Source organism: Scyliorhinus canicula, chromosome 31 (genome assembly GCF_902713615.1).
Source record: "Scyliorhinus canicula chromosome 31, sScyCan1.1, whole genome shotgun sequence".
Taxonomy (NCBI): Eukaryota; Metazoa; Chordata; class Chondrichthyes; order Carcharhiniformes; family Scyliorhinidae; genus Scyliorhinus; species Scyliorhinus canicula.
In genome coordinates, this window is record NC_052176.1 from 1,273,267 (window position 1) to 1,342,785 (window position 69,519).

General features: G+C 52.0%; 3 protein-coding genes and 3 non-coding genes across 8 annotated transcripts; 4 read left to right on the forward strand and 2 right to left on the reverse strand.

Moving 5' to 3' along the window:
- Positions 1-895: 895 nt before the first annotated feature.
- LOC119958975 (sorting nexin-6-like) lies at positions 896-18,509 on the forward strand. Of its 3 annotated transcripts, XR_005459114.1 has the most exons (6): positions 896-1,253; positions 1,503-1,597; positions 5,053-5,149; positions 16,720-16,879; positions 17,103-17,188; positions 17,766-18,509. XR_005459114.1 is itself a non-coding variant. In XM_038787505.1 (5 exons), exons 2-5 carry the CDS (start codon positions 1,541-1,543, stop codon positions 17,817-17,819), a joined length of 357 nt encoding a protein of 118 aa, XP_038643433.1. In that variant the 5' UTR covers positions 896-1,253; positions 1,503-1,540; the 3' UTR covers positions 17,820-18,509. The 3 variants fall into 3 exon arrangements, 2 of the variants coding, with proteins under 2 accessions (XP_038643433.1, XP_038643431.1); XM_038787505.1 differs by lacking the exon at positions 5,053-5,149; XM_038787503.1 differs by lacking the exon at positions 5,053-5,149 and having other exon boundaries at positions 896-1,597.
- Positions 18,510-19,110: 601 nt separating this feature from the next.
- LOC119958973 (cofilin-2-like) lies at positions 19,111-28,645 on the reverse strand. Its single transcript, XM_038787501.1, has 4 exons — positions 28,382-28,645; positions 23,402-23,712; positions 22,134-22,210; positions 19,111-19,922 (listed from the first exon to the last, which is right to left on the reverse strand). Exons 1-4 carry the CDS (start codon positions 28,382-28,384, stop codon positions 19,810-19,812), a joined length of 504 nt encoding a protein of 167 aa, XP_038643429.1. The 5' UTR covers positions 28,385-28,645; the 3' UTR covers positions 19,111-19,809.
- A 23,937-nt stretch (positions 28,646-52,582) lies between these two features.
- Positions 52,583-52,705, forward strand: LOC119959038. The gene has a single exon (XR_005459143.1). It is a non-coding gene; the product is annotated as a small nucleolar RNA SNORD22 (small nucleolar RNA).
- A 1,119-nt stretch (positions 52,706-53,824) lies between these two features.
- On the forward strand, positions 53,825-53,894 carry LOC119959037. The gene has a single exon (XR_005459142.1). It is a non-coding gene; the product is annotated as a small nucleolar RNA SNORD31 (small nucleolar RNA).
- A 457-nt stretch (positions 53,895-54,351) lies between these two features.
- On the forward strand, positions 54,352-54,423 carry LOC119959032. The gene has a single exon (XR_005459137.1). It is a non-coding gene; the product is annotated as a small nucleolar RNA SNORD31 (small nucleolar RNA).
- Positions 54,424-57,041: 2,618 nt separating this feature from the next.
- Positions 57,042-68,608, reverse strand: b4gat1 (beta-1,4-glucuronyltransferase 1). The gene is made up of 2 exons (XM_038787507.1): positions 67,467-68,608; positions 57,042-57,478 (listed from the first exon to the last, which is right to left on the reverse strand). The coding sequence occupies exons 1-2, from the start codon at positions 68,562-68,564 to the stop codon at positions 57,287-57,289; spliced, it is 1,290 nt and encodes a 429-aa protein (XP_038643435.1). The 5' UTR covers positions 68,565-68,608; the 3' UTR covers positions 57,042-57,286.
- Positions 68,609-69,519: the final 911 nt, after the last annotated feature.

The following is a 69,519-nucleotide window of genomic DNA, read 5'->3' on the forward strand; positions in this document are numbered from 1 at the left end:
TTTCTGTTATGCTTCTTGTTGTTTTTGTTGTTCTTGTTGCGCTGTATGTTGTCTTTGTTGTTGCTGTTGTTATTCTTGTTTCTGCTGTGCTTCTTGTGGTCTTTGTTGTTCTTGTTGCGCTCAATGAGTGTTCCGTGTAGATGATTTGAGTCATTGTCACAGTTATTGGTGTCGGTGTCCTTTGTGGTATCTGTTACATTGAGCATTTCTTCTTGAGAATTGTGAGAATGATCTGATGTTGCATTGATGTTGGTGACATCAGTCATTTGTGGTGGATTTGATTCCTCTTCTTTGTTTCCTTGGTACGCCTCTTCTCGAGTCAATTCTGGTTCACTTGAAGCATTATTGATTTCTTGGTGCTCATCTTTTGGAGTAATTTCAGGTTCATTTGAATCATCGTTGATTTCTTGGTGCTCCTCTTCTGGAGTCAAAATCTTCAGGATTTCAATTGATGTGGTCTCTCTGGACTCATGAGTAGCCCTCCTCTGATTGTTGAGTGCTTCTGTACAGACGAGCTAAGATCTGTCAGTCTCGCTGTGATCCTGCATATCCTGTATGTCGATTGTGATCACATTGTCACTATTCTCACATACAGCGGGTAGACATTCCGTGTCTTCTTGTTGGTTAAATGAGCTGGGTAGACTTTCATAGTCTTCTTCTAGTGGCTCAAATAAGCTGGCAGACTTTCATAGTCTGCTGCTGGTTGCGCAGATAAGGTGGATAGACCTTCATAGTCTTGTTCATGCATAGCATTCGCTATGGAGTGTTTACTTCCATTTTTGAGTCTGTCATCGAGCTGTCTGTGGAGCCTTGCTTCGCTCTCTCTGTGGAGTCTTTCATCGCTCTCTGTGGAGTCTTTCATCGCTCTCTCTGTGGAGTCTTTCATCGTTCTCTCTCTGGAGTCTTTCATCGCTCTCACTGTGGCGTCTTTCATCGTTCTCTCTGTGGAGTCTTTCATTGCTCTCTCTGTGGAGTCTTTCATCGCTTTCTCTGTGGAGTCTTTCATTGCTCTCTCTTTGGAGTCAATCTGTGGTCTCTCAACTGAGTCGTTCTGTGCTCTCTGTGTGGCGTCGTCTTCTTCTTGGGTATTGCTGTCATCCAATGTATCAATGATCTGCCATAGCATCATGGTATTGGATTCACCTATCATGAGAAGTGATGGTCTTTGGGTGGTGCAAACTGCTTGTGCCAGGGTGCTGTGGAGGTTATTTTCAACAGCTGATGGAAGCCCAGGCTTTATTCTGTCTTTTGAGGTAAGAAAATTGGATTTTACAGCTTTAAAAATGGGTTTTGCAGCTTTAAAATTCTTATTTGTAATTTAAGGGCATTTCCCTTTTAAGTGGGTGTGGTCTGGGTCTTCTGACATCATGACTCTCATGGAGTAAAGTGTAGGAATCAATTGCGTAATCCGATTTTCCTTTACTGTGCGCTCTTTCCACACCTGCGCATGCGCGGCTTCTCGCGCAAGTGTATTTTGCCCTTTTTTTTTTCTTTTTGAGAAGTGTGCATTTGGGTACTGGCCGGAGCGCTCTCGCTCGAGATGGCTGTCAATCAAAAAGTGCTGTTGCATCGAGTGAGATCCTGCCTCTGCCTCGTGGTGAGTGCGCGCGTCATTTTTACCGATTTTGTTTTCTTGATACTGATTCCGTGTTTGTAAAGACTCACAGTATTGATTTTGTTTTTGTTCACAGGCAAGGCATTTTTGTATAGCAGTTTCTAGTGTTAAGTACCTAGCTTGTGAAAGTTCTTCCTTCAAATTTCTGTCAGATAGTCCATAAATTAATTGAACCATTATCATAGTGTCTCTCAAATCAGCATAATCACAGCCTTGTGATTTGAGATTTGTAATAAAATCAGTGATGGGCCCTCCGTTTCTCTGGCATTTATGACGAGAGTTAAATCTTTCCTGCATCATCAAATTTGTTGAGTATTACTTCTAATTTGGTGTTGTCTTCACCTTCTAAGTAATTAAAGCAATTATAGATTTCTCTCGCTTCATGCCCTCCAATTGAGACTATCCAATCTCCATATCTCCAATCTATCCATATCTATCCATATCTCCAGTCAGAGACCGAAATCATTAGCTGCGATAAATATTTGGAATATCTTCAAATCTGTTCCAGTTATAACTTAAATTACCGGTTGTTTCCAGCTGCCCAAGAGGTCCAACGAGTCCCATAGTTAGTCGTCAAGGATCCATGTGCTGCGAAGTCTTCCACAGTCGAATTCCAGTCTGAATTTTCTTCTCTTTTTGTCCATCCTAATCTAACTAGTTCGTTAAAGCCAACACTCCTGGTACCATGTTTTGTTACCTGTGTGGTAGGTAACATGTGCTACTCAAACTTTGGTTAGTGATGAAGTATTCTGAATCACGATGAAGAAAACAAACCCATCCAGTAGTAACAAAAGGTTTATTGAGTAACTACGACAATAATTGCATGAGTTATTTACTTTAACTTTGACACTCGTGATAAGGTTAACAAGATCTAACTACGATAACTATACGTAACTCCATTAGCCATCTGAACTAGTCTGCTATTGCCCTGGTCACAGTGCACCAAGAGAGAGACCCTGAGAGTATTCTGACTCGTCGTTATTCGAGATCCGGCCCACTATGGTTGTATCGTCAGCAAAATTGTAGATGGAGTTCGTGGGGGAGAATGTGGAAATCGTTCCCACAGGGAGTGGCGAAAATGTGGGACTTGTTCCCATGGGGAGTGGGGAGAATGTGGGACTCGCCCCACGGGGAGTGTGGAGAATGTGGGACTCACTCCCACGGGGAGTGGGGAGAATGTGGGACTCACTCCCACAGGGAGTGGGAAGAACGTGGGACTCACTTCCACGGGGAGTGGGGATAATGTGTGACTCGGACGCACAGGGAGAATGTGGAACTTGATCCCATAGAATCATAGAATTTACAGTGCAGAAGGAGGCCATTCGGCCCATCGAGTTTGCCCCAGCTCTTGGAAAGAGCACCCTACCCAAGGTTAACACCTCCACCCTATCCCCATAACCCAGTAACCCCACCCAACACTAAGGGCAATTTTTGGACACTAAGGGCAATTTATCACGGCCAATCCACCTAACCTGCACATCTTTGGCCTGTGGGAGGAAACCGGAGCACCCGGAGGAAACCTACGCGCACACGGGGAGGATGTGCAGACTCCGCACAGACAGTGACCCAAGCTGGAATCGAACCTAGGACTTCAAGGGAGCACTCGAGGTGAATAGCGTCGCTACATTCAAGAGGAAAGCTGGATAAACACGTGAGGGAGAGTGAAATAGATGCAAAGTCTATAGGTCCCTGCTATAAACCTGTTCCCTAGCTACTGACTGCAATCCTCTCCCTGGCAACTATCTGTGCTGAGCCTGACTATTCACAGATAAAAGCAAAATACATTTGTGGAGGATTATTGTGGATTAAATAGTTGGAGTGGGGTGGAGGAGGTTGGAGATGGGTCAAGATGTCATCAAAGCAAGACAAGAGTGTTAATAGTGGCATTAAGGACTAAAGAAGGTGCTGATGGTGATAAGGTAGCAATCCACCTAACCCCTTGCAATCGCAGAAGGTGCACAACCTGCCCCTTTACCTCTTACAGCCTTCTGGGCTTAATATTGATTTCAACAACTGTCAACTTTCCGCTCCTTCTTCACCTTCGTTCTGTTTTTTCATCTCCTCGTTTGTCCCAGTGCAAAAACCAGCCCCCCCCCCCCCCCCCCCCCCCCCCCCCCCCCCGGACAGGGTCATCCGTCACTTGTTCTTCAGTTTCGTTTTAACTCAGCCCTGATCTTTGTACTCCTCAATGCGCTCTGAATCTTAACTTTATGCCACTCCCTGACCTTCTGTCCTCTCTCTCTCTCTCTCTCCAATGCTCCGAAAACCTTTGACCGTGATCACCTGCCCCTGCTATCTCCTAAGTTGGGTCACAATCAAACGTTGCTGTTTGTTTTTGAAAACTATTATCGTTCAAATTTTAACAATTAAACATATAACACAGATAACATTTACAAATTAAAACCAACCCCAAACAAAACCCCAGCCCCCGCCCCTCCCCATACCCTGGGCCGCACGGTGGCACAGTGTTTAGCACTGTTGCTTCACAGCGCCAGGTCTCAGGTTCGATTCCCGGCCTGGCTCACTGTCTGTGCGGAGTCTGCACGTTCTCCCGTGTCTGCGTGGGTTTCCTCCGGGTGCTCCGGTTTCCTTCCACAGATCCAGAAAGACGTGCTTGTTCAGTGAATTGGACATTCTGAATACTCCCTCTGTGTACCCGAGCAGGCGCCGGAATGTGACGACGAGGGGCGACAGTAACTTCATTTGCAGTGTTAATGTAAGCCTACTTATGACAATAAAATTATTATTATTATTAGCCCAACCCGCCACCTTCCCTCCGAGAAGTTGGCAGCAACCCGCTCCCCAAAATGCAACAACACAAACAAACCCCGCCTCTTGTGGAACTTGCTCCCACCCCTTAGAGAAAATTTCACTGTCTCCAAATACAAGATTTCCTTTAGATCCCCCAGCCCACACAGGGTGGAGAAGCTGACCCCCCACCCCAACAGAACCCGCCTGCGAGCAATCAGCGAGACATAGGCTAAAACATCTGCTCCCGCTCCCGCCTGCATCTCCAACACCCCGAATATGGCCCCAAGGGGACTGGGCTCTAAGTGCACATGCAGAATCACCGATATGTTGCTGAAGAGCGACCCCCAAAACTTGGGTGGTATGGTAGCACAGTGGTTAGCACTGTTGTCGCACATCGCCAGGGTCCCGGGTTCGATTCCCGGCTTGGGTCATTGTCTATGCGGAGTCTGCACGTTCTCCCCGTGTCTGCGTGGGTTTCCTCCGGGTGCTCCGGTTCCCTCCCACAAGTCCTGAAAGACGTGCTTGTTGGGTGAATTGGACATTCTGAATTCTCCCACTGTGTACCCGAACAGGCGCCGGAATGTGGCGACCAGGGGCTTTTCACAGTAACTTCATTGCAGTGTTAATGTAAACCTACTTGTGACACTATAAAGATTATTATCACTAACTTCTCCAACTTCGGGCAGGACCAGAACATGTATACGTGATTGGCGGACCCCTCCCACACCGCTCACAAATATCCTCCACCCCTTCAAAGAGACGGCTCATCCTCGACTTCGTCAGGTGCATTCTGTGTACTACCTTTAGCTGCATCAACCCCAGCTCTCGCACAATGTTGAATCATCTTATTATGTTAAAGACATTATGCCGTAGAAGTAAGCTATTTGGCCCATCTGCTGCATGCTGGAGCTATACAGGTGTTATATAAACAGCAGTTGTTGTTGATTGTGATGAAGCCACAGGGAAGGAGCCTTGTAAAGGTTGGCAAAAACTGACTGGGCTGCCCTGCCTGTTTCAGGAGGCCCGATGACTCGACAGTTCCCCAGGTTGAACTCTCTGCTGCTCACAGGAAATTAACAAAGACTCTAAGTGGGCAGCACGGTGGCCTAGTGGTTAGCACAACCGCCTCACGGCGCTGAGGTCCCAGGTTCGATCCCGGCTCTGGGTCACTGTCCGTGTGGAGTTTACACATTCTCCCCGTGTCTGCGTGGGTCTCACCCCCACAACCCAAAGATGTGCACAGTAGGTGGATTGGCCATGCTAAATTGCCCCTTAATTGGAAAAAATAATTGGGTACTCTAAATTTATTAAAAAAAACAAAGACTCTAAGGTTCAGTTCCGCTGAATCCACCACGCTACCTTAATTGGCAAACTGATATCTTGTCACATCTGGGGGCCGGTACAATGACTCGTGGATCCCTCAGTATCGACCCTGCTGCGTCACACAGCCTTGGTCAGTTTTATTAGAAATAGTATATGCCCCAGTCAGTGTATTTGACGAGCACCCCAGGCAGGTACAGAATCCCACTGCTGGCTCGTTTTGAAACTGTTAAACGAGTCTGGGGAAGTGTTGAGGTGCAAGAAGTGACTTTGAGGGGAAAAAAACGTTTGTACTCACCTCTCTCTCTCTGCCGGTCCTTCGTCTGAATTAGCCAAGAGCATAAGACATAGGAGCAGAATCAGGCCACTCGGCCCATCGAGTCTGCTCCGCCATTCAATCATGGCCGATATTTTCTCATCCCCATTCTCCTGCCTCCTCCCCATAACCCACGATCCTCTTATTGATCAAGAACGGCATCCAGGTGGCACTGCTAGAGTGCCAGTCTGGGAGTGCCAAGCCAGCAGTGCTAATATGCCCAGGTTGTGTCAGCATGCCACCCTGCCCAGAGGGCCACCGCTCCCCTGGGAGGTGCCCACAAGTGTGTAGACCAGCACTGAATGGTGCTTGCCCATGATCTCCATGGCCCAACAAATTTGCTTCCGGCAAGGTCAGTTCCACACGCAGCAAGGTATTTTTGTTGGGTCAGGGGTAAATATTGGGAAAGGGCACAAAACGGCCAAGCTTCGTTTTCCCAACAGTGGCTGTGCGACCTCTTACTCTGAATCAGGTACAGTCTACAACACAGAATTAGGCCATTCAGCCCTCCTATTCCAAGCTGGTGTTTATGCTGTACCTGTCCCCTCCTCCGAGCCGACCTCATCTCATTGTGTCAGTGCTGGCTCTTTGAATATCCATCTGGCTTCCCCCAGTCTCTCCCCATTAGTTGAGGGGAGGTGACTGTATAGTGGTATTGTCACTGGACTCTGAATCGATTCTCGGCCTTTAGACTGAGGTCAAGTGTATCCACTGGACCAGTGATCCAGGGTAAAGATCTGGGGACCGGGCTTCCAACCCTATCCCGGCAGGCGGTGCAATTCCAATTCAATACATTTCTGAAATTATGTGCCCACCGATTTTTTTAAAACATAAATTTAGAGTACCCAATTAATTTTTTCCAATTGAGGGGCAATTTAGCGTGGCCAATCCACCTACCCTGCACATCTTTGGGTTGTGGGGGTGAAACCCACGCAGACACGGGGAGAATGTGCAAACTCCACACGGACAGTGACCCAGAGCCGGGATCGAACCTGGGACCTCGGCGCCGTGAGGCAGCAATGCTAACGACTGTGCCACCGTGCTGCCTTGTGTCCAACGATGACCAGGAAACCATTGTCGTAAAAACCCACCTGGTTCACTAATGCCCTTTAGGGGAGGAAATCTGCCAACCTTACCTGATCTGGCCTACATTGAGTCCAGGCCCACAGCAGGTTGACTTTTAAATGTCACTCTGTTATATCAAACCACTGAGAACCCAGCTTCGATTTAGGCGCCAGAAACTTGCAAAGTGCTCCTTTTGAACATCTGGGGGCTTGTGCCCAAATTGGGAGAGCTGCCTCAGAGACTAGTCACGCAGCAGCCTGACATAGTCATAATCACACAATCATAGCTGACAGATAATGTCCCAGACACCACGATCACCATTCCTGGGCATGTCCTGTCTCACCGGCAGGACAGACACAGCAGAGGTGGCGGCTCAGTCGGGAGGGAGTTGGACTGGGAGGCCTCAACATCAGCATATGGACCCTGTGAAGTCTCACCTGGTCAAACATGGCCAGGAAAATCATCTATTGATTCCAAGGAATGACACCACCCCCCCCCCCCCCCCCCCCCCCTCAGTACTGATGAATCATTGCTCCTCCATGTTGAGCACCACTTGAAGGAAGCACTGAGGGTGGCCTCAGATGCATCTGCCCATGACAGTATTGGTAGGAGTGACCGCTGCGCACAGTCCCTGTGGAGACAAAGTCCCGTCTTCACATTCAGGATACCCTCCATCGTGTTGTGTGGCACTACCATCGTGCTAAATGGGATAGACTCAGAACAGGTCTAGAAACTCAAGACTGGGCATCCATGAGGCGCTGTGGGCCATCAACAGCAGCAGAATTGTACTCAACCACAATCTGCAGCCTCATGGTCCAGCATATACCACACTCTACCATTACAACCAAGCCAGGGGATCAACCCTGGTTCAATGAAGAGCGCAGGAGAGCATTCCAGGGGCAACATCAGGCATACCGAAAAATGAGGTGAAGCGAAAACACGGGACGACTTGTGCGCCAAACAGCAAGTGATGGACTGAACGAAGCGATTCCATGACCAACGAATCAGATCTCAGCTCTGCAGTCCTGCCACATCCAGCCATGAATGGTGCTGGACAATTAAACAACTCACTGGAGGAGGAGGCTCCACAAATATCCCCATCCTCAATGTTGGAGGAGCCCAGCACATCTGTGCAAAGGACAATCTTCAGCCAAGTGGATGATCCATCTCAGTCTCCTCCAGAGGTCCCCAGCATCACAGAGTTCAGTCTTCAGCCAATACGACTCGCCCCACGCGATATCAAGAAACAGCTGTAGGCACTGGACACTGCAAAGGCTATTGGGGCCCTGACAATATACCGGCAATCGTACTGAAGACTTGTGCTCCAGAACGTACCGCACCCCTAGCCAAGCTGTTCCAGTACAGCTACAACCCTGGCATCTACCCGGCAATGTGGAAAGTTGCCCGGGTGTGTTCCGTACACAAGAGACAGAACAAATCCAACCTGGCCAATTACCGCCCGATCAGTTTACTCGCTATCGTCAGGAATAGTTATCAATAGTCCTATCAAACGGCCATTTGCAATAAACTGCTCACTGACGCTCAATTTGGGTTCTGCCAGTGTCACTCAGTTCCCATTGCAGTTTTGGTTCAAACACGGAGAAATCCGGGATGTGATTTGATCGAGGTCTCTCAGAATCACGACGGGGTCTGGACAGAGCAGACAAGGAGAAAATGCTCCCATTAGTGGAAGGTTCAAAAACGGAGAGGTGCAAGGTTTCCGGTAATCGGCAGGAGACACAACAGCGAGAAACCTTTTCACGGAGCGAGGGTGGGGATTTGGAATGCGCTGCCTGAGTGTGTGTGGCGGAGATAGGGTCAATCAAGGCTGTTAGGGACGGAGTTCTGGTCTGTATGCTTCTGCTGCCTGTATCGAGGCCCTTTTGAAAATCCAATGACCATTGCACCATCTCACATCCCCGTTTGTTGTTTTCTCGAAAGAAATTCATCGAAAGGTTGGCAACGCGGTGAGCTTCATTTTCGGAATTGGAGCGGTTGGCTCATTCTGCTCTCGTTTTCCCTTTTTACGGCTCCTCCCGGTGCCTGGATTCTCCAGTCCCAATAAAGTCAATGATCAGCTCACTGGAGGCTGCTCTGGCATCATTAACATTGCGGTGCTCCCCGAGGGCTGACTTTCTCCAACAGTGCAGCTACAGGCCCCAGGAGTGTCAGCATGGGCCTGTTGCAGAAGTCGCATGGGGATTAGCACTTTGAGGGCAGGTTTGTGTGTGTGTGTGTGTGTGTGTGTGTGTGTGTGGGGGGGGTGTGTGTGTGTGTGTGTGTGTGTGTGTGGGGGGGGGGGGATTTACCAAAACGGGTTAGAGGGCAGGGACGACAAGGAGCGACAAACAGGAACTAGTTAACAATGAGAAGTGCGCTGAGATGGGAAACGGATAAGCACTCATCACAAACGAACCATTTTCAAAGTGTACACTCACCAATGTGACTGCTTGTACAGATGAGTGCTGCACACAATGCTGATAGTTTGTTATTTCCTTGCAGCACAGAGCACAATCAGATCTAAAACTGCTCCATGTAGACACCAGAGATTGCTTAATTGCATGTTTGTTTTTCTCACTAAAATTCCATGTCCTCATTCCCACTCACTGTAGGCGTATCAGGATCAGAGTGTTTACCCATGGTACAGTGTTATACATCCCTCCAGCTGTTAGATAGGCTGTGTGGGTAAATTAACTTCTCTCTCAGTGCAGGGCTCCCTCAGTACTGAACTACTGACAGTGCAGCACTTCCTCAGTACTGATACAACGCTGTACTCTCAGCGAGTCAGTACTGAGGGAGTGCTGCATTGTCAGAGGGTCAGTACTGAGGGAGTGCCGCACTGTCAGAGGGTCAGTACTGAGGGAGTGCTGCATTGTCAGAGGGTCAGTACTGAGGGAGTGCCGCACTGTCAGAGGGTCAGTACTGAGAGAGTGCTGCTCTGTCAGAGGGTCAGTACTGAGGGAGTGCTGCACTGTCAGAGGGTCAGTACTGAGGGAGTGCTGCACTGTCAGAGGGTCAGTACTGAGGGAGTGCCGCACTGTCAGAGGGTCAGTACTGAGGGAGTGCTGCACTGTCAGAGGGTCAGTACTGAGGGGGTGCCGCACTGTCAGAGGGTCAGTACTGAGGGAGTGCCGCACTGTCAGAGGGTCAGTACTGAGAGAACGACCCAGGGATGTGTTTTCTAGTCACTGAGTCCTGACTGTCACCAGTCTGGACTGTTGTTCAGTTTAATGTTGAGCTTTTCCAGCACCGAGCTCGGTGACCTTGTCCCCCATTCTTTGGCTGATATGTAAGTAATTTAAATCAACTTAATTTGATTGTGCAATCTTGTCATTCATGATAATAAAAGCATGTTCAGTAAATTCTATTGGCTCCTTGTTGGCTGCTTTATGTATGTAGCAAGTCAGACACTACCAAAGTACAGTTCATTGTGAATCACGTGTAGCTAGCCTGCCTCACACTCCGACCTCTGTATGCTCTGTCACTCCCTTCTCACCTTCTGAATTAAACGGAACCTTATAAAACTCCTTCCGGAAGTCCAGATATACTACATCTACAGGATCCCCATTATCCACTTGACTTGTCACATCTTCGAAGAACTCATGCAGATTAGTCAGACATGATTTACCCCTCATAAACCACATGCTGACTCTGATGGATAGCATTTTGACTTTCCAAAAGTCCTGCTATTACATCCTTGATAATTGATTCTAATAATTTTCCAGCAACAGATGTTAAACTAACTGGTTTGTAACTTTCCACATTCTGCCTCTCTCCCTTTTTGAATAAGGGGGTTACATTAGCATTTTTCCAATCCACTGGAACCTTTCTTGTGTCCAGGGAATTTTGGAACATTGTAACCAATGGATCCACTATCTCCGCAGCCACTTCCTTTAACACCCTAGGATGTAGGCAATCAGGCCCTGGGGACTTGCCTGCCCTCAATCTCAATAGTTTATTGAGTACTGTTTCCCTATTGATGCTGATTGTTCTAAGTTCCACCTTTTCTATTACCTCTGAATTACCCGCTCCCTTAGGAATGGTACTAGTGTCCTCCACCATGAAACCTGAGGCAAAGTATGGCTTTAGCATCTCCGCCATTTCTGTGTTAAGACCATAAAACACGGAGCAGAATTAGGCCACTCAGCCCATTGAGTCTGCTCCGCTACTCAATCATGGTTGAATTTTTTCTCATCCCCATTCTCCTGCCTTCTCCCCATAACCCCTGATTAATCAAGTACCTATCTATCTCTGTCATAAAGAGTGATTTGGCCTCCACAGCATTCTGCAGCAAAGAGTTCCAGATTCACCACCCTCTGGTTGAAGAAATTTCTCCTTATCTCTGTTTTAAAGGGTCATCCCTTTAGTCTGAGATGGTGTCCTCTGGTTCTCATTTTTCCAAGTGGAAATATCCTCTCCACGTCCGCTCTATCCAGGCCTCGCAGTATCCTGAAAGTTTCAGTAAGATCCCCCCTCATCCTTCTGAACTCCAACGAGTACAGACCCAAAGTCCTCAACCGTTCCTCACATGACAAGCTCTTCATTCCAGGGCTAATTCTTGTGAACCTCCTCTGGACCATTTCCAAGGCCAGCAAATCTTTCCTTAGAGACGGGTCCCAAAACTGCTCACAATACTCCAGATGGGGTCTGACCAGAGCCTTGTATAGCCTCAGAAGTACTTCCCTGGTCTTGTATTCTAACCCTCTCGACATGAATGCTAACATTGCATTTGTCTTCCAAACTACCTACTGAACCTTAAGAGAATCGTGAACAAGGACTCCCAAGTCCCTTTGTGCTTCTGATTTCCTAAGCATTTCCCCATTTAGAAAATAGTCTGTGCCTCCATTTCTCCTTCCAAAATGCGTAACTTCACACTTTTCCACATTGTATTTCATCTGCCACTTCTTTGCCCGCTCTCCTAGCCTGTCCAAGTCCTTCTGCAGCCCGCCTGCTTCCTCAATACTACCTGTCCCTCTCCAGAACTTTGTATCATAAGAACATAAGAACTAGGAGCAGGAGTAGGCCATCTGGCCCCTCGAGCCTGCTCCGCCATTCAATTAGATCATGGCTGATCTTTTGTGGACTCAGCTCCACTTTCCGGCCTGAACACCATAACCCTTCATCCCTTTATTCTTCAAAAAACTATCTATCTTTATCTTTAAAACATTCAATGAAGGAGCCTCAACTGCTTCACTGGGCAAGGAATTCCATAGATTCACAACCCTTTGGGTGAAGAAGTTCCTCCTAAACTCAGTCCTAAATCTACTTCCCCTTATTTTGAGGCTATGTCCCCTAGTTCTGCTGTCACCCGCCAGTGGAAACAACCTGCCCGCATCTATCCTATCTATTCCCTTCATAATTTTAAATGTTTCTATAAGATCCCCCCTCATCCTTCTGAATTCCAACGAGTACAGTCCCAGTCTACTCAACCTCTCCTCATAATCCAACCCCTTCAGGTCTGGGATTAACCTAGTGAATCTCCTCTGCACACATCATCTGCAAACTTTTTTTTCTTTTTACAAATTTAGAGTACCCAATTCATTTTTTCCAATTAAGGGGCAATTTAGCATGGCCAATCCACCTACTCTGCACACCTTTGGGTTGTGGGGGTGAAACCCACGCAAACACGGGGAGAATGTGCAAACTCCACACGGACAGTGACCCAGAGCCGGAATCGAACCTGGGACCTCGGTGCCGTGAGGCAGCAGTGCTAATCACTGTGCTACCGTGCTGCCCTTTCTCACCTGCAAACTTAGCAACAGTGTTTTCAGTCCCTTCTTCCAGATCATTTATGTATATTGTGAAAAGTTGTGGTCCCAGTACCAACCCCTGAGGTACACCACTAGTCACCGGCTGCCATCCTGAAAAAGACCCCTTTATCCCCACTCTCTGCCTTCTTCCAGTCAGCCAATCCTCTATCCATGCCAGGATCTTACCCTTAACACCATGGGCTCTTAACTTATTTAACAGTCTCCTATGCGGCACCTTGTCAAAGGCCTTCTGGAAATCTAAATAAATCATGTCCACTGGTTCTCCCTTGTCTAACTTGCTTGTTACTTCCTCAAAGAACGCTAACAGATTTGTCAGACAAGACCTCCCCTTGACTCAGTCCTATTTTTCCATGCACTTCCAAGTACTCCGCAATCTCATCTTTAATAATGGACTCTAAAATCTTATCAATGACCAAAGTTAACCGGCCTATAATTTCCCGTCGTCTGCCTCCCTCCTTTCTTAAACATTAGCCACTTTCCAGTCCTCTGGGACCCTTCCTGCCTCCAGCGAATCCTGAAAGATCATCACCAATGCCTCCACAATCTCCTCAGCTATCTCTTTTAGAACCCTGGGGTGTAGTCCATCCGGTCCATGTGATTTATCCACCTTCAGACCTTTCAGTTTCCCCAGAACCTTCTCCTTAGTGATGGTCACTGCACTCACCTCTGCCCCCTGATTCTCCTAGAGCTCTGGCATCCAACTGGTATCTTCCACCGTGAAGACTGATGTAAAGTAACTATTCAGTTCCTCTGCCATTTCGTCGTTTCCTATTATTACTTCTCCAGCCACATTTTCCAGTGGTCCAATGTCTAACAGTTGGTAGCACTGTGGCTTCACAGCTCCAGGGTCCCAGGTTCGATTCCCGGCTTGGGTTACTGTCTGTGCAGAGTCTACACATTCTCCCCGTGTCTGCTTGGGTTTCCTCCGGGTGCTCCGGTTTCCTCCCACAAGTCCCAAAAGACGTGCTGTTAGGTGAATTGGACATTCTGAATTCTCCCTCTGTGTACCCGAACAGGCGCCGGAGTGTGGCGACTAAGGGCTTTTCATAGTAACTTCATTGCAGTGTTAATGTAAACCTACTTGTGACAATAAAGATTATTATTATTATATATTTTTGCCTCTCTCTTACCTTTTATATATTGGAAAAAACTCTTCCTATCTTCCTTTATATGCCCCAGTGAGAATCAGCACCTTCAGGAGAGGAGGGGGCCCTGTGCCCCAGTGAGAGTCAGCACCTTCAGGAGAGGAGGCGGACCCTGTACCCCAGTGAGAGTCAGCACCTTCAGGAGAGGAGGGGGACCTGTACCCCAGTGAGAGTCAGCACCTTCAGGAGAGGAGGGGGCCCTGTACCCCAGTGAGAGTCAGCACCTTCAGGAGAGGAGGGGGACCCTGTACCCCAGTGAGAGTCAGCACCTTCAGGAGAGGAGGGGGACCCTGTACCCCAGTGAGAGTCAGCACCTTCAGGAGAGGAGGGGGCCCTGTACCCCAGTGAGAGTCAGCACCTTCAGGAGAGGAGGGGGCTCTGTACCCCAGTGAGAGTCAGCACCTTCAGGAGAGGAGGGGGTCCCTGTACCCCAGTGAGAGTCAGCACCTTCAGGAGAGGAGGGGGAGTCTGTACCCCAGTGAGAGTCAGCACCTTCAGGAGAGGAGGGGGACCCTGTACCCCAGTGAGAGTCAGCACCTTCAGGAGAGGAGGGGGGCCCTGTACCCCAGTGAGAGTCAGCACCTTCAGGAGAGGAGGGGGACCCTGTACCCCAGTGAGAGTCAGCACCTTCAGGAGAGGAGGGGGCTCTGTACCCCAGTGAGAGTCAGCCTGTGGGTGTTTGGAAATATACAGTGGGTGACAAAAGGAGGATACTTACCTTCGCAGCTTGCGAGTCTCTCATGTAATATCTCAAGTCGGACAGTTTCAAGTCTTCGTCAGAGGCTACCCGACCTTCCAGTTTCTGGGGAGAGTAACAGAGGGCAGGAAGGCTAAAAGGTCGGACAGCTGATGAGTAGTGGCAGTTGTTTAAGGAGATACTCAATTCCTCACAACTAAAAGTGAGGAAGAAAGATGGGGAGAGGGGTAAAAAAAACATGCATGGCTAAACAAGGCGGTTAAGGACATTATAAAGACAAAACTAAGGTACATCGTATTGCAAAGGTCAGTGGCAGGCTGGAAGATTGGGAAATGTTCGAACATAAACAAAGGGAAACTAAAAATGTAATTAAGAGAGCTAAGGTAAATTAAGAAAGAACTGTAGCACAAAATATCAAAAGCTCCTAGAAGTACACAAAAGGGTGGTGGTATGTGGCGCAGTGGTTAGCATTGGGACTGCGGCGCTGAGGACCCGGGTTCGAATCCCGGCCCTGGGTCACTGTCCATGTGGAGTTTGCACATTCTCCTCCATTCTGAAGGTGCTGACACTCACTGGGGTACAGACTCCCCCCATCTCTCCTGAAGGTGTCTCTCACTGGGGTACAGGGTCCCCCTCCTCTCCTGAAGGTGCTGACTCTCACTGGGGTACAGGGTCCCCTTCTCTCCTGAAGGCGCTGACTCTCACTGGGGTACAGGGTCCGCCTCCTCTCCTGTAGGTGCTGACTCTCACTTGGGTACAGGGTCCCCCTCCTCTCCTGAAGGTGCTGACCCTCACTGGGGTACAGGGTCCCCCTCCTCTCCTGTAGGTGCTGACTCTCACTTGGGTACAGGGTCCCCCTCCTCTCCTGAAGGTGCTGACCCTCACTGGGGTACAGGGTCCCCCTCCTCTCCTGTAGGTGCTGACTCTCACTGGGGTACAGGGTCCCCCTCCTCTCCTGAAGGTGCTGACTCTCAGGCCCTGGGTCACTGACTGTGTGGAGTTTGCACATTTTCCCCGTGTCTGTGTGGGTCTCACCCCCACAACCCAAAGATGTGCGGGGCAGGTGGATTGGCCACACTAAATTGCCCCTTACTTGGAAAAAGATAATTGGATACTCTAAATTTAAATATCCAGGCTCAGGGCTGACAAGTGGCAAGTTACATTCGCGGCACACAAGCCCCAGGCAATGACCATCTCCTACAACAGAGGATCTAACCATCGCCCCTTGACATTCAATGGCATTACCATCGCTGAATCCCCCACAATCAACATCCTGGGGGTTACCATTGATCAGAAACTGAACTGGACCCAGCCACATTAATACTGTGGCTACCAGGGCAGGTCAGAGGCTGGGAATCCTGCGGAGAGTAACTCACCTCCTGACCCCCCCAAAGCCTGTCCACCATCTACAAGGCACAAGTCAGGAGTGTACGGGAATGCTCTCCACTTGCTGGATGAGTGCAGCTCCAACAACACTCAAGAAGCTCAACACCATCCAGGACAAAGCAGCCCCGCTTGATTGTTCCCCTTCCACAAACATTCAAACCCTCCGTCACCGATGCGCAGTGGCAGCCGTGTGACCATCTACACGATTAACTGCAGTAACTCACCAAGGTTACTTTGGCAGCACCTTCCGAACCCACGACCACCGAGAAGGACAAGAGCAGCAGATACCTGGGAACCCCACCACCTGGAGGTTCCCCTCCCAGTCACTCACTTGGAAATACATCAGCCGTTCCTTCACTGTCACTGGGGGGAAAATCCCGGATCTCTCTCCCTAACAGCACAGTGGGTGTACCTACACATCAGGGACTGCAACGGGTTCAAGGTGGCTCACCCACCGCCTTCTGAAGGGCAGTTAGGGATGGGCAATAAATGGTTGTCTAACCAGCCCAACTTTCACGCTATGCTGCCTTCCCCGCCCCCCCTTAAAAAGGTCGTTACTGATGAGTGTGAGACAAAAAACTTTGACGTGCCCTTTTTTAAAAATTTGCAGCGACGCTGGAGATGACAAGCTGGTGTGATTATTTTTTGCTCAGGACCTGCTGTATCGGAGAGCTCGCTCTCTGTCTGATTACGAAAACGCCAACAAGGCTCTGGATCGAGCCCGCATGAAGAACAAGGACGTGAAGCACGCGGAGGCCAATCAGCTGCTGTCCTGTCAGAAATTCGAGAAGCTTTCTGAATCTGCCAAGCAAGGTAATCGGGAGGGTCCCTTACCTGCCGGAGCCTGAAGTTCAGGATCCGCACGGTTTCATTCTCATGTTTTTTTTTAAATTTGTGTGTCTCGTACTTGATTTTGCCGTCACTCGGGAGTGGGTCGAGAATAAAGGTGCAGTTTTGTTCCGATGGGTTTTCTCTGGGAGCTGGCAAACATATTTACCCCGGGCAACTCTTGCTATTTTTTCTTTCTGTCACGTAGAGCTGACAGACTTTAAAGTTCGGAGGGTCTCGGCCTTTCGCAAGAACATGGTTGAGATGACGGAGCTGGAGTTGAAACATGCCAAGGTAGGTGCACCCTGGATGTTGAGGAAGACCCCTCTTGGCTGCGTCAGTATCTGGTTAAGAGCTGCGGGGAGGAAATGTCACCTTCGCACAGGGTGATGGTTGGAACATGTTGCTGGACGGGCTGGGGGGTGGAGTTGGATTCTGAAGCTGCTTTCCAAGACCACAAACACGTCTCTACTTGAGAAAAATGTGCAAGATTCGGTATGTGGTGGGGCAGAAAACTAGGGAAGTAAATTACTCTGTTCTTTCCGAGGGCCAGCACCGTCTGGCTGAATGGCCTGTGTGTTTTTGAGATTCTAATATGTGTGTGTGTGCGTTTTGGGTGCTGAATTCTGTTTTGCATGTTCCTCCCCAATCTGTGGGAAGCTAATCACTGCCCCCCCACCACTCCCAATTTCCATCGCTCCACCATTGGCATAATAATTGCTTGTCACAAGAAGGCTTCAGTGAAGTTACTGTGAAAAGACCCCAGTTGCCACATTCCGGCGCCTGTTCAGGGAGGCCGTTATGTTCTGACTGATTTGAGAGTGGGGATGTTTCACTCGGCTGAAATAATTATGTGTCTCTGCGTTTCCAGGCTAACCTGTTGCTACTGAGGAACTGCTTGAGCTCATTACGAGAGGAACAGTAGCCTCACCACACACCCAGCCAGAGAGAAGCAGCTACCGCCGGTCCTGGCCTCCCCCCCCCCCCCCCCCCCAGAAAACATTTTATATCATGTTCAAATAACGTTGTGGCCAGGGATTGCAATGTGGTCCAGTCATTGGGACTGTCCATTCTCTTCTCTCTCCCCCCCCCCCCCAAACAAGAGTTTGAGGTTGGGGGGGGGGCTCCCTACAGCTGCTGTATTTGGGGGTGGGGCTGTTTGATCATTTAGGGGGTGTTGAATAGCAGAGTTTATGTGGGGATACCCCCATACCCCAGTTACATGATGCAGGCTACAGCACTTCACATCGATCTTTGGTTATTCTTTCCACACTGGACCCGATCACAGGATAGGGAACCTCGATACACATGATGCCCCAGTTTCATTTATTTATTTGGCCTACACGGGGAAACGATGGCTGATGTGCCAGTAACAATCCCCAGCATGTCTGCCACACCCATTGACAGGCATGTGGTGCATGGTAACTAGGTTTATTTCTTCAACTCCTTGACTGTTATTTTTTTTAAACGACTGGAAGGTGCACTTTTTAGGTCAGGACAGTGTAGAGGGAGCTTTATTCTGTATCTAACCGCGTGCTGTACCTGTCCTGGGAGTGTTTGATGGGGACAGTGTAGAGGGAGCTTTATTCTGTATCTAACCCCATGCTGTACCTGTCCTGGGAGTGTTTGATGGGGACAGTGTAGGGGGAGCTTTACTCTGTATCTAACCCTGTGCTGTACCTGTCCTGGGAGTGTTTGATGGGGACAGTGTAGAGGGAGCTTTACTCTGTATCTAACCCCGTGCTGTACCTGTCCTGGGAGTGTTTGATGGGGACAGTGTAGGGGGAGCTTTACTCTGTATCTAACCCCGTGCTGTACCTGTCCTGGGAGTGTTTGATGGGGACAGTGTAGAGGGAGCTTTACTCTGTATCTAACCCCGTGCTGTACCTGTCCTGGGAGTGTTTGATGGGGACAGTGTAGAGGGAGCTTTACTCTGTATCTAACCCCGTGCTGTACCTGTCCTGGGAGTGTTTGATGGGGATAGTGTAGGGGGAGCTTTACTCTGTATCTAACCCCGTGCTGTACCTGTCCTGGGAGTGTTTGATGGGGACAGTGTAGAGGGAGCTTTACTCTGTATCTAACCCCGTGCTGTACCTGTCCTGGGAGTGTTTGATGGGGATAGTGTAGGGGGAGCATTACCCGGTCTCTAACATTGTGTGGAGCTACCCAGGGTAGTACTGTGAAAGTAAAGTGTTCACGATTGAAATAGACCAAGACAAAGATATCCATAAATTTATTTTGATGGTTAATAACACTGCTTCCACATTAGAAACGGTCAGGTCCAATAACCCATCCACATGATTAACCATTTCCAAGATACACTGATGATTCTTGATACTCCAAATTGGCAGGTCCCTAACCTCCACCCCCCCAACAATGAAAATTTGGTCACATGATACACGCTGCGAGATAGAGGTCAGCCCCCCCTAATCCAGGCAGATGGAACCTTGGTTTAAAACGTCAGAAATGTTTGCAAAAAGTGAATGACATGGAATGAGGAGCAGTACGGCTAATCAAATCCCATACCACTTGGATTTAGTCAAGGGAAAGTGTTTGGAATTTAAGGGAGATGGAGCTGACTGGGAAGGTCTATTGAATTCAGGGTTGTGCGATCAATTATCTGAATGCACCATGTCCATTCCTGCGGCAGGGGGGCAAGGAGGGAGGGAAGGAGGAGCTGTCATACATACTGACAATCTGCCGTCGAGTCTCTCACTGCAGACCCTCCTTAGCCCCTTGTTCCAGAACATGGGTCCTGTTGATTACTGGTCCTGATCACAAATAGGTTCAAGTAAAATATGGGTGGTGTGGGGGGCAGAGAGGAGGCAAGTCAAAAGACACATACAAAACTGAAGGTACCCAAGGAAAAAAAACCCACAGCACAGACTTAAACATGGAAGCTCAATGTACTGGCACTAGACTAGCTTCTGAGATTCGAATGCAATGACTTGAGTTCCAAGCTTTGACATCAGCTCGCTCTGGTCCAGTAACTCTTCGATCGCGTTCACCTGCCACTCGTGTTTGATCCCTGCAACGCAAACAGAACACGCATCAGTTTGGGGGCAAAGCATCTCTTGACAGTCGCATTGTTTTATCCTCTCCGCCTCCTCCCCAGAAAGGCGGTGGGTTTTGGGGGGGGTGGGGGCTGCCCCCACGCTGAGCAGATACCGGAACGTGCAGCAGTCCGCGGATTGTCACACCATGCGTGAGGAGAGAGGAGGCATCGAGCGAGCGTCAGAAGTTCCCCACTTCTGGGCAGCACGGTGGCACAGTGGTTAGCACTGCTGCCTCACAGCGCCGAGGTCCCAGGTTCGATCCCGGCTCTGGGTCACTGTCCGTGTGAAGTTTGCACATTCTCCTCGTATTTGCATGGGTCTCACCCCCACAACCCAAAGATGTGCAGGGTAGGTGGATTGGCCACGCTAAATTGCCCCTTAATTGGAAAAAATGATTTGGGTATAAACTAAATCTAGGCAAGAGTGAGATGTTTGTGGTGCACCCTGGGGACCAGGAGGAAGGAATTGGTAGGCTCCTGCTTAGGAGGGCAGGGGAGAGTTTTAGGTACCTGGGGGTGCAGGTGGCCAGGGACTGGGGGACTCTTCATAAGCATAATTTCACCAGGCTTGTGGATCAGATGGAGGAGGAGTTCAAGAGGTGGGATATGCTGCCATTGTCGGTGGCGGGGAGGGTGCAGTCCGTCAAAATGACGGTGCTTCCGAGGTTCTTGTTCCTCTTTCAGTGCCTGCCCATCTTCATCCCCAGGGCCTTCTTTAGGACGGTGAATAGCAGTATTTTGAGCTTTGTGTGGGCATATGGGACTCCAAGAGTGAAGAGGGTTTTCCTGGAGCGAGGGAGGGATAGAGGCGGGCTGGCGCTGCCCAACCTTTTGGGGTACTATTGGGCGGCCAATAAGTCAATGGTGCGTAAATGGGTGATGGGGGGGGGGGCGTGGAAAAGAATGGAGATGGCGTCTTGCAGAGGTACGAGCCTGGGTGCCTTGGTAACGGCGTCGTTGCCGCTTTCTCCTAAGAAGTATACCACGAGCCCGGTGGTGGCGGCGACCCTAAGAATCTGGGGACAGTGGAGACCGCATAGGGGGGGAAACAGGGGGCTCGATGGAGGCTCCATTAGGTGGAAATCATCGGTTCATCCCGGGGAACACTGATGGGGGATTTAGGGGGTGGCATAGGGTGGGCATCAGTACACCGAGGGACCTGTTTATTGGCGGGAGGTTTGCGGGCCTGGGGGAACTGGAAGATAAATTTGGGCTCCCCCAAGGGAACATGTTCAGATACTTGCAGGTAAAGGCGTTTGCTAGGCGACAGGTAGAGGGATTCCCTCTGCTGCCCTCGCGGGGGACGATGGACAGAGTGCTTTCGGGAGTGTGGGTCGGAGAGGGGAAGGTGTCTGACATCTATAAGGTAATGCAGGAGGTGGAGGAGTCGTCAGTGGAGGAGCTGAAGGCTAAATGGGAGGGGGAACTTGGGGAGCAGATAGAGGACGGGACTTGGGCGGATGCCTTGGAGAGAGTCAACTCTTCCTCCATGTGCGAGGCTTAATCTCATCCAATTCAAGGTGCTGCACCAGGCCCACATGTCCGGGACTAGGATGAGTAGGTTCTTTGGGGGTGAGGACAGGTGCACCAGATGTTCGGGGAGTCCTGCGAACCACGCCCATATGTTCTGGGCATGCCCGGCACTGGAAGAATTCTGGAAGGGGGTGGCGGGGATGGTGTCGAGGGTGGTTGGATCCAGGGTCAAACCAGGGTGGGGACTTGCGATTTTTGGAGTTGCGGTGGAGCCGGGAGTACAGGAGGCGAAAGAGCCCGGCGGAGGATCTTGATGCAGTGGAAAGATGCGAGGCCCCCAAGTGTGGAGACCTGGATCAGTGACATGGCGGGATTTATAAAATTGGAGAGGGTCAAATTTGCCCTGAGGGGATCAATACAAGGGTTCTATAAACGGTGGCAGCCTTTTCTGGACCTCCTGGCTCAAAGATAGGTATCTTGGTCAATAGCAGCAGCAACCCAGGGGGTGGTGGGGGGGTGTTCCTTATTATTGTTTCTATTTTTTCTATAGTTATGTAACTTAACATTGTGTTAATTTTAAGTTGCTGTTAATATATTTTGTTGTTCATTGAGGATGGGCGAATGTTTATGATTGCTATCATTATTGTTATTTTTGGTATTTTATTACGGTTCGTTAAAAAGAGGAAAAGTAACCGCGCGCTCGTGCCGTACCGTTTAATTTCTTCTTCAGTGCACCTTTGGAACTGGCATAGATCATCTTCTGCATAATGGGTGCTTTATCAGGACTCCTGGTGAGGCGGGAGGGCGGGAAAGAGAAAATCTGTTAAGACACCTTTGAAAAGAGCCCGTCTATCCTGCTTCCCCCTTTGAACGTACCGGCACTATACCCCGAGCAAGGGGTGAGCGCAACCCTGCTATCTCCCAAATTCCCCATTGGATGGCCAGTCACTGTCTAATATTGATGGCCCGGGCAACATGGCGGCACAGTGGTTAGCATCGCTTCCTACGGCGCTGAGGACCTGGGTTCGAATCCCAGCCCTGGGTCACTGTCTGTGTGGAGTTTGCACGTACTCTAAATTTATTTTGAAAAACAAAAGCTTGGCCCTTGCTTTATAAACCCCCCACCCACCCACCAGAAGCACATGCTTGCTTACCCTCCACTCAATTACTGTTGCCGAATAACTCAGTCTGCCCAACCATCCAGACAAACTGGAAGCGGGTAGCTTTTCAGCGCCATCAGTCCGCTCAATCGGAACGGGAGTGAGTGGAGAGACAAAGGGACTCACTCCTGACCCAGTCCTGCAGTGGAACCCAGCTGCCAGTCCCGTCCCATCCCTGCCTGCCTGCTGGAGGTGGGGAAGGGAGGGACAACGAGCAAGGGGACAAGGAGACACGGTAGCATGGTGGTTAGCATAAATGCTTCACAGCTCCAGGGTCCCAGGTTCGATTCCTGGCTGGGTCACTGTCTGTGCGGAGTCTGCACGTCCTCCCCGTGTGTGCGTGGGTTTCCTCCGGGTGCTCCGGTTTCCTCCCACAGTCCAAAGATGTGCGGGTTAGGTGGATTGGCCACGCTAAATTGCCCGTAGTGTCCTAAAATGTAAGGTTATGGGGGGGGGGTTGTTGGGTTACGGGTATAGGGTGGATACGGGGGTTTGAGTAGGGTGATCATTGCTCGGCACAACATCGAGGGCTGAAGGGCCTGTTCTGTGCTGTACTGTTCTATGTTCTAAAACGCCCTCACCTAGTGGCACCCGACATCAGTAGCCCACAAGGAAAGATGAAGTCAATGCTCCCAGGGCTAAATCCAGAGGGACATCGCGAAAAGCAGCCAGGCCAACACGTTGCCGCTGCAGGTAAATGTCAATGACCCCCCCCCCCCCAACGCCTTTCCCCAAGAGCACCATCCCGTGCCGCAGTGACTAGGCGCAGTCGGTGGTGCCCTGATGTGCCATTGAGTGAAGGTGACCAAGTTAGCTCACCAATGAATGAAGACCAGCTCTTCCTTTTTGGACTCCTTTGTCTCGTAGAATGCATCATAGAGTACGTAGCAGCAATCCGTCAGCGGAAGCATGTCAACAAAGGCCCGCAGTGGGTCAGCAACTGATTTGTCCTGAACCTGTCCAACCAGAATCATCTTGTCTGTATCCAGAATTATCTTCTCCTTGTTGCTGTCTAACTTCATGAAGATCACCTTCTTCCTCAGCTTCATCTCCTCTTGGCTGCACGACTTTCGCACTTTCATTTCGTTGAAACAGTTCACCACCTCATCAGCTACTGTGACCCCAGATGACTAAGATTCAAAACACAAAGGAAAAAAGACACAGCGGCAGACATTAAGTGGAGTGGCTTTGCTTTTTCATTTCTGCAGACAGTTCAGCTCGAGAGAGAGAGGGAGAGAGAGAGAGAGAGAGAGAGAGAGATAGGCAACACAGTTGGTTCACCGCTCCAGGTTCGATTCCTGGCTCGGGTGACTGGATGGAGTCCACGCGTTCCCCCCCCCCCCCCCCCGGCTTGTCTGCGCGGGTTCCCTCCGGGCGCTCCGGTTTCCTGCCACTCCAAAGACGCGCGGGTTAGGTGGATTGGTCGTGCTAAATTGCCCTGTAGTTAGGCAGGGATGGGGTGGAGGTGTGGGCTTAGGCAGGGTGCTCTTTCAGGGACCAGCATAGATACGACGTGCCGAATGGCCTCCTCTTGCACAGTAAATTCTATGATTCCTAATGCATCCACACGTACTGAAGTGGTTTGTCAAGACTGCCACTCAAAAAAGAGTTGGACATAAAAATTCAAGACTGGCATCGACCCTTTCAAGTAGATTCTCCCCCCCCCGTGGTACAGGCCCAACCTTCTCAATATTCTCTCATCCCAGGCATCAGCCAGCAAACCTTCTCTCCATTCCCTAAAGTGCAATCGCAACAATTCCCTTGATTCCTCTTAAAGACCAACATAACACCATGAGACATAGGTGCAGAATTAGGCCACTCGGCCCATCGAGTCTGCTCTGCTATTCAATCAAGACTGATATTTTCTCATCCCCCTTCTCCTGCCTTCTTCCCATAACCCGATCCCCTTATTAATGAAGAACCTATCTATCTCCATCTTAAAGACACTCAGTGATTTGGCCTCCACAGCCTTCTAATAATAATAGCTTGTCACAAGTAAGCTTCAATGAGGTTACTTGTGAAAAGCCCCTATCGCCACAGTCTGACATCTGTTCCAGGCGGCCGGTATGGGAATTGAACCCACGCTGCTGGCCTTGTTCTGCATTACAAGTGCTAAAGTGCCTTAGCCCACTGCGCTAAACCAGCCCCTTCTGCGGCGAAAAGTCCCTTTGAATACTTTTAAGGTAGAAGTGGATAGATTCTAGATTACACAGGGGACGAAAGGTTAGCAGGGGGGGGGGGGGCAGGATGTGGGGTTGAGGTTACATCAGATCAGTTATAATTGTATTGAATGGGGGAAAGCAGGCTTGAGGGGTGTACATGTACCCCCCCTCCCCCATTTGTCTGACCCCAGTAGCAATCCAAATACACCACATCTACTGGCTCCCCTTTATCTACCCTCTCACATCGTCCTCTGAAAGAATTCCACTGAATGTGTTAAACATTTTCCCCGTTCACAAAAACAGTCCAACTCCACCTGAATGCGTTAGGGCTGTCCAAGTGCCCTTCAAACGCCACTGCCTTCTTGAGAAACAAGGTTCTAGCGCAGGGTTAGGGGGTGGCGCGAGAACAGCACCTTCTGCAACATCCTGTGCAGCTGCTGTGCTGAATGTTCACCCGTTATAGCAGCCACTACCCAGGTCTCGCCCCAGGCTGTGCAGCAAGCCTCAGCAGCTTTATTCAAACATTACCACACATCCTGACCACACCATACATGCTCACATTCCCAGTGCAGCTCAGGAATGCAGTGTTTTCCTGGAAGTTATCCAGCAACACAGGATCTTGAGGCGGCAAGTGGGAACAGGATTGAAAAGGCAAGAATATTGCCGATGCTGGAAGTCGGAAGTAGAAACACTGGGAAAACCATCAGCCTCTGTGGGGAGCCACCCACATACGTGGCTGAAGTGTGGACTCAATGTTAAATCTCACTCTGCAGACGCTGCCAGGCTGGCTGAAGCCTTTTATCCAGCATTGTGTTTTTCTATCAGTATTGAAGACTTGTCTGGTTTGGCTCAAGCCCCTGTGATATTGCACAGGGATGGGCAGCAGTGAGGGAGGGGGAGATAGGGAAAGGGTGGAGAGGAGAGACACAATTGGCATGGAACTGCAAGAAACAATGGGGTTCTGAGCAGTGTAGGCACACCAAACCTGGCGGTGACTGCCCGAGGTGGGTAGGAATCAGAGCCCAGAAGAGTCTCCTCCGAGGTGCCAGGGTCAGATTGAAGGGATGGTCTGGATTTGACAGACCCAGAGTCTCGCTGTGTTTTTTCCTTTCACGTGGAAACTGCCCCGTTGTTCACGAGAGTCAAATTGTTCCTTCCTGGCGCTCGTCGTGTCCCCCCTGATTGGAGCAGAATCGATCCCGAGGCCAGTGAAATGGTGCACTGTCTGGATGATGGTGCACTGCTTTCAGAATGACCTTATTAGGGCAAGTATCTGACACTTGGTCACTGGAGCTTCGATTTCGCCGGGTTTTAACGGCAGCGATGTGGTCATCGCTTGTGCGGAGGGAGACGAGTGTATTGATCAGCACCGAGACCAATCTCAAAACGGTGCCGACTTCAAATCAGAATCTTTCAACAGAATCAGAATCTGCTGCAACATTGAAGCATTCCAACAGTAACTTCTGCTTTCAGCAGAGTCCAATTGAGCCACTTGACAGCAGCAGAACTGGAAAGGAAATGACGGTTTCACAAGAATACCCCCTTTCCGTAAATTCTGGGAGAGCTGTCAATTTATCAAAGATAGCTAGCACATTCTTGCCCAATCAGACCCCCCCCCCCCCCCCCCCCCCCCCCCGCGTTAAACAAGCATCTCCGGAGGGAGTTCGAAAGGCGAGGTTAGTTGCAAAGGACAAGCTTTGCCCTGACAAAACAAATCTCCAGCCATGAACTCCCTGCTTACTCAGGCAGAAACAGTGACCCTCCTGCCCAGTTACCCACTCTCTCTGGTTCTCTCTCTCGTATCCATGCAGTCCTTCAAATCCTGACCCCACCCACAACAGGACAAGCTCCCATTACGGCAGCTTGAGTTCTAAACCTGCTTAAAAAATCAGACTCTGTCAGTAATGAACAGCAACACAGACGGCGGATCCACAAGTTCAGAGTGAAGCCCCGTTATAACCTGGGGGGGGGGGGGGGGCAGAGACCCAGAGCCAGGCAGACACACCGACACCAGCCTCCATTTTGAGCAGGCAGTTCTCCATCACAGCACACCCCGTCCGTCATCAAAACGGGAAACCACACGACCCACAAAACTATCCTCTCCCCACACCCCCCCCCCCCCCTTCCCCCACTGCAGGCAGATGCTGAGGTGCACGGATCCCACTCCCTCCCACAAAAGGGTAGCAAACAGCAGAAGCTGCAGCAAGCCATTTTGAAAAAGTACTTTGCAGCGGAAAACATGCACAGCCTCTCACAGGAACAGCAGGAAATTAAATTCATCTTTCAAAGACTCAGGGAGAGGGGAAACGGCAAAGACAATGAACATTCCACACACAGCCCCTCCAAAAAATCTATATTTTAAAAACTGGTCTATCCACCAGAGAATCAGGGTTTCCCGAAAGGGGGGGGGGGGGGGGGGGGGGAGAGAAAGGGTGCAATCTTTTGGGTTGGGGGGGGGGGGGGGGGGGGGGGAGAGTTAGAGCGTGCAATTTTCCCGGGGGGGGGGGGGGGGGAGAAAGAGGGTGCATTTTTTCCAAGGGGGGGGGGGGGGAGAGGCTGCAATCTTTTGGGCGGGGGGGGGAGAGGCTGCAATCTTTTGGGTGGGGGGGAAGGGGCTGCAATCTTTTGGGTGGGGGGGGAAGGGGCTGCAATCTTTTGGGTGGGGGGGAAGGGGCTGCAATCTTTTGGGTGGGGGGGAAGGGGCTGCAATCTTTTGGGTGGGGGGGAGGGGGCTGCAATCTTTTGGGTGGGGGGAAGGGGCTGCAATCTTTTGGGTGGGGGGGGAAGGGGCTGCAATCTTTTGGGTGGGGGGGGAAGGGGCTGCAATCTTTTGGGTGGGGGGGGAAGGGGCTGCAATCTTTTGGGTGGGGGGGAAGGGGCTGCAATCTTTTGGGTGGGGGGGAAGGGGCTGCAATCTTTTGGGTGGGGGGAAGGGGCTGCAATCTTTTGGGTGGGGGGGAAGGGGCTGCAATCTTTTGGGTGGGGGGAAGGGGCTGCAATCTTTTGGGTGGGGGGGGGAAGGGGCTGCAATCTTTTGGGTGGGGGGGAATTTTTTTTGTGTTGGGGGGGGGGGGGGCAATCCTTTAGGTGGGAAGACGGTGGGGTTCAGCCGCAACCTTTAAAAACGTTGTTTATTTTACCGCCTGGGGCGAAGATAACGGGACCGGATCTGGGATTCGGCAACAGGGAAGCAGCAAGCCGATTGCACACCAGGGTGGGGCAGCTCAGGCTGCGAAAGGGAAAAAGTGACAATAAATAAAAATAAGGCACAGCCGACCGAGCCGCTTGCGGGGGTGGGGGGGGAAGAGGAGAACCGATAGATTTAATGAGCCCAGACAAAGGGACGGGAGGCTGAATGGAACGCGGCCCGGATGCCCGCCCGCGTCACCCCAGCCCGCGTCACCCCCGGCCCGCACCCGTCACCCCCACCACCCCCTTCCCCGGTTGAAGCGCGAGGCTCCACCCACCCCACCCCCGACGCCCTTCCATTGGACAAGGGAGCGGGGTTTCCCCCATCTCCCTCCAGGGGCGGCCGCACTATAAAAGCCGCTGTCCCCTCCCCCACTCCGTTAGTGGGAGGAGGAGGGACCCGAGGTAATAAATAACGGCGGGCGCCGGCCAAACGAAAAGACCTCACCATCCTGTAGCCCGATTGGTTTTTTTTCTCCCTCCTTCTGTTAAAATTTTCCGGCTCTCCCGCCGAGGTAAATTTTTGTTTCTCCGCCTCCGCTTGACGACGATAATTGTTTTTTTATAAATAAAGGACTCTGCGACTGCTCCCCGCCCTCTCGCTCTCTCCCGTCCTCCTGGATGCAGCGGCTGGAAGGGAAGAGGAGCGCAACAACAGGACCGTTAGGAAAGGAGGAAAAGCGGCGAAGGAGCCAGACGCCACGTGCCGCCGCCCTATATAAAAGCGCGCGGCGCCTGCGCGCGCAGCTGTTTGCCTCAGGGGGGGGCGGGGCCGAGTGCGCGGACACGCCCACCGCTCACTCCGCAACCGTTATCCGCCTCCAACTCCTGGCAGACCCCACCGAAAAATGGCAGGGTGCCCGGATGTGCAGTCGCGTCCCTCCCCTCGCCCTCTGTGTGCGTGTGTCTACGTCACCCTCCCCTCGCAGCTCACTCCACAACGGCATTCTGGGAAGCCGAGTCCCGGTCGCCAGCCCCGGCCATTGCGGCGGGCAGAGCGGGGCGGGGCTGGAGGACTACAGATCCCAGGCTGCCCCGCGGCCTAACGGGCGGAGGGCGCGGAGGAGGAGAGGGACGGTTTTAATCTTCTATTTTTCTATATTTCGAGGCGGCAGACCGGGCCCGGCTGGCAGGGGGGCCGCCGGGAGGGGGGAAACCGTCGAGTGCGGCGGAAAAGGCGCCGGTGGAGATTTTTTACCTCAGGGTTGGGGTGGGAGGCGGCCAATGGCGGGCCTGGGAGAGCAGCTCCTGGCCTTATATGGCCAAGAGCTCGCAAGTGGGATGGCGTGAGCCCAAAAGCAGCCTGTCACTTCCTTATTAGGCAATCAGCAGCTGCCATGTTTCATTATAAAAGAGCACTAGTGTTCTGCAGCATCACCAGGTCTGTCAGCCTGGGCTGTCCCACCACAGGAGCCAGCCAGCCAGCCCTGCAAACTCTCAAATCAAATTATTCTTCTTATTCCAGCCCGCATGCACCTGCTAAGCAACAATCTCCATCATTCCCATCCATCGTCCCCCCCCCCCCCCCCCAATCCGATCCAAATCCAGCCTGGCTCGGACCCCGGTACAATTCCCTATCTCTGTGCCGGATGCATTTTCGACGTGCCGGAAGGGGAGAATGTGGGACTCGCTCCCCACGAGGAGCGGGGAGATAATGTGGGACTCGATTCCCACGGGGAGTGGGGGAGAATGTGGGACTCGCTCCCACGGGGAGTGGGGAGGAATGTGGGACTCGCTCCCACGGGGAGTGGGGAGAATGTGGGACTCGATCCCCACGAGGAGCGGGGAGAATGTGGGACTCACTCCCACGGGGAGTGGGGAGAATGTGGGACTCGCTCCCCACGGGGAGTGGGGAGAATGTGGGACTCGATCCCCACGGGGAGTGGGGGAGAATGTGGGACTCGCTCCCCATGGGGAGTGGGGAGAATGTGGGACTCGCTCCCACGGGGAGTGGGGAGAATGTCGGACTCCCTCCCACGGCGAGTCGGGAGAATGTGGGACTCACTCCCACGGGGAGGGGGTAATGTGAGACTCGGACCCACAGGGAGAATGTGGAACTTGATCCCATAGGGAGCACTCGAGCTGAATAGGGTGAAATTACATTCAAGGGGAAAGCTGGATAAACACGTGAGGGAGAGTGAAATAGATGCAAAGTCTATAGGTCCCTGCTATAAACCTGTTCCCTAGCTACTGACTGCAATCCTCTCCCTGGCAACTATCTGTGCTGAGCCTGACTATTCACAAATAAAAGCAAAATACATTTGTGGAGGATTATAGTGGATTAAATAGTTGGAGTGGGGTGGAGGAGGTGGGAGATGGGTAAAGATGTCATGGAGGCAAGACAAGAGTGTTAATAGTGACATTAAGGACTGAAGAAGGTGCTGATGGTGGTAAGGTAGCAATCCACCTAACCCCTTGCAATCGCAGAAGGTGCACAACCTGCCCCTTTACCTCTTACAGCCTTCTGGGCTTAATATTGATTTCAACAACTGTCAACTTTCCGCTCCTTGGGCAGCACGGTGGCACAGTGGTTAGCACTGCTGCCTACGGCGCTGAGGACCTGGGTCCGAATCCCGGCCCTGGGTCACTGTCCGTGTGGAGTTTGCACATTCTCCCCGTGTCTGCGTGGGTTTCGCCCCCACAACCCAAAGATGTGCAGGATAGGTAAATTGGCCACTCTAAATTGCCCCTTAATTGGAAAAAAATAAACTGGTACTCTAAATTATTTTTATAACTTTCCGCTCCTTCACCCTCTTTCTGTTTTTTCATCTCCTCGTTTGTCCCAGTGCAAAAAACAGCCCCCCCTCCCCCACAGGGCCATCCGTCACTTGTTCTTCAGTTTCGTTTTAACTCAGCCCTGATCTTTGTACTCCTCAATGCGCTCTGATATCTTAACTTTATGCCACTCCCTGACCTTCTGTCCTCTCTCTCTCTCTCTCTCTCTCGCTCTCTTTCTCTTTCCAATGCTTCGAAATTCTTTGGCCGTGATCACTTGCCCCTGCTATCTCCTAAGTTGGGTCACAATCAAACGTTGCTGTTTGTTTTTGAAAACGATTTCAATTCAAATTTGAAAAATTAAACATAAAACACAGATAACATTTACAAATTAAAACCAACCCCAAACAAAACCCCAGGCCCCCCTCCCATACTCTGGGCGGCACGGTGGCACAGTGTTTAGCACTGTTGCTTCACAGCGCCACATCCCAGGTCCGATTCCCGGCCTGGCTCACTGTCTGTGCGGAGTCTGCAAGTTATCCCCGTGTGTGCGTGGGTTTCCTCCCACAGGTCCCGAAAGACGTGCTTGTTAGGTGAATTGGACATTCTGAATTCTCCCTCTGTGTACCCCAACAGGCGTCGGAATTTGGCGACTAGGGGCTTTTCACAGTAACTTCATTGCAGTGTTAATGTAAGCCTACTTGTGACACTAATAATTAGATTAATTATTATTATTCAGATTATTATCTCCAACTTCGGGCAGGACCAGAACATGTATACGTGATTGGCGGACCCCTCCCACACCGCTCACAAATATCCTCCACCCCTTCAAAGAGACGGCTCATCCTCGACTTCGTCAGGTGCGTTCTGTGTACTACCTTTAGCTGCATCAACCCCAGCTCTCGCATAGTATTGAATCATCTTATTATGTTAAAGACATTATGCCGTAGAAGTAAGCTATTTGGCCCATCTGCTGGATGCTGGAGCTATACAGGTGTTATATAAACAGCAGTTGTTGTTGATTGTGATGAAGCCACAGGGAAGGAGCCTTGTAACAACTGTAAAGGTTGGCAAAAACTGACTGGGCTGCCCTGCCTGTTTCAGGAGGCCCGATGACTCGACAGTTCCCCAGGTTGAACTCTCTGCTGCTCACAGGAAATTAACAATCTCAATCGGCGTCTGGGGGGCAAAGACTCTAAGGTTCAGTTCCGCTGAATCCACCACGCTACCTTAATTGGCAAACTGATATCTTGTCACATCTGGGGGCTGGTACAATGACTCGTGGATCCCTCAGTATCGACCCTGCTGCGTCACACAGCCTTGGTCAGTTTTATTAGAAATAGTATATGCCCCTGTCAGTGTATTTGACGAGTACCCCAGGCAGGTACAGAATCCCACTGCTGGCTCGTTTTGAAACTGTTAAACGAGTCTGGGGAAGTGTTGAGGCACAAGAAGTGACTTTGAGGGGAAAAAAACGTTTGTACTCACCTCTCTCTCTCTGCCGGTCCTTCGTCTGAATTAGCCAAGAGCATAAGACCATAAGACATGGGAGCAGAAGCAGGCCACTCGGCCCATCGAGTCTGCTCCGCCATTCAATCACGGCCGATATTTTCTCATCCCCCTTCTCCTGCCTCCTCCCCATAACCCACGATCCTCTTATTGATCAAGAACGGCATCCAGGTGGCACTGCTAGAGTGCCAGTCTGGGAGTGCCAAGCCAGCAGTGCCAATATGCCCAGGTTGTGTCAGCATGCCACCCTGCCCAGAGGACAAGTATCTGAGGGCCACCGCTCCCCTGGGAGGTGCCCACAAGTGTGGAGACCAGCACTGAATGGTGCTTGCCCAAGATCTCAGTGGCTGTGCCACCTCTTACTCTGAATCAGGTACAGTCTACAGCGCAGAATTAGGCCATTCAGCCCTCCTATTCCAAGCTGGTAAATATTAGTGAAAGGGCAAAAACTGACAAGCCCCTCGGACTATTTTGGACCTCAGACTATTTTAGACTGTACTGGGGGAAAATACAGGGGTGCCCCCTCTCCCCACTTGTTTATGTTAGCTATAGAGCGATAGGCAATTGCTCTGAGAGCTTCAAGGGGCTGGTTCGAGGAGGGGGGGGGGGGGGTGGAACATAGCGTCTTGCTGTGTCGCGGACGACCTGCTCTTATACGTATCGGATCCAGGGACTGGGATGGGCGAAATTACGGCGATTTGTGGGAATTTGACCGGTTTCTGGGGTATAAACTGAATATGACAAAGAGTGAGATGTTTGTGGTCCGGGCGAGGGGTCAGGAGGGTCGGCTGAGGGAGCTGCCGTTTAGGTTAGTCGGGGACAGTTTCAGGGCCTTGGGTATAAAGTTGCGCGCGACTGGGGCCAGTTACACAAGTTGAACTTATCCCAGTTGGTTAAACAGATGAGGGGCGAGTTTCGGAGATGGGATGCGCTCCCGCTGTCGTTAGCTTTGTGTGGGCGGGTAAGTCCCCGCGAGTGAAGAAGGTGACCATCGAGCGGAATCGGGGGGAGGGGGGGAGGGCTTGCGCTGCCGAATTTTAGTAATTATTACTGGGCGGCTAACATAGCCACGATAAGGAAGTGGGTGATGGGGGCGGGGTCGATTTGGGAGAGGATGGAGGCAGCTTCGTGTAGGGGCACCAGTCTGGGGACGTTGATAACGGCAACTCTGCCGTTCCCGCCAGCGAGGTACTCCCCTTTGCCCCGGGGAGCTTGGATGGGGGGGTACCGAGTATGGCGAAGGGCGGGAATTGAGAAGGTGGGGGACTTGTTTCTAGAGGGGAGCTTCCCTAGCTTGAGGGCGCTGGAGGAGAAGTTTGGGTTGGCAAGGGGGAACAAATTTAGATATTTACAGGTGCGGGACTTTCTGCGCATGTAGCTATCATCCTTCCCACTCCTGCCACTGAGGGGGATCCAGGATAGGTTAGTGTCTGGGGGATGGGTGGGAGAGGGGAGCGTCTCGGACATCTACAAAGAACTCATGGGGGCGGTGGAGACGCAGACCGAGGAGCTGAAGCGTAAGTGGGAGGAGGAGCTTGGGGGAGAGATGGAGGATGGCTTATGGGCGGACACGTTGAGCAGAGTCAACGCGACCGCAACATGCGCCAGGCTCAGCTTGATCCAATTCAAGGTGGGTCCACCGGGCCCACATGACAGTAGCCCGGATGAGTAATTCTTTTTTTTTTTCTTTTTTTTTTTAAATTTAGATTACCCAATTATTTTTTCCAATTAAGGGGCAATTTAGCGTGGCCAATCCACCTACTCTGCACATTTTTGGGTTGTGGGGGCGAAACCCACGCAGACACGGGGAGAACTGATGAGTAATTCTTTGGGGTGGAGTAAAATGTGCGGGAGGACCAGTGAACCATGTCCACATGTTCTGGGCTTGTCCAAAACTTAGGGAACTTAACGTCTGAGGATCGTGGGATTATATTCATTGGAGTTTAGGAGGTTGAGGGGAGATCTAATAGAAACGTACAAGATAATGAATGGCTTGGATAGGATGGACGTAGGGAAGTTGTTTCCATTAGCAGGGGAGACTAGGACGCGGGGGCACAGCCTTAGAATAAAAGGGAGTCACTTTAGAACAGAGATGAGGAGAAATTTCTTCAGCCAGAGAGTGGTAGGTCTGTGGAATTCATTGCCACAGAGGGCGGTGGAGGCCGGGACATTGAGTGTCTTTAAGACAGAAATTGATAAATTCTTGATTTCTCGAGGAATTAAGGGCTATGGGGAGAGAGCGGGTAAATGGAGTTGAAATCAACCATGATTGAATGGTGGAGTGGACTCGATGGGCCGAATGGCCTTACTTCCACTCCTATGTCTTATGGTCTTATGGAAAGTGGCAGGGGTTTGCGGACATCATGTCCAGAGTTTTGAAAACTAGGGTGGCACCGAGTCCAGAGGTGGCGACTTTCGCGATGTTGGAAGACCCGGGGATCCAGGAGGAGAAAGAGGCGGATGTTCTGGCCTTTGCTTCCCTGGTAGCCCGGAGACGGACACTGCTAGCTTGGAGGGACTCAGAGCCCCGAAAGTCGGAGACCTGGCTATCTGACATGCCGAGCTTTCTCGGCCCAGAGATTAAGTTCGCCCTGAGAGGGTCACTGTTAGGGTTCGCCCGGAGGTGGCAACCATTCACCGATTTCTTCTCGGAGAATTAATCGGTCTTGGCGGGATGGGAGTCAGTCATTACACTATGTTTATTGTTCTTTCAACATTGTTTTTATACTGTTGCTGTTTGTAATGCTAAAAATACCTCATTAAAATTGTTTATTAGAAAAAAGAAGAAAACCCGTCAAGGTCTGTTTTCCCAACAGTGGCTGTGCGACCTCTTACTCTGAATCAGGTACAGTCTGCAACACAGAATTAGGCCATTCAGCCCTCCTATTCCAAGCTGGTGTTTATGCTGTACCTGTCCCCTCCTCCGAGCCGACCTCATCTCATTGTGTCAGTGCTGGCTCTTTGAATATCCATCTGGCTTCCCCCAGTCTCTCCCCATTAGTTGAGGGGAGGTGACGGTATAGTGGTATTGTCACTGGACTCTGAATCGATTCTCGGCCTTTAGACTGAGGTCAAGTGTATTCACTGGACCAGTGATCCAGGGTAAAGGTCTGGGGACCGGGCTTCCAACCCTATCCCTGCAGGCGGTGCAATTCCAATTCAATACATTTCTGAAATTATGTGCCCACCGATTTAAAAAAAATGTAAGTTTAGAGTACCCAATTAATTTTTTCCAATTGAGGGGCAATTTAGCGTGGCCAATCCACCTACCCTGCACATCTTTGGGTTGTGGGGGTGAAACCCACGCAAACACGGGCAGAATGTCCCCACACGGACAGTGACCCAGAGCCGGGATCGAACCTGGGACCTCGGCGCCGTGAGGCAGCAATGCTAACGGCTGTGCCACCGTGCTGCCATTGTCGTAAAAACCCACCTGGTTCACTAATGCCCTTTAGGGGAGGAAATCTGCCAACCATACCTGATCTGGCCTACATTGAGTCCAGGCCCACAGCAGGTTGACTTTTAAATGTCAAATTAAGTGCTCCTTTTGAACATCTGGGGGCTTGTGCCCAAATTGGGAGAGCTGCCTCAGAGACTAGTCACGCAGCAGCCTGACATAGTCATAATCACACAATCATAGCTGACAGATAATGTCCCAGACACCACGATCACCATTCCTGGGCATGTCCTGTCTCACCGGCAGGACAGACACAGCAGAGGTGGCGGCTCAGTCGGGAGGGAGTTGAACTGGGAGTCCTCAACATCAGCATGTGGACCCTGTGAAGTCTCACCTGGTCAAACATGGCCAGGAAAATCACCCATTGATTCCAAGGATTTCACTGGGCATTTATGAGGCGCTGTGGACCATCAGCAGCAGCAGAATTGTACTCAACCACATCTGCAGCCTCATGGTCTGGCATATACCACACTCTACCATTACAACCAAGCCAGGGGATGAACCCTGGTTCAATGAAGAGCGCAGGAGAGCATTCCAGGGGCAACATCAGGCATACCGAAAAATGAGGTGAAGCAAAAACACGGGACGACTTGTGCGCCAAACAGCAAGTGATGGACTGAACGAAGCGATTCCATGACCAACGAATCAGATCTCAGCTCTGCAGTCCTGCCACATCCAGCCGTGAATGGTGGTGGACAATTAAACAACTCACTGGAGGAGGAGGCTCCACAAATATCCCCATCCTCAATGATGGAGGAGCCCAGCACATCAGTGCACAAGACAAGCTGAAGTATTTTTGACAATCTTCAGCCAAGTGGATGATCCATCTCAGTCTCCTCCAGAGGTCCCCAGCATCACAGAGTTCAGTCTTCAGCCAATACGACTCGCCCCACGTGATATCAAGAAACAGCTGAAGGCACTGGACACTGCAACGGCTATTGGGGCCCTGACAATATACCGGCAATCGTACTGAAGACTTGTGCTCCAGAACTTGCCACACCCCTAGCCAAGCTGTTCCAGTACAGCTACAACCCTGGCATCTACCCGGCAATGTGGAAAGTTGCCCGGGTGTGTTCCGTACACAAGAGACAGAACAAATCCAACCTGGCCAATTACCGCCTGATCAGTTTACTCGCTATCGTCAGGAATAGTTATCAATAGTCCTATCAAACGGCCCTTTGCAATAAGCTGCTCACTGACGCTCAATTTGGGTTCCGCCAGTGTCACTCAGTTCCCATTGCAGTTTTGGTTCAAACACGGAGAAATCCGGGATGTGATTTGATCGAGGTCTCTCAGAATCACGACGGGGTCTGGACAGAGCAGATAAGGAGAACATGGTCCCATCAGCGGAAGGATCAAGAACGGAGAGGGGCAAGGTTTCCGGTAATCGGCAGGAGACACTACAGCGAGAAACCTTTTCACGGAGCGAGGGTGGGGATCCGGAATGCGCTGCCTGAGTGTGTGTGCCGGAGATAGGGTCGATCAAGGCTGTTAGGGATGGTGTTCTGGTCTGTATGCTTCTGCTGCCTGTATCGAGGCCCTTTTGAAAATCCCATGACCATTGCACCATCTCACATCCCCGTTTGTTGTTTTCTCGAAAGAAATTCATCGAAAGGTTGGCAACGCGGTGAGCTTCATTTTCGGAATTGGAGCGGTTGGCTCATTCTGCTCTCGTTTTCCCTTTTTACGGCTGCTCCCGGTGCCTGGATTCTCCAGTCCCAATAAAGTCAACGATCGGCTCACTGGAGGCTGCTCTGGCATCATTAACATTGCGGTGCTCCCCAAGGGCTGACTTTCTCCAACAGTGCAGCTACAGGCCCCAGGAGTGTCAGCATGGGCCTGTTGCAGAAGTCGCATGGGGATTAGCACTTTGAGGGCAGGTTTGTGTGTGTGTGTGTGTGTGTGGGGGGGGGGGATTTACCAAAACGGGTCAGAGGGCAGGGACGGCAAGGAGCGACAAACAGGAACTAGTTAACAATGAGAAGTGCGCTGAGATGGGAAACGGATAAGCACTCATCACAAACGAACCATTTTCAAAGTGTACACTCACCAATGTGACTGCTCGTACAGATGAGTGCTGCACACAATGCTGATAGTTTGTTATTTCCTTGCAGCACAGAGCACAATCAGATCTAAAACTGCTCCATGTAGACACCAGAGATTGCTTAATTGCATGTTTGTTTTTCTCACTAAAATTCCATGTCCTCATTCCCACTCACTGCAGACATATCAGGATCTGAGTGTTTACCCATGGTACAGTGTTATACATCCCTCCAGCTGTTAGATATGGCTGTGTGGGTAAATTAATTACTCTCTCACTTTGCTGCCGCAGGATTGTGGGTACCAGTCCCCTGTACAGAGCCTTCAGCCGAGTAAACAGCTCCCTCAGTACTGACCCTCTGACAGTGCGGCACTCCCTCAGTACTGACCCTCTGACAGTGCGGCACTCCCTCAGTACTGACCCTCTGACAGTGCGGCACTCCCTCAGTACTGACCCTCTGACAGTGCGGCACTCCCTCAGTACTGACCCTCTGACAGTGCAGCACTCTCTCAGTACTGACCCTCTGACAGTGCAGCACTCCCTCAGTACTGACCCTCTGACAGTGCGGCACTCTCTCAGTACTGACCCTCTGACAGTGCGGCACACCCTCAGTTCTGACCCTCTGACAGTGCGGCTCCCTCAGTACTGACCCTCTGACAGTGCAGCACTCCCTCAGTACTGACCCTCTGACAGTGCAGCACTCCCTCAGTACTGACCCACTGACAGTGTAGCACTACCTCAGTACTGACCCTCTGATAGTGCGGCACTCCCTCAGTACTGACCCTCTGACAGTGCAGCACTCCCTCAGTACTGACCCTCTGACAGTGCGGCACTCCCTCAGTACTGACCCTTTGACAGAGCGGCACTCCCTCAGTACTGACCCTCTGACAGTGCGGCACTCTCTCAGTACTGACCCTCTGACAGTGCGGCACACCCTCAGTTCTGACCCTCTGACAGTGCGGCTCCCTCAGTACTGACCCTCTGACAGTGCAGCACTCCCTCAGTACTGACCCTCTGACAGTGCAGCACTCCCTCAGTACTGACCCACTGACAGTGTAGCACTACCTCAGTACTGACCCTCTGATAGTGCGGCACTCCCTCAGTACTGACCCTCTGACAGTGCAGCACTCCCTCAGTACTGACCCTCTGACAGTGCGGCACTCCCTCAGTACTGACCCTTTGACAGAGCGGCACTCCCTCAGTACTGACCCTCTGACAGTGCGGCACTCTCTCAGTACTGACCCTCTGACAGTGCGGCACTCCCTCAGTACTGACCCTCTGACAGTGCGGCTCCCTCAGTACTGACCCTCTGACAGTGCAGCACTCCCCCAGTACTGACCCTCTGACAGTTCGGCCCCCTCAGTACTGACCCTCTGACAGTGCGGCACTCCCTCAGTACTGATCCTCTGACAGTGCAGCACTCCCACAGTACTGACCCTCTGATAGTACGGCGCTCCCTCAGTGCTGACTCTCTGAATCTGAAGGAGTGCTGCACTGTCAGAGGGTCAGGACTGAGGGAGTGCCGCACTGTCGGAGGGTCAGTACTGCGGGAGTGCCGCACTGTCAGAGGGTCAGTACTGAGGGAGTGCCGCACTGTCAGAGGGTCACTACTGAGGGAGTGCCGCACTGTCGGAGGGTCAGTACTGAGGGAGCGCCGCACTGTCAGAGGGTCAGTACTGAGGGAATGCCGCACTGTCAGAGGGTCAGTACTGAGGGAGAGCTGCACTGTCAGAGGGTCAGTACTGAGGGAGTGCCGCACTGTCAGAGGGTCAGCACTGAGGGAGTGCCGCACTGTCAGAGGGTCAGTACTGAGGGAGTGCCGCACTGTCAGAGGGTCAGTACTGAGGGAGTGCCGCACTGTCAGAGGGTCAGTACTGAGGGAGTGCCGCACTGTCAGAGGGTCAGTACTGAGGGAGCGCTGCACTTTCAGAGGGTCAGTACTGAGGGAGTGCCGCACTGTCAGAGAGTCAGTACTGAGGGAGTGCCGCACTGTCAGAAGGTCAGTACTGAGGGTGTGCCGCACTGTCAGAGGGTCAGTACTGAGGGAGCGCTGCACTGTCAGAGGGTCAGTACTGAGGGAGTGCCGCACTGTCAGAGAGTCTGTACTGAGGGAGTGCCGCACTGTCAGAGGGTCAGTACTGAGGGAGTGCCGCACTGTCAGAGGGTCAGTACTGAGGGAGTGCCGCACTGTCAGAGGGTCAGTACTGAGGGAGTGCCGCACTGTCAGAGGGTCAGTACTGAGGCAGTGCCGCACTGTCAGAGGGTCAGTACTGAGAGAGTGCCGCACTGTCAGAGGGGCAGTACTGAGGGAGTGCCGCACTGTCAGAGGGTCAGTACTGAGCGAGTGCCGCACTGTCAGAGGGTCAGTACTGAGGGAGTGCCGCACTGTCAGAGGGTCATTACTGAGGGAGTGCCGCACTGTCAGAGGGTCAGAACTGAGGGAGTGCCGCACTGTCAGAGGGTCAGTACTGAGGGAGTGCCGCACTGTCAGAGGGTCAGTACTGAGGGAGTGCCGCACTGTCAGAGGGTCAGTACTGAGGGAGTGCCGCACTGTCAGAGGGTCAGTACTGAGGGAGTGCTGTACTGTCAGAGGGTCAGTACTGAGGGAGTGCCGCACTGTCAGAGGGTCAGTACTGAGAGAACGACCCAGGGATGTGTTTTCTAGTCACTGAGTCCTGACTGTCACCAGTCTGGACTGTTGTTCAGTTTAATGTTGAGCTTATACAGCACCGAGCTCGGTGACCTTGTCCCCCATTCTTTGGCTGATATGTAAGTAGTTTAAATGGCCTAACTTAATTTGATTGTGCAATCTTGTCATTCATGATAATAAAAGCATGTTCAGTAAATGCTATTGGCTCCTTGTTGGCTGCTTTATGTATGTAGCAAGTCAGAAACTACCAAAGTACAGTTCATTGTGAATCACGTGTAGCTAGCCTGCCTCACACGCCCTGTAAATTTGTGGCTTTATGACCCTGGCGAGATGGAGTCACAGGATGTTATTGGGCCCATTCATTCGAGCAAGAGCTACCAGAATGATTTGTCCCCCCCCCCCCCCCCCCCCCCCCCCCCCTACCTTCTCCCGTCTCTCTCCACATTCACTGAATCCCTCATCCCCCGGGAATGTTACAGAAAATCCCCCCGCCCAACTCCGAGGCCTCAACGTCCTTCCTGAAATGTGGGACGCGGTTTATCACAGGGAGTCGAAGAAAGATGTTTGCCGCAACGTGCTGTTCTCAACCAGCTCTCTGGGCGCTAACTCTGCCTCTGTGGTGCAACATTGCCATCTGCTGCACAATTGGCAGCTCATCCCGTTTCCTTTCTTCGCCACATAGTTCTTGTGTTCTCTGTTCGTGCTGTCTGATGAGGTTATGGCGACAGTCATATCCGCCTGTGAAGAGTTTCCAACAAAAACATCAGTTGGAGGGCAGCACGGTGGCCTAGTGGTTAGCACAACCGCCTCACGGCGCTGAGGTCCCAGGTTCGATCCCGACTCTGGGTCACTGTCTGTGTGGAGTTTGCACATTCTCCCCGTGTCTGCGTGGGTTTCGCCCCCACAACCCAGAAATGTGCAGAGTAGGTGGATTGGCCACGCTAAATTGCCCCTTAATTGAAAAAAATAATTGAGTAATCTAAATTTATAAAAAAAAACAAACATCAGGGGCAGCAGGGTAGCATGGTGGTTAGCATAAATGCTTCACAGCTCCAGGGTCCCAGGTTCGATTCCCGGCTGGGTCACTGTCTGTGCAGAGTCTGCACGTCCTCCCCGTGTGTGCGTGGGTTTCCTCCGGGTGCTCTGGTTTCCTCCCACAGTCCAAAGATGTGCGGGTTAGGTGGATTGGCCATGCTAAATTGCCCGTAGTGTCCTAATAAAAAAGTAAGGTTAAGGGGGGAGGGTTGTTGGGTTACGGGTGTAGGGTGGATACGTGGGTTGAGTAGGGTGATCATGGCTCGGCACAACATTGAGGGCCGAAGGGCCTGTTCTGTGCTGTACTGTTCTATGTTCTATCAGTTGGAGTGACCCAGGAATCAAGAATTATATCGAAGATCTGAAGATTGTCGGTCGGGCTGGCACATTTTCACGTAAGGGATTTTCCGTTGACCGACGCTGAAATCGGGAAATTCGATTGGGCGGAGAATAGGTTCCAACGTCAAAATCGTGGAGGCGCCGATTTGACGCCAAATCGCAATTCTCCGTCACCTAGACAGCGGCGTCAATGCGTTGCGGAACGCACGGACAGTAAACACCGTTTGCGAATCATTAGCGGGCCCGACCCGGTATTCTACGGAGCCACTGCGATTCTCCGCCTCCGATGGGCCGAGTTACTGACGGCGCGGTTCACTCGTGCTTTTAAAAAATTGTGAAACCGGGCGGCACGGTGGCGCTGTGGTTAGCACTGCTGCCTCACCGAGGGGCGGCACGGTGGCGCAGTGGTTAGCACTGCCGCCTCACGGCGCTGAGGTCCCAGGTTCGATCCCGGTTCTGGGTCACTGTCCGTGTGGAGTTTGCACATTCTCCCCGTGTCTGCGTGGGTTTCGCCCCCACAGCCCAAAGATGTGCAGAGTAGGTGGATTGGCCACGCTAAATTGCCCCTTAATTGGGAAAAATAAATTGGGTACTCTAAATTTATTTTTTTAAATCATGAAACCGGCTTTGCGGCTGCTGAGGGAGAGAGAGGGGGTACGGAAGGTGTCCAACATCACCATAGTTTGCTGACAGTTGTACCGCTGGCCGGCGGGGGGGGCTTCTTCCAGGGCCGGGGAGAGTAACGGAGGGTGGCCAGGAGGTGGGCTGTGGGGTCAGGGTGGACGGGCACGGAACACCATTGCCGCGGCCGGCAAGGCAGCCACGCAGCTGTGCATGCCGCTGACTGCCCACTGTGAACGTAGAGCCACGGGTCGGATAGGTGTCGCCCCCCCCCCCGCCCCCCCAGCCACCCCTCCTGGGTGTCCTCTGGCCCCAGCTGACCCATCAGCTGTATGGGCGCACTCCAGCACAACCAGTGTCATCTTGTTGTCTGGGATGAGTGTGTGTGGGGGAGTGTAATGCGTATCTGCAGCTGCAGCTTGTCAGCATCCCGAGCGTCAATCACGGACCCGGCGAATCCCGCACCGCTTTTCATTGGAATCTATTGTGTTCCAACACTGCTGCCTCACAGTGCCTGGGACACGGGTAAAACACTGCTGCCTCACAGTGCCAGGGACCCGGGTTAGCACTGCTGTCTCACAGTGCCAGGGACCCGGGTTAACACTACTGTCTCACAGTGCCAGGGACCCAGGTTAGCACTGCTGTCTCACAGTGCCAGGGACCCGGGTTAACACTGCTGTCTCACAGTGCCAGGGCCCCGGGTTAACACTGCTGTCTCACAGTGCCAGACACCCGGGTTAGCACTGCTATCTCACTGTGCCAGGGACCCGGGTTAACACTGCTGTCTCACAGTGCCAGGGACCCGGGTTAGCACTGCTGTCTCACAGTGCCAGGGACCCGGGTTAACACTGCTGTCTCACAGTGCCAGGGACCCGGGTTAACACTGCTGTCTCACAGTGCCAGGGACCCGGGTTAACACTGCTGTCTCACAGTGCCAGACACCCGGGTTAGCACTGCTGTCTCACAGTGCCAGGGACCCGGGTTAGCACTGCTGTCTCACAGTGCCAGGGACCCGGGTTAACACTGCTGTCTCACAGTGCCAGGGACCCGGGTTAACACTGCTGTCTCACAGTGCCAGGGACCCGGGTTAACACTGCTGTCTCACAGTGCCAGGGCCCCGGGTTAACACTGCTGTCTCACAGTGCCAGGGACCCGGGTTAACACAGCTGTCTCACAGTGCCAGGGACCCGGTTTAACACTGCTGTCTCACAGAGCCAGGGACCCGGGTTAACACTGGTCTCACAGTGCCAGGGACCCGGGTTAACACTGCTGCCTCACAGTGCCAGGGACACGGGTAAAACACTGCTGTCTCACAGTGCCAGAGACCCGGGTTAACACTGCTGTCTCATAGAGCCAGGGACATGAGTTAACACTGCTGTCTCACAGTGCCAGGGACCCGGGTTAACACTGCTCTCTCACAGTGCCAGTCACCCGGGTTAGCACTGCTGCCTCACAGTGCCAGGGACCCGGGTTAACACTGCTCTCTCACAGAACCAGGGACCCGGGTTAACACTGATGTCTCACAGTGCCAGGGACCCGGGTTAACACTGCTGTCACACAGTGCCAGGGACCCGGGTTAACGCTGCTGTCTCACAGTGCCAGGGACCCGGGTTAACACTGCTGTCTCACAGTGCCAGCTACTCGGGTTAACACTGCTGTCTCACAGTGCCAGGGACCCAGGTTAACACTGCTGTCTCACAGTGCCAGGGACTCAGGTTAACACTGCTGCCTCACAGTGCCTGGGACCCGGGTTAACACTGCTGTCTCACAATGGCAGTCACCCGGGTTAACACTGCTGTCTCACAGTGCCAGGGACCCGGGTTAACACTGCTGTCTCACAGTGCCAGGGACCCAGGTTAACACTGCTGTCTCACAGTGCCAGGGACCCGGGTTAACACTGCTGTCTCACAGTGCCAGGGACTCGGGTTAACACTGCTGTCTCACAGTGCCAGGGACCCGGGTTAACACTGCTGCCTCACAGAGCCAGGTCCCTAGGTGCACACTGCTGTCTCACAGTGCCAGGGACCCGGCTTAACACTGCTGTCTCACAGTGCCAGGGACCAGGGTTAACACTGCTGTCTCACAGTACCAGGGACCCGGGTTAAGATTACTGTCTCACAGTGCCAGGGACCCAGGTTAAGATTGCAGTGTTCACAGTGCCAAGGACCCGGGTTAACACTGCTGTCTCACAGTGCCAGGGACCCGGGTTAACACTGCTGTCTCACAGTGCCAGGGACCCGGGTTAACACTGCTGTCTCACAGTGCCAGGGACCCGGGTTAACACTGCTGTCTCACAGTGCCAGGGACCCAGGTTAACACTGCTGTCTCACAGTGCCAGGGACCCGGGTTAACACTGCTGTCTCACAGTGCCAGGGACTCGGGTTAACACTGCTGTCTCACAGTGCCAGGGACCCGGGTTAACACTGCTGCCTCACAGAGCCAGGTCCCTAGGTGCACACTGCTGTCTCACAGTGCCAGGGACCCGGCTTAACACTGCTGTCTCACAGTGCCAGGGACCAGGGTTAACACTGCTGTCTCACAGTACCAGGGACCCGGGTTAAGATTACTGTCTCACAGTGCCAGGGACCCAGGTTAAGATTGCAGTGTTCACAGTGCCAAGGACCCGGGTTAACACTGCTGTCTCACAGTGCCAGGGACCCGGGTTAACACTGCTGTCTCACAGTGCCAGGGATCCGGGTTAACACTGCTGTCTCACAGTGCCAGGGACCCGGGTTAACACTGCTGTCTCACAGTGCCAGGGACCCGGGTTAACACTGCTGTCTCACAGTGCCAGGGACCCGGGTTAACACTGCTGCCTCACAGTGCCAGGGACCCGGGTTAACACTGCTGTCTCACAGTCCCAGGGACCCGGGTTAACACTGCTGTCTCACAGAGCCAGGGACCCGGGTTAACACTGCTGTCTCACAGTGCTGGGGACCCGGGTTAACACTGCTGTCTCACAGTGCCTGGGACCCGGGTACGATTCCCCGCTGTGTCACTGTGCAGAGTCTGCACGTTCTCCCCGTGTCTGCTGCGGTTTCCTCCCACAGTGAAGATGACCTAAATTGCCCCTTAGTGTCCTGCGAACTGCAGGTTAGGGTACGGGGATAGTACTTCGATTAGGAAATTACTGCTTTAACCAGCTTTAACCAGCCTTAAAATGATTTCCTGTATTTCATGAAAAGAAAGTTTGTTCAAGATAGCAATCAGAATTCTCCATTTCAGACAAAATCTCTGGACTTGTAATCCAGAGACCCTGGGTGATGTTGTGAGGACAGGAGTTTGAATCCCGTCCGGCAAATGGTGAAGTTTGAATTCAGTAAATGTCTGGAATTAAAGGTCTAAACGGTGACCATAGAACCATTGCCGATTGTTCTTAAAAAAAAACCCACCTGGTTCACTAATGTCCTTTAAGGAAGGAAATCTGCCATGGTTACCCGGTCAAGGCCTACAAGTGACTCCAGACCCACAGCAAAACTGGTTCTTAAATGCCACTCTCCAAAATGGCCGAGCGAGACACTCAGTTCAAAAGCAACTAGAGATGGGCAGTAAATCCTGGTCCACAGTCCATGACTGAATTTTAAAAAATCATGGGGGACAAAATCAGAAAATGCTGGCCAATCTCTGCAGGTGTGACTGCATCTGCGGAGAGAGAAGCGAGCTAACATTTCGAGTCTGGATGACTCTTTCTCAAAGTCTTCCAGACTGGAATGATGGTCTGATGTTATTTTCGGGCATAGCCTTGTGCCTCTGAAAAAAATCTTGTCATCTGTTGCCAAAACCCACAGCACATTTTTTTTGGGAAATAATTCTAGATTTACTTTAGGTGAAACAGTTTGTCACTGTTGGCGGTGTATTCATCCCTGGTTGTCAAACTGCGGACAGATGGAAAGACGTGAATCATGCAGTGTTCATTCACTTGGAATTTCAAGATGTGAGGCGTGTGTTCAGAAATGAATAAAGCTAAATCACTGACTTCTATTTTTGATTCCTTTTTATAAAACTCTGAAGATGCTGAAGCAATTTTATAAATTTAGAGTACCCAATTCTTTTTTTTTGTCCAACCAAGGGGCAGTTTAGCGTGGCCAATCCACCTTCCCGGCCCATCTTTAGATTGTGGGGGGGGGGGGGTCGGGGGCTAGACCCACGCAGACATGGGAAGAATGTGCAAACTCCACACGGACAGTGGATTTGGATTGGAGTTGGATTTTGTTTATTGTCACGTGTACCGAGGTACAGTGAAAAGTATTTTTCTGCGAGCAGCTCAACGGATCATTAAGTACATGAAAAGAAAATACATAATAGGGCAACACAAGGTACGCAACGTAACTACATAACACCAGCATCGGGGGAAGCATGTAGTGTTAATCAGATCAGTTCTTAAAGAGGGTCGTTTAGGAGTCTGGTAACAGCGGGGAAGAAGCTCTTTTTGAGTCTGTTCGTGCGTGATGGGCAGCACGGTAGCATGGTGGTTAGCATAAATGCTTCACAGCTCCAGGGTCCCAGGTTCGATTCCCGGCTGGGTCACTGTCTGTGCGGAGTCTGCATGTCCTCCCCGTGTGTGCGTGGGTTTCCTCCGGGTGCTCCGGTTTCCTCCCACAGTCCAAAGATGTGCGGGTTAGGTGGATTGGCCATGATAAATTGCCCGTAGTGTCCTAAAAAAAAAAGGTTAGGGGGGGGGTTGTTGGGTTGCGGGTATGGGGTGGATACGTGGGTTTGAGTGGGGTGATCATTGCTCGGCGCAACATCGAGGGCCGAAGGGCCTGTTCTGTGCTGTACTGTTCTATGTTCTATGTGACCCAGGGCCGGGGTCAAACCCGGGTCCAAGGTGCCGTGAGGCAGCAGCGCTGACCACTGCAGTACCGTGCTGCCCGATTACAAATTGAAAGATAGTGAGCGTGCCTGTTTGTGAAGAGTGGAATAGGGCGATGGCCCCTCGGGTCCGGTTTGCTCCAAAGTCTGGAATCGCCACCACCTTGGGGAAAGCATGGCAGGTGCACGGGATCATAACTCCCAACGTCTGGAGGGAATGTAATAAAGATTGGGGGGGGGGGGGGGGGAGGTGGCAGATCTGCAGGCCAATGAGATTGCAGAATTCTTTCAAAAGGGATAGCAGAGGAAGGAAGAAGGGCCTCCTGCAGTGTTGTGGCATTAGGTGCTTCCCTGCAAAGGGCAGTCATGTTGATGGGAAGGTTTATTTTTATCTGGAGCAGGGGTAATAATGGAGTTTGGAGCTTCCAACTCACCCCCACCCTCAGCCACTGAGCCAGAGGGAGGAAAGTGGCCAAGAGATCTGGCGCCAAAAGCAGGCCCGCCCTCATCCCCGTCATGCCCCGCGCTGCGCCCTGCCTCCCAGCATGCCCCGCACTGCTATAAAAGCGCAGGCGCGGCCGTCGCTCGGCCATTTTGTGTTGGTCTCTGAGGTGAGTCTGAGCGGAGTCAGGGAGGGGGGCCGCGGCAATCCGCTGCCATCCTCCCTCCTCCGGCCCTCCCTAACCCTCCACAACCCCCTCGCCGCCTACCCCGGAGCCCCGGCTTTCCCCCCGCGCCGCCCTTCCGCCCCGATGGCGCTGCCTCCCTCGATGATGAGCACTTTAACTCACAGACCTGTTCTGAGCCTCGGCTGTGACTGCACCGTAGTGATCTGAGATTGGGAGGGAGCCGCTGCTCCGAGGCCTGAATTCCCCATCCCAGGGAGCGCAGACTGGGTTAACCCAGCTCCCTGTCACTCCCCCCAACATGGTGTGACCCCCCCCTTCAATCCTCAGCCCTTTTGGGGGCCATTTATTTTCCAAACTGGGGTGAAATGTTCTTCCCTCTGGTGTTTTTCTGCAGTAACTGGGCCTGGGGTGGGCTTTGTGGTTCATCTCGGTTAAAGAGTCACCTCCTGGCGCCTCGTTCAATGAGGCTGAGGCCATTCGGCCCCTTGAATTCCTGCTACCCCTGATTGGTCATTTTGCAGCTGACTGGTGACTTTGTGGCCACTTTGTGGCTGACCGGTGACTTTGCGGTCACTGTGGCTGACCGGTCACTTTGTGGCTGGCCGGTGACTCTGTGGTCACTTTGTGGCTGACCGGTGACTTTGTGGCTGACCGGTGACTTTGCGGGCCACTCTGTGGCTGACCGGTGATTTTGTGGCTGGCCGGTGACTCTGCGGTCACTTTGTGGCTGACTGGTGACTTGGTGGCTGACCGGTCACCTCACAGTCACTTTGCGGCTGCTCTTCTTCCGCCTCCCCCCTCTGTGCTGCTTGATTAATCTATCAGGGCTTTTTTCTGATCAATCTTCTACTGAGGTCCCCAACTTGGAGGTGGGGGGGGGTCGTAGGCAGATGATTGGCAGCAGCCCCTGGTGTTTGGGGGGTGTGGAAAGCAGACCATTGGCACCAACCTGTGTGCTTGTCCGGGGGGGGGGGGGGGTGTAAGGTGGACAATTAGCACTAACCCCTGTACCAGAGAGAGCTGGTACGGACACTGGTGGCTGCCCCCTGCCCTGTGACAGTTCCGTGATGGCGTCCCCTTCGTGTTTGTGGTCTTCTAACTGCTTAATTCTGAATTTGTGTCCTTCAGGTTCGCTCAGGATGTCGTCCCGTCGATACAGGTAATATTCGCCTGCTCTTTGGCGGGGTGGGGGGGGGTCCTCGATACGCTGAAATGCCTCTGCTACAATGATGTTTGTGAATTCTCTCTTTCTGTATGTTTCATGTAGACAGTTTTTCTCTTGACTGAGTAGCACTGAACTGCCCCCCCCCCCCCGTCACATTAGTCATTGACAGCCCTGTTCTGCTCCTTTAACCTTTTCTGGTGAATAATGGTGCTTGTTTTTCACCCGGGGGGGGGGTTGCTTTTGACATTTCTGCTGTTGTCGTGGGGATCATCACTTTGTGACACTAAGTTGTTGAGGTGCAACAATGTTCCCTTTGTAAAGATAGAATCCCAACAGTGCAGATGGCCGTTCGGCCCATCGAAGCTGCACTGACCCTGCAAACGTGCACCCTGCACACCCCCCCCAAAGTCCTATCCCTGTAACCCTGTCTAACCTTGCACATCTTTGGACTTTGCAGGTTCCTCCTTGGTTCTGGTCAGCCGGCAGTCTCCAGGTGAGCTTTGTCATTTCTCCTCAACTCGTGAAGCTGGGAGTCACAAGTGTAAACCAGCCATTAATAATCCCCCCCATTGTAGAGTTTGGTTTCCTGGCGCAAGTGGAATTTTAGGGGGGGGGTCTGATTGAAGCTTCGATTCTGACTGGGTGCAGGAACGGTATTTTCTCTGCCTGTTTTGGGGGGGGGGGGTCAAGTGGGTCACAGGTGTGCCATGTCGGACTGTAATGACCCTCTGCAATTCTCTACCACAGGCGGCCAAGTCACTTGCTGATATTTGAGGCAAGGATGGATTTCTAGACTAAAGGGGTATCGGGGGGGGGGGGGGGGGGGGGGGGGAGAGAGGGGAGTACGGTTGAGATTGAGGTGATATTTAATGGCTGGGCCTACTCCCGTGCCTGGTTTCTGAGGCAAAGAGCTGGATAAATAGGAAAGACCGGTTTGCGAGTGTTAAGGGAACGATGCTGAAGATGCGATGGGTGGAACAAGTGGAAGGAAGCTAGTTGATGCCCGAATGAGCAGTTTATAAACTTTAATTTGCCGTAAAGTAAGGACGTCTGGTTCACATTAACTTGAGGCTCCCCTTGTTGTCTTCAGGGCCAGTAAATTCCGCCCTATTCGAAAGGGGTGGGGCTGTTTCCACCAGTCCAGTGGAATCCAAATAAATACCCTGGAGAATTTGGTTATGGGGGATTACTTCTGCCCAGCCTGATTAGAGTAGAGGGGTTCAGTATCTTGCTGTGTGGCCTTAAACCTGCTGTTTCAATGATGATCAATAACAGACAAGCATATATCTGAATTGAAGTTGATGCTGAACTTTGAACTGAGATCAACAGCAAACACTCAACCCTCCCTCCCTCCCTCCCCTCAAACCCTGATGGTCAGGAACCCTAGTAATTGGTGTTTTTCCCTTCCCACGACAGGGTGTGTGCCTCGCAGTGACCATGGCAGCAAGTATGGAGGACTTTCCCTCGTGACCAGGTAAGAATTTGTTCGGGAACGGTGGGGGGGGGGGGGGGGGAGACTCCAGTGTAACTGGGGGTCTCCTTCCTGGCGATGTTGCCGTTTCAAAACCTTTCCAGTTATGAGGGGGTGGGCCGCAAAGCCTGGGAGTGGCAATGGGCCTAGTTTCTATCCCTCGCTTGCAGCAGGAGGAAGGAGCTCCGTCTACCCACCTCCCCTTTCCCTGTGCTGCTCCTCGGGCGCAGTCATTCACTCCAAACACTCTCTCACGTGGCAGGGTTCCAGTAGTGGGTACACTGCACAAAGGTTGTTCCTTTTTAACCCACCAAAATTGAATCAGTGCCTTAAGCCCAACGTGCGATCATTCTGACAATAGGAATAGGCCATTCAGCCCCTCAAGGCTGCTAACATCTGTCCTGTTTTAATTAATAATTATTGCCACAATTAGGCTAACAATCAAACGCTGCAATGAAAGGCCCCCAGTCGCCACATTCCGGCGCCTGTTCGGGTGCACGGAGAGTGAATTCAGAATGTCCAATTCACCTAACAAGCACGTCTTTCGGGGCTTGTCGGAGGAAACCCACGCAGACACGGAGAGTTAAAACTATTCCCTCCAGTTGTACAATCTCCAACCAGTGGAAACTGCTTTAATCTACCATGTCTTTTCCCACTTTGATCACGTCCCTTAGCTGTCTAAATCCTAGAGAACAGGGGCCTTATTTTGTATTATCTCCCCCCCCCCTCCCCTTATCATTCGCCCCTGAAGCCTCGGTATCGTTCTTATAAACCTGTGTTTCCCACCCAAGGCCAAATATCCTTTCTGCGGTGTGGTGTCCAGATCTGCTCCCTGACTCCCAAGTGGTGTCTGAAGCTGCAGCATAACTTCTGCATCCTTCTATACTCCAGGATGTAACGGCCAGCGTTCTATTGACCTTGTTCTGAGGTGGGTTGCTCCAGGCGCGGGTGAAGCAGCTGTCGGGTGGTTTCTTTGCACCAATGATGTTATGAAATGAAGTCTCGTTCGTCTGAAAGCTGATGCTGAGCAATCTTATCATATTTCTGATGGTGCAGCCACTCTTGTACTTTCGCACTGACCAGGGGCAGCACAGCGGTTAGCACGCCTGCCTCACAGCCCCAGGGACCGGGGTTCAATTCTGGCCTCGTGTGACTATCTGGTGTTTGCTTTTTTAAATATCTTAAATTTATCTAATTTAGTGTGGCCAATCCACCTACCCTGCACATCGTTTTTTTTTTAAAGTCGTGGGGGTGGGACCTGCGCAGACAAGGGAAGAACGTGCAAATTCCACAGAGTGACCCAGGATCGAACCGCCCTGTGTGGGGTTTGCACTTTCTCCCCATGTCTGTGTGGGTGCTCTGGTTTCCTCCCACAGCCCAAAGGTGTGCCGGTTAGGCAGGGTTACAGGGGTGGTGTGGGGGCCGAGGTTAAGGTGCTCTATTGTAGGGGTCGGCGCAAGCTCGCATGACCTGCCTTGTACGCATTCGTGTGATTCTATGAACTCCTCTTTGTGTCTCCCTCTGCAGGCCAGCTGAAGGTGCCTGGGGCGCAAGCAGTGGGTAAGTGAAGAACTTTGTGGACTAGAGAAGGCTCCTGCAGCAAGGTGGCAGCTGTCCTGGGTGTTGCTGAGAGATCTGCCGCACTGTGCGATGTCACTGGGGGTAGAACGACCATCCCACCCTTGTCTAAGGAAGGGATGAGTCTCACAGCCGAGGTTTGGATTGGCACGGGAGAGGGGTTATTGGATGGTTTGAAAGGATGATAACGGGCATTGGCCTGCAGGTGGACGACAGATTCTTGTCGAATGACACACTGAAGTCACCAAAGCCCTGATCAAACCAGTCTGGTCTGGCCGTGTAGTTTCTTCTCAGCATCTTCCTCCTCCCTGCACCCATTTACCATCTCTTCTGTGTTGCAGGTATGGCCTTGACGTGTGTGTGAAAGCGGCAGTCCTGGGTAAGTGGTGATCTGTCTCATTCTGATCAGTGGTTGGTCACGTTAGTGGTTTCTGTGGCACTGGTTAACCAAGTGCATTTCAGGGAGCCATGATGTGGAGATGCCAGTCTTGGACTGGGGTGAGCACGGTAAGAAGTTTTACAACACCAGGTTAAAGTCTGACTTTACCTGGTGTTGTAAGACTTCCTACTGTATTTCAGGGAGGGGGATTTCTTCCTGTACTCCTCCCTCCCAGTTAGCAGGGTTTGTCCTCGGGATGATGTTAATCCATGTCTTACGTGCTGTGCAGAGGCAGAACCTGCAAAGGTGAACCCACTGCCTCGCCCAGTGTGAAATGAGGACAGCTTGTTCTCTGGAACGGTCTGATGGGACAAACGGGGCTGCTGATGTGGTGGGGTGGGGGGGGTGATGATTAGGCCGGGCCGTTCTCCTTCCAATGCTGTCTGCTTTTCTCTTCTAGGGTGACTGAACACGATCCGGTGTTAGAGACCTGCAAGTCCAGGTGAGCAGCAATTCTGAGGTGATGGGGCAGCGTCGCCTGTTTGGGCTGGTTTGCTCTAACTTGTAATCCCCCCCCCCCCCCCCCCCCCCAATGGCTTGTGTGTGGGTGGGACCTTTGCCGTGTCCCTGCTCCTTCTGTGATCCAATCTCCCAGTCAGGTCACCATGCAGCCCCGGGGTCACTCCTCTTCCGTCCTCCAAAGCAATCGGCCCCGGACATTCCCAGAGGCTGCTATGCTCGGGGGGGGGGGGGGGGGGGGCTGTTCTCAAAGGCGACGCTGCTCTGCTCTAGAAAACAAACACCAGTCCAGTGATGATGATCCTTAGCTCACTTTGAACCTGTGTGAAAAGACTCCAAACATCCTGAGTGACTCCAGCTGCTGCGTCGGATTTCAGACACTCCACTAGCGCCAGTTGTTGACCAGGCTTTTGTTTTCTGTTCCCTTTCAGTCTGAACGCTTTTTTGAGGCGAGGGTGTCCCGTGGCACAGGGTGAGTGTGTTGGGGTTCAAGCCTCTGCTCCCAAAGATTTCCGCACGAGATGCAGGCTGGTAACCTGTAATCGGGGAGGGCGGTGTGGTTTGCTCCAGGGTTGTTGGAATTGCAGGGGAGGGGTGCGGTATCTGGTGAGAAATGAGAAATTGCCTTTGGCTGCTGCAGTAACATGATGATTTTAATTAGTGGAATTTCGTTCTCCTGACCGATGTGATGTTATCAAAATTCTGATGCAGCATTAGCTGGGGATGTGCTTGTGGGAAGGGGGGACACCTGGGAAAGCTCTCCTAATACCTTCTCGTCTCTCTCCAGCACAGATGGGAGCAGACCATCCTTGCCAGAATGATCAGGTGGGTGTGTTCTGTAATCCACCTCCCTGCTTTGTCTCCTTTGTGTTTGGTGGTGATTTCGGTCCAGTTTCCAGACTGCTTAGTGTGTGACACTAACACCCCCCCCCCCCTTCACATCCCACACGTTAATCTTTTACTGTTACTGGCCCAAATGATGACTGCATTACCGCCCCAGTCTGATTATCAGATGACTGATTGGTGCGTTTCTGGTCTGATTGCCATGGGAAGGGTTGGAGTATTGTGTGTGTGTGTGTGTGTGGGGGGGGGGGGGGGGTGCGGAGGGATGTAGCTGGCCACTGTTGCAGCAAATACTCCTGGGGCCGGAATCTAGTGAGCACGTGCAATGCTAGCCCAGTTGAGTCCATTTGAATTGTTACACAGGGTGTAGCTGTTAATCAGGGTGTTACTCGGAATCCTACTTGTTCAGGGGATACTTCTGAGTGCTGATGTCACTTAATGCTCGATGCTTGGGCTCTGCTGCTGTTCCATCGCCGTGCCCTGAATTGGCCGTGGCTTCCTGTGATCCTGATTAAAGCTGCCTCTACAGGGCAGTGCTATGATGCTGGGTCTAGAGCTGTATTGACTGACTCTTCCTCTTGTTACAGGTGCGGGAGATTCTGCTGGCTGTCTAGGTTAGTTCAATGCAAGCTGGTCAATTGTTTACCGTCTTACTGGCATAAATGATGACTGCATTACCGCCCCAGTCTGATTGTTAGATGACTGATTGGTGCGTTTCTGGTCTGATTGCCATGGGAAGGGAGTCTTGTCGGGGGTGAGGGGGGGTAGAAAGCTCCTGGGCTATTGCAACCTGTATTCGACCAGCTGTCATGTGAATGAGCTTTGTTCAATCCCTGGGATATTGCATCTGGTCCCACTGGCACTGGGTAGGTGTTTATTTATCAAACCGCTGCTCACCGATCCTCCCCAGTGTTTCTATTTGTATGGGTGGTGGTACAGGCTGTGACGCCAGTGTGATAAACAGTGTTCGAGGAGGACTGGTTTGTGCCAGTGCTCCCTGTGCACTGCAGGAATGGAGGAGAGTGCCGTAATACTGGGCTGAATGAGGATCAATCCTCCCTGACTTGATCTGTGATCACCGTCTGCAGTTGGAGGTCCCAAAAATGGCCAGGGCAGGTGAATTGGCCACGCTAAATTGCCCCTTAATTGGAAGATTTAAAACTAATTGGGTACTCTTTTTTTTTTTTTAAAACACATTTCTTAAAAAAAGATCTATTCAAAATGGTGGATGTTGCTGTGGAGTGAATATTTATACCTGCCTGTTCTTCTCCCCCCACAGGTAAAGAGGTGTGTGATTGTACGCTGAATACAGTCTGAATGGACTTCTGTTGGTGAAGCTGTTCCTGTCCTGCAGCATCAATTATGTTTGTAACCTTGAAATAAATTTCAATCTTTTTTTAACCCTCTGGTTCTAGTCTAGTCTGTTTGTTTTACATTACTGTGGTGGGTAAAGAATGATGCCTCTGCCAGTCGAGCAGCTCCATCTTGCAGGGGCGTGATTTGATCGGGTGGTGTCTCGGAAGGACTGGAGTCCAGAGTCTTTATTTTCGTACTCTAAATTAATTTATTCCATTTAAGTTCGCACAACAAAATATACAAATATGTACATGATGCACTAGCTATCTTTCAATTCACTCCGCTGGGATAGTTACAGCAATAACAATACTGAACATTGAGTAATCTCGTATGGGTATAACATACAGGGTATGAGGCTAAAAGTGACTCAGTACCTGTGATTTTAAATGACCCATCCCCACCAGTACAGTACCCCAATACACAGTGACAGACCTGTCCCCACCATTAGGGGCAGCACAGTTGCTTAACAGGTCCAGGTTTGATTCCTGGCTTGGGTCACTGTGTGGAGTTTGCACCTTTACCCTGTGTGGGTGGGTATCCTCCCACAATCCAAAGATGTGCAGGTTAGGCGAATTGGCCATGCTATATTCTCCGAGTGTCCAAAAAGGTTAGTTGGGATTATGGGGTGGAGGCGTGGGCTTGGGTACGGTGTTCTTTTCAAGGGCCAGTGCAGACATGATGGGCCAAATGGTGTGCACTAAATTCTATGATGCTGTACTTGTGTTATACAGTGACAGACCCGTCCCCACCAGCACAGTAACCTTGTGGACAGCACAATTGCTTCACAGATCCAGGGTCCCATGTTCGATTCCGGCTTGGGTCACTGTGGAGTCTGCACATCCTCCCCGTGTGTACGTGGGTTTCCTCCCACAGTCCCAAAGATGTGCAGGTTAGGTGGATTGGCCATGATAAATTGCCCTTAGTGTCCAAAATTGTCCTTAGTGCTGGGTGGGGTTACTGTGTTACGGGGATATGGTGGAGGTGTTGACCTTGGGTAGGGTGCTCTTCCCAAGAGCCGGTGCAGACTCGATGGGCCGAATGGCCTCCTGCACTGTAAATTCTATGATATCTATGAGTACTGTACCCCAGTGTTATACAGTGACACCCGTCCCCACCAGTACTGTACCCCAGTGTTATACAGCGACAGACCCGTCCCCACCAGTACTGTACCCCAGTGTTATACAGCGACAGACCCGTCCCCACCAGCACTGTACCCCAGTGTTATACAGCGACAGACCCGTCCCCACCAGTACTGTACCCCAGTGTTATACACTGACAGACCCGTCCCCACCAGTACTGTACCCCAGTGTTATACAGTGACAGACCTGTCCCCACCAGTACTGTACCCCAGTGTTATTCAGCGACAGACCCGTCCCCACCAGCACTGTACCCCAGTGTTATACAGCGACAGACCCGTCCCCACCAGCACTGTACCCCAGTGTTATACAGCGACAGACCCGTCCCCACCAGCACTGTACCCCAGTGTTATACAGCGACAGACCCGTCCCCACCAGCACTGTACCCCAGTGTTATACAGCGACAGACCCGTCCCCACCAGCACTGTACCCCAGTGTTATACAGCGACAGACCCGTCCCCACCAGTACTGTACCCCAGTGTTATACAGCGACAGACCCGTCCCCACCAGCACTGTACCCCAGTGTTATACAGCGACAGACCCGTCCCCACCAGCACTGTACCCCAGTGTTTTACAGCGACAGACCCGTCCCCACCAGTACTGTACCCCAGTGTTTTACAGTGACAGACCCGTCCCCACCAGCACTGTACCCCAGTGTTATACAGCGACAGACCCGTCCCCACCAGCACTGTACCCCAGTGTTATACAGCGACAGACCCGTCCCCACCAGCACTGTACCCCAGTGTTATACAGTGACAGACCCATCCCCACCAGCACTGTACCCCAGTGTTATACAGTGACAGACCTGTTCCCATATTTGATATCCAGGCGCAGTCCAGTTTTGGCAAAAATCTTTTTCACAACTTCAGTATTGGCTAGGACTTGGCCCCAGGTTTGATGTTGGGCAAAGTTGGTGAAGGTTCCTTCCAGTACTGCCCCAGTCCAGACTGACCCAGTGGAAAAGCAAAGACCTGACTAAAGTAGCACCCACCCACCTCAGTAGCGACGATGATCACACGTAGCCCCTTGTGTTGAGGGTGAATGAGGCAGTCTGGGCTTTATCACCAATCCTTTGTTGTGGGGGGGGGGGGCGTTATTTCAACAGCGGCGAGGGGAGTCGGGGTATTTCGACTTCAGCTCCTGTTTAAACTGCCGGAAGAGGATTCTGTTGCGTCGATTCTCCTCGTCCTTCTGTGGGTGGAACTCGCTGGCCAGTTTGAAGCCCTTGTGGATGAGGAATGCGTTATCCAGCACAGCAAAGGTATATCCAGCTACGTGCAGTTCACAGGCCTAGCAAGAGAAATTAAACTTGGTAAAAGCAGCAAATTAACTGGAAAGGTTAAACAGCCATCTTGGGAATGTCACCAAATTGCTGGCGAACTCCAGAACGCAACCCTTTCCCAAGAAACCAAATCCCCCCCCCCCCCCCATAACATTTGGACACTAAGGGCAATTGATCATGGCCAATCCACCTGACCACATCTTTGGACTGCAGGAGGAAACCCACACAGACACGGGGAGAACGTGCAGACGCCACACAGACAGTAACCCAAGCCAGGAATCGAATCTGGAGCTGTGAAGCCACAGTGCTAACCACTGTGCTGCCTGGTGGTCATGGTAAAAGCGATGGAGACCAATAGGCTCCTCAAACTCCTGGATAATTCGAAAAGGTGCCAGGCTTGGTCGTATTCCTTTTGTTTGCAGAGACTGGGTCTCTGGGTGAATGTGGGCTGCTTCCAGCAGCCATGTCATGAGCTCGGCTGATAATCAAAAATGGCGCGGTAGCACAAGTGGTTAGCACTGTGGCTTCACAGCGCCAGGGTCCCGGGTTCGAATCCCGGCTTGGGTTACTGTCTGCGGAGTCTGCACTGTGTCTGCGTGGGTTTCCTCCGGGCGCTCCGGTTTCCTCCCACAAGTCCCGAGAAACATGGCCATTCCGCCTAACCTGCATACCTTTTTGGGTTGTGGGGCCGAGACCCACGCAGACACGGGGAGAATATGCAAACTCCCCACGGACAGTGACCCGGGTCCTCGGTTCCATGGGGCAGCAGTGCTAACCACTGCGCTAGCGTGCCACCCTGTTCTTTCTACTCTGCCTCCTGCGACTCAGTTTATTGCAGATATCTGCTCTCTCTTTTAAGTTTAATACGGTATTAAACATTTTTAGTTATCCCCCGTGTGACAGTCTGCAATTTTTGTCCCTCATTGGAATGTGTCTGCTGGATAATCTGAAATATCTCTTTAAATGTTTGCCACTGATCTTTTTAAGAAAATATTTTATTGAAGCATTTGTTATTTTCACAGATTAACCTAAACAATTAGCGGCCCGATGAAGGCAAGCACATCACAATAACATATCCAATTATCCACCTACAGTTGTGGACAGGGCCCTCAACTATGCGGTCCATCTCCCACGCCACTACCCTCGCCCCCCCCCCCCCCCCTCCCTCCCAGAACAAGGATAGAGTCCCCCTCATCCTCACATTTCATCCCGCCAGCCTCCGTATGCAACGCACAATCCTCCGCCATTTTCGCCAACGCCAGCGTGATACCACCACCAAACACATCTTCCCTTTACTCCCCCTGTCAGCATTCTGCAGAGACCGTTCCCTCCGAGATAATCCGGTCCACACCTCCACCATACCCAGTACCTCTCCCAGCACCCCTGGCACCTTCCCATGCAATGGAAGAAGGTGTAACACCTGCCCCTTTACCTCTTCCATGCTTAACATCCCAGGCCCAAAACACTCATTCCAGGTTAAGCAGCGTTTCACTTGCATCTCTTCCAATTTGATCTACTGCATTCGCTGCTCCCAATGTGGCCTCCTCTATATCGGAGAGACCAAACGGAGACTGGGTGATCGCTGTGCTCAGCACCTTTGGTCTGTGCGCATTCTGGACCCTGACCTTCCTGTTGTTTGCCATTTTAACACAAAACCCTGCTCCCATGCCCACATGTCTGTCCTTGGCCTGCTGCAATGTTCCAGTGAAGCTCAACGCAAACTGGAGGAACAACATCTCATCTTACGGTTAGGCACACTACAGCCTTCCGGCCTGAACATCGAATTCAACAACTTCAGATGATCAGCCCCACCTCGACCCATTAGTTTTAATTTAATTTTAACTGTCTTTTACCATTTCTTTCTTTCTTAATATACATTTAATCCCCCCCCCCCCATCTTATCCACCTTTCCTGCACCTTTCTCCTCTTTGCTTCCCCCTTCCCCTACACCTACAGTTCATCCTCTGATGTTAGTTTCTCTGCTGTTTGACCTTTCACGTCTTTTGTTCTCTCTGGGGACTGCCATTAACACCCTTTCCCCTTGGTTTCCCAATAGCACCCGGTTTCCTTGGGTTTCTGTGGCTATGACTCATCTTTCACCCTCTCTTCCAGGACCTCTGACATGACGTTCGCAAATCCCGCCACTGAACATCTATTGATGTTAAGCACGTTTCATAGAACATAGAACAGTACAGCACAGAACAGGCCCTACGGCCCTCGATGTTGTGCCGAGCAATGATCACCCTACTTAAACCCACGTAACCCGTATACCCGTAACCCAACAATCCCCCCATTAACCTTACACTACGGGCAATTTAGCATGGCCAATCCACCTAACCCGCACATCTTTGGACTGTGGGAGGAAACCGGAGCACCCGGAGGAAACCCACGCACACACGGGGAGGACGTGCAGACTCTACACAGACAGTGACCCAGCCGGGAATCGAACCTGGGACCCTGGAGCTGTGAAGCATTGATGCTAACCACCATGCTACCATGAGGCCCCTATTTCCCGGTTCACTTTAGCCCGCTCCGCGTTGCCCTCATAACTGCCCATATTTAAGTTTAAAATTCTCGGCGACGTGCTGGGGTGACACGTCGATGGAATTCGCACGTTGGGTGGCTCCTGCTGGAGGCTCTGGTTTTTGGATTTTAATATCTGGTTTCAGAGCGGTTTTTGAACAAGCTGGTGCGGGAATGTCCGGGAAGAAAGCCGCTGGCAAGAAGGGGGCGAGCGAAAGTTTGGCGTCGAGTGAACGAGTCAGACGGCAGGAGGAGAGATGGCGGAGGCTGGGTACACTGGGTGGGGTCGCTCCCCTTGCCCTGACCCAGGTGATGGCCATGGAATTCAGAAAACAGTTTGCTAAACACGTGGAGGTGATGGGGAAGAAAATGATGGCGGCAAGGAAGGTGTTGGCGGTGGAGGCGAATGCTCCGGTGGAGGCTGCGGCGTCGAGGACATCGGCCGAGGTGCAGGGGCAGGGGGAGAAACGGAAGGGGTTGGAGGAGGCCATGTCGCAGCATAGCGGTCAGCTCACCTCGATGGGTGAACTGCAGAGGGTGACGGAGGCCAACAAAGGACTGATTGCGAAGGTGGAGGGCCTGGAAAACAGATCCAGGCGGCAGAACCTTGAGACTCGTGGGCCTGCCCGAGGGGGCGGAGGGTCCGAGGAGTATTTTGCTAAGATGTTGGTGGGGGAGGGAGATGACCCCGCTCGGTACAAACTGGACACGGCTCATCGGTCGTTGAGGCCCAAACCAAAGACCAAGGAGACGCCAAGAGCAGTAAAGAAGAACAAAACAAAGAACAAAGAAAATTACAGCACAGGAACAGGCCCTTCGGCCCTCCCAGCCTGCGCCGATCCAGATCCTTTATCTAAACCTGTCGCCTATTTTCCAAGGATCTACTTCCCTCCGTTCCCGCCCGTTCATATACCTGTCCAGATGCATCTTAAATGATGCTATCGTGCCCGCCTCTACCACCTCCGCTGGCAAAGCGTTCCAGAAGGTCCTGAGTTGGGCAAAGCAGAAGTGGGAGGTTCAGTGGGCGGGAGCTGGTATACGTATCTACCAGGACTTAACGGTGGAGTTGGCGAGGAGGGGGGGGGCGATCTTCGGCCTAGTGAAGATGGCACTGTAAAACACCAGGGTGCGGTTCAGCATAGTGTACCCAGCTAAGTTGAGGGTGACCTACAACTCCAAAGAGGCGGCGGAGTAGTTTGCGAAGACGGAAGGCCTGGCGCAGAATTGAGGAATGGGATCTGCTCTTGGACCCGGAGTAGGGGTGGTGGAAGATTGTATTTCATGCTGTTATTGGTGATTGAAGGGTGTGAAGTTGCCTGTTTGGGAGGGGTCGGAGTTGGGTTTTCTTTTGCAGTTTTCTGGGGAATGTGTGCTTGCATTGAGTGTTGTTTGTTTGAAGGGAATTTCTTTGTTTTTTGAGACCAGGCAGGGGGGAGGGGAGTGAGGCCTGGTCAGAGGCCTCCACGCTAGCAAGCGAAAATCGGGCAAAGTTTCTGCGATAAGATCGGGAAGGTGATTGAGGAGTATTTAGGATTTAACTCTTCGGGGGACGCATCGCAGGCAGTGGTCTGGGAGGCAGGGGTGAGGGTGGAGGTGATATCATTTAAGGCCAAGATGGATAAAGAGCAGGGGGCGGAGCGTCGAAGGCTGATAGAGGAGATGTTGGAGGTGGACAGGAGGTACCAATGCCGTAACAAGCCTCACTTCATTTGCCACGCATCTTGCAGATTCTGAAACTGTAACCCGAGCTTCACTTATCGAATACCTCGCTGAATCTGATATAAACCCCGAGAATTTCACAATCGATTCGTCATCGAACGTCTCCTGGAAATTGACAACTAATTATAACGATCCTATTACTTATACATAGACATATCTTGAATTAAGTACTGATACCTGAATTGATGCTAGCACCTGTATAACATTACCTTCATGTGATAAAACAATTCATCCCAACCTTATCGGAACGATGGCGAACACTTTGTTCCTGTATCGACCAAGCTCATCGACAAACGGAGTGTTTAGAAGCAACCGGAACTCTTTTTATTCTAACACCACCCAGCCATCGAGAAGCCCAACATTATTGGGACCAACAGTACTTAATCGATGATCTGCTCCCATTAACAATGAGGAACCAGGAACAATTATTATCCCTTCCGTTCGTTGAATTAAACGAAACCCATTCTCCAGACAATTTATTACCAGTATCTCGAATATCGTTTTTTTTTTTAAAAACAAAAACTTCGAATTATATTTTGGGAAAATGATAAGAGAAAGATTTGCTCTTGCGTGTGGAGGAAGGACTGCATTACCAACGATACAAAGCCTTAAAAACTGAACTAAGAACCGGTTACTTTGAGGCACTTACCATTCAAGCCTCAAGAGAACAAGAATGAAAATAATTTGTTAAGTGATGATCAAGACACTCTTCAATTTCTCGCTGTTATTTGTGATAACTCCTCCCGGGGAGACCAAATGTTTAATTTGTCACCAAGAGAATGGCCAGGGGGAAATAAAGCCATGCCTGCGTTGCATGCTGCAATTTAGAAATGATAAGTGCGATATAGAATTCTCTTGTCGGGGTGCTGGAACCATCAATTCCACGGACACGTGCTTGTAGGATTAGAATAGCGGTTTTAATATACTTACAACAGAGCCAGCCTGTTCGCCGTTGAACTTTCGGTGAACTGGCCAGCTGACTCTGTGGCACGGATCTTTATACAGCAGCTCCAGGGGGAGGAGTTCTGGGCGGAGCCAAGCGGGGAGCCCAGTACAAACTCTCGAGTACTCCCAGAGCGACTCCCCCTGGTGGTCAGGTAGTGCAACTGCACGTACAATATTGATACATATATATACTTGGAACATAGTGACATTGGTAACTTATAATACCGTGTGAATCTCATTCACCACAAGAGGTTTCTACTTTCCTGCCATTCCCCGAGAAAAGGATCAAGTAAATCCTTGGATTCCCCAGAGTACCACATGGAACTCGGACAATCTGGCCACCTTATGGGAATCGGTAGTGGGTAATCCCCATGTACAACCAGAAAACACTGGAACTTGGTTAAAGGCCGAATATCGAGCAGAGCCCCAAGGCAAATCTCTCCAACAAGCTGAACAAGCACATGTTCAAAAGTATTACACCTCAGAATCGACACAATGTACTCAGGATCGGGCAGCACGGTAGCATAGCGGTTAGCACAATTGCTTCACAGCTCCAGGGTCCCAGCTTCGATTCCCGGCTTGGGTCCCTGTCTGTGTGTTTCCCCGTGTGTGCGTGGGTTTCCTCCGGGTGCTCCGGTTTCCTCCCACAGTCCAAAGATGTGCAGGTTAGGTGGATTGGCCATGCTAAATTGCCCTTAGTGTCCAAAATTGCCCTTCGTGTTGGGTGGGGTTGCTGGGTTACGGGGATAGGGTGGAAGTGTTGACCTTGGATAGTGTGCTCTTTCCAAGAGCCGGTGCAGACTTGATGGGCTGAATGGCCTCCTTCTGCACTGTAAATTCTATGATCTATGGATGAGACTCCTGACACTATTTTTCCAGAAAAGAAAAGGATTTTATTCTTAACCCCCCCCCTTTCCAAAAAGGGGCTGGTTTAGCTCTCTGGGCTAAATCGCTGGCTTTTAAAGTAGGCCAGCAGCACTCCCCGAACAGGTGCCGGAATGTGGCGACTAGGGGCTTTTCACAGTAACTTCATTGAAGCCTGCTCGTGACAATAAGCGATTTTCAATTTTCAAAAAAGATACCCTATGCATCTCAAAGGGGAATACAGACAAAATCTATTCAACCTCGTTATCCCAAATATTCGACATGGGAATACCTGAGATTTGGCGGCTTAACACTTTCCAACACATCAGAAAATAAGGAAAGCACAGAAGCAGCTAGGAAGGTAGACTGGATGTGAATACATGAGAATGGATCCAATCTCATCGACACCTCCCGCAGACAATCCAAAAAGGGAACATATTAACGATGAAATAAAATACAAAAATTGATTCCACTTCTCCACCTCAACAAAAAGATAAAGAAGCTCCGGGAGCTTGTGGCTACACCCCTGTGACTCACAGGAACAAGACTCCTGAGCCGCCCCCCCATCAGAAACAAGAAAAGAGACTCAAATCAAGTAGAGTAAACTCTAATCATTCAGAGAAGTTTGAAATCATTTGTAATTATCTGATGAACTTGATGCAAAGGAAATTGACTAAACAGAAAAAGAAATAGAGACTGAATTGAATCCTGAAAAAAGAAAACAGCTCTTCAACAAGGCTTAGGCCTCATGCAAAATGCCATCACCGTCGCTATTGCAGCGAGAGGCAGAACAAAAAATACATTGATTAGAACTATAGAAGTCAAATGTCTGCAATGGGCAGGGAAGCAATCATTCCTACAGAAAATGGAAACATTACCCCTTATAGGTCAACAACGTTTGAAGGATCGAATCCATGGAATCCTCAATGAATGTGGGGATGTCCTTGGAAGCGATTATCTTCCACTATAGAATGGACCCGAGAATTAATTACAAGATAGCTTGCCAAACAAATGCACATTCTCCTGTTCCTTCCGACTAAAGGTTTTCCAACGAAGAAGTCAATAATTGCGCAGATGAAAGGACAGACTCAATTAAGAGCAACTCAGTGATTAATAAGAATGTAGGTCTATCAAGAGGGGGGTGTGATGAATATCACGTTCGCCGCAGAGTTCGGTTAGAAATAAGGCAACAGTGGGCTGTGGGCAGAGGCCCTGAGTAGGGTAAATTCGACCGCGACATGTGCTAGGCTCGGGCTGATCCAATTTAAGGTCGTTCACCGGGCCCATATGACGGTGGCTCGGATGAGCAAATTTTTCGGGATAGAGGACAAATGCGCTAGGTGCGCGGGAGGACCAGCGAACCATGTTCACATGTTTTGGGCATGCCCTGAGCTGAGGGGGTACTGGGAGGGATTTGCGGGGGTCATGTCCCAGGTGTTAAAAACAAGGGTGGTGATGAGTCTAGGTGTGGCAATTTTTGGGGTTTCGGAAGACCCGGGCGCCCAGGGGGAGAAAGAGGCCGATGTGCTGGCCTTTGCTTCCCTGATAGCCCGGCGACGAATATTATTGGCGTGGAGGGACTCAAAGCCCCCGAAGACTGAGTTGTGGCTTGCGGACATGTCGAGTTTCCTGGGGATGGAAAAAATTAAGTTCGCCTTGAGGGGATCTGTACAGGGGTTCACCCGGAGGTGGCAACCATTTATTGACTTCTTTGCGGGAGAGTGAGCGTCAGCAGGGGGGTGGGGGGGAAGGGGGGGGGGGGTAGAGTAGAGTAGGAGGGATAAATTGGCGGGTAGTGCCGGTGGGAGAGGAGCGGGCTTGTGCAATAGGTTACGATTGAAGTATTGAAAGTACGTGGATGTTTGCACATTTTTGCCTTTTTTTGCTTCCTTTCTGATGATGTCTGTAACTGTTTATAAAGCCAAAAACTACCTCAATAAAATTGTTTATTAAAAAAAAAAGAAATAAGGCAACAGAAATTAATACAACCAGCATTTTAATTCAAAGTGGAATAAAACCACTTCCGCTAAAGGTCATGCAGATATCACCATTTGCTGGGAGAAATTCCTAGCTGACTTCAAGGATCATTAATACATTCCAAACAAATACTGGATAAGGAAAACCTTGCTTTAACACACCGTAAATTCTTTAGATCACTCCCCCTGCACCGATAATTATTCAAACCATGAGGATAGGAAATTCTCCAGATAAATAACACTCAAATCCTCCCTTAACTATATAACTCTTGACATTCAGAATAACAGCCTCAAAGAAGTGTCTATTTGACAATCTATATATCTGAGAAACATGGCAACACTGAAAAGAGACAGATCTCTATAGCAGTCCCTCTTTGCCAATATATCTGAAGGCACCTGACATTCACGCAGACACTAATTTCATTAAAACAGATATTGATGATAATACATCAAATTAGCCTTTGGCTACAGGCAATTAACCAACAATAAGTGATAAGATAACAGAAGCAGTCCTTGACCGATTAGAAGATTTTATGCATATAAGCAGGAGGCAGTTTAGCGAAAGTTACCTCTCTTCTTCAGTGCTACCGTTCTGTTCAAACCAGCTTGCCTCGTAGGACAAAGAGCATCGTGGTTTATTCAGCTTTGACCCTCTGACAGTGCGGCACTCCCTCAGTACTGACCCTCTGACAGTGCGGCACTCCCTCAGTACTGACCCTCTGACAGTGCGGCACTCCCTCAGTACTGACCCTCCCACAGAGCGGCTCCCTCAGTACTGACCCTCTGACAGTGCGGCACTCCCTCAGTACTGACCCTCTGACAGTGCGGCACTCCCTCAGTACTGACCCTCTGACAGTGCGGCACTCCCTCAGTACTGACCCTCTGACAGTGCAGCTCCCTCAGTACTGACCCACTGACAGTGCGGCACTCCCTCAGTACTGACCCTCTGACAGTGCAGCTCCCTCAGTACTGACCCTCTGACAGTGCGGCACTCCCTCAGTACTGACCCTCTGACAGTGCGGAGCTCCCTCAGTACTGACCCTCTGACAGTGCAGCACTCCCTCAGTACTGACCCTCTGACAGTGCGACGCTGCCTCAGTACTGACTCTCTGACAGTGCGGCACCCCCTCAGTACTGACCCTCTGACAGTGCGGCGCTCCCTCAGTACTGACCCTCTGACAGTGCAGCACTCCCTCAGTACTGACCCTCTGACAGTGCGGCGCTCCCTCAGTACTGACCCTCTGACAGTGCGGCACTCCCTCAGTACTGACCCTCTGACAGTGCGGCTCTCCCTCAGTACTGACCCTCTGACAGTGCGGCACTCCCTCAGTACTGACCCTCTGACAGTGCAGCTCCCTCAGTACTGACCCTCTGACAGTGCGGCACTCCCTCAGTACTGACCCTCTGACAGTGCAGCTCCCTCAGTACTGACCCTCTGACAGTGCGGCACTCCCTCAGTACTGACCCTCTGACAGTGCGACGCTGCCTCAGTACTGACTCTCTGACAGTGCGGCACTCCCTCAGTACTGACCCTCTGACAGTGCGACACTCCCTCAGTACTGACCCTCTGACAGTGCGACACTCCCTCAGTACTGACTGCGGCCCTCCCTCAGTACTGACCCTCTGACAGCGCGACACTCCCTCAGTGTTGCCAGGCTGTGTTTATGTCAGGCCTCTGGAATGGGATACAAACTTCAACTCTGAGGCGAGAGAGGATTTGCGAAGTACAGGGATTAACAACTCACTCACCTCTGCCATGTAATGGTCCTATGGTTGAATAGCCCAACAACGCTAACCATTTGCACCGCCCCCTCCACCCACATTGCATCCGGGCTACACCCCTTTAACCATCAGATGATGCTCTTCAAGGCCCATCAGCTCCCCGACGTTAACTGTCCTCGTCACCCATACCTCCCCATCCCCGTCACCCAGGTTGGCTTACGCTGCCCCACACAGTCGAACAGCTCACCTGACTGATGCGGTTGAAACCATACTGCTCGAACCTCTCGTCGAAAGGGGGCACGGTGCTGCGGGAGATGTAGAAGGGCTCCCAGGGGTCCATCCAGAGGCGGGTGTAGGCTATCCGGAGCCCGGGGCCCCCGGCGGGCAGGTTGATCCAGCGGCTGTAGTTGGTGGGGGCCTGGCAGCGGGGGCACAGCTCCGAGTAGAAGGGCCGCACCTCAGCCACCTGGTACAGGCGCTGGAGCTCGGCCTTGTCCCAGGGCACCCGCCGGCTGTGGCGGATCTCGAGCGCGGGCAGGACGTAGAGGGTGCGGTCAGGGGGGGGCTCCTGTGGCGAGGAGGCGCCCCGCCGGCTGGACAGGAGGTCCAGGAAGTGGGCGTGGAGCCCTCCGCTGGGCAGCATGTCCATGTCGATGAGGAGGACGTGCTGGGAGGGCAGGGCCTCGCGCGCAGCGTTGCGGAGCAGGTTGTTGGGGTAGGTGGCGTTGCCCAGGGCGTAGTTGCGGTGCTGGAGCCGAAGGCGGTGCAGGGGGGCCAGCGCCCGCTGGCAGGGGGGGTGAGGCTCGGGCTCGGTGTCCGAATCCAGCCGGGGGTCCCAGGGCACCCCCTCCTCCGCCCCGTCTTGGCGGGCAGGGGGCAAAGCTGGCAGGCGGAGGCCGCTGGGGGTGACCAGGGTGAAGGTGACCCTGTCCTGCACCCCTGGGCAGTATAGCTGCAGTCCCCGCACTGCCAGCAGAGCCTGGGGCACCTCGCCAGCCAGAGCAAAGACAGCCAGTGCCAGGGGAGCCTGCCAGCGCCGGAGTAACGCTGGCAGCTGGTACAGGTTGTGGACAGAGGTGTGGGTGGCCAGGCTGAGCTGGACCCCCCTCCCAGGGAGTCTGCTACCCCCTACATCCCGGTACAGCCGGTACCTGCCGCTGGCATCCAGGTGGCTGTCCCGGGCCAGCGGCCTCTGTGCTGCCCGGAACCGGCGGTTCGGATCCCGGGGCCGCTCCCCCGGCAACAGCCACAAATACAGCAGCTGGAGGGCGGCCAACAGCAGCAGCGAGGCGGCCAGAGCCTGAAATACAGAGCGGGGCCTGGGGAGGGAGAGAGGGGCCGGCATCCCGCCCGCCGCGGTCTAAACCCCGCCCGCTCCGGTCTAAATCCCGCCCGCTCCGGTCTAAACCCCGCCCGCTGCCGTCTAAATCCCGCCCCGCATCCCGCCCGCCGCGGTCTAAACCCCGCCCGCTCCGGTCTAAACCCCGCCCGCTGCCGTCTAAATCCCGCCCCGCATCCCGCCCGCCACGGTCTAAACCCCGCCCGCTCCGGTCTAAACCCCGCCCGCTCGGGTCTAAACCCCGCCCGCTGCGTCTAAATCCCGCCCACCGCCATCTAAATCCCGCCCCGCATCCCGCCCGCTCCGGTCTAAATCCCGCCCCGCATCCCGCCCGCTCCGGTCTAAACCCCGCCCGCTGCCGTCTAAATCCCGCCCCGCATCCCGCCCCGCATCCCGCCCCGCCCGCTCCGGTCTGAACCCCGCCCGCTCCGTGTCTGAACCCCGCCCGCCGCGGCCTAAACCCCGCCCCGCATCCCGCCCGCTCCGGTCTAAATCCCGCCCGCTGCCGTCTAAATCCCGCCCGCTGCCATCTAAATCCCGCCCGCTGCTGTCTAAATCCCGCCCACTCCGGTCTAAATCCCGCCCGCTCCGGTCTAAACCCCGCCCTGCCACGTCTAAACCCCGCCCGCTCTGGTCTAAACCCCGCCCGCTCTGGTCTAAACCCCGCCCGCTCTGGTCTAAATCCCGCCCACCGCTGTCTAAACCCCGCCCCGCCGCCGTATAAATCCCGCCCACCGCTGTCTAAACCCCGCCCTGCCACGTCTAAATCCCGCCCACCGATGTCTAAACCCCGCCCTGCCACGTCTAAATCCCGCCCGCCGCCGTCTAAACCCCGCCCCGCCGCCGTATAAATCCCGCCCGCCGCCGTCTAAACCCCGCCCACCGCTGTCTAAATCCCGCCGCGCCGCCGTCTAAATCCCGCCCGCTCCGGTCTAAATCCCACCCGCCGCGTTTAAACCCC

What these genes read in the sequence shown, in the direction of transcription:
- LOC119958975 (XM_038787503.1), top strand. Translation starts at nt 1,541, where the DNA reads ATGGCTGTCAATCAAAAAGTGCTGTTGCATCGAGTGAGATCCTGCCTC. An exon ending in GATCCTGCCTCTGCCTCGTG is followed by an intron (nt 1,598 to 16,719) that starts GTGAGTGCGCGC and finishes TTTTTTGCTCAG; the next exon opens with GACCTGCTGTATCGGAGAGC. An exon ending in TGGAGTTGAAACATGCCAAG is followed by an intron (nt 17,189 to 17,765) that starts GTAGGTGCACCC and finishes CTGCGTTTCCAG; the next exon opens with GCTAACCTGTTGCTACTGAG.
- LOC119958973 (XM_038787501.1), bottom strand. An exon ending in GAGCTGGTCTTCATTCATTG is followed by an intron (nt 22,211 to 23,401) that starts GTGAGCTAACTT and finishes CCGCCTCACCAG; the next exon opens with GAGTCCTGATAAAGCACCCA. An exon ending in ACTGAAGAAGAAATTAAACG is followed by an intron (nt 19,923 to 22,133) that starts GTACGGCACGAG and finishes TTTGCGTTGCAG; the next exon opens with GGATCAAACACGAGTGGCAG.
- b4gat1 (XM_038787507.1), bottom strand. Translation starts at nt 68,564, where the DNA reads ATGCCGGCCCCTCTCTCCCTCCCCAGGCCCCGCTCTGTATTTCAGGCT. An exon ending in GTTTCAACCGCATCAGTCAG is followed by an intron (nt 57,479 to 67,466) that starts GTGAGCTGTTCG and finishes TTCTCTTGCTAG; the next exon opens with GCCTGTGAACTGCACGTAGC.